The sequence below is a fragment of the Protopterus annectens genome, chromosome 13.part0 (genome assembly GCF_019279795.1).
Source record: "Protopterus annectens isolate FY-2018-M chromosome 13.part0, PAN1.0, whole genome shotgun sequence".
NCBI lineage: Eukaryota > Metazoa > Chordata > Ceratodontiformes > Protopteridae > Protopterus > Protopterus annectens.
In genome coordinates, this window is record NC_056747.1 from 1,280,895,667 (window position 1) to 1,280,967,755 (window position 72,089).

Genomic DNA, 72,089 nt, shown 5'->3' on the forward strand with positions numbered 1-72,089 from the left:
GTTGCAATTGCTAAACAACACCCTTAATAAATTATTTATTTGACATTTGATTACTGGAAAAGTCTGAATGGATAGGTGCCTATTTCAGCAGAGGCCTGGGGAGAAAAGCTCCAAAGTATTACAAAAACATTTTAAGAACAATAATTTTACAATCTTCAAAAATAATACAAAAATGTCTACAGTTTAAATAACTATATCAAATTAGATATAATATGACATTGTTTAAAATTAACCAGTTTAGAGAAATTAAAGGTTAGTTAGTATAATACAAATAGGAATTGCAATATGAAGTGAGAGAAAGAAACAGGGTTATGGCATATTTAGATAGTCAGGGGTGAGAAGTTGATTGAAGTAAGGAAGTGAGTGAAGAAGGGGGAATATGGAGGTGTAAGGCATGTATAGGTGCTTATTCATATTTAGGGATATAGTTCATGCTGAGTTTGAGCAAGAACAGAGACGCATTTTGGCTAGGAAGTCTTTCAAAATGGTTTTAAAGGACTGTAGGAAGGGTATTACATTCTGATATGCACACATTTGTTTATTTCGGATAAAGCATAGAAACAAAAAGGATATCTTTTCAGTGTGTATGAGAAAGAAATTATATTTCAGGCCCCATGGCACATGGCAGAAGTCTTTTTGGACAGGCGGGTGGTACATTGTGGAGGACACTGTTATGGCCTGGAGGAAGGGTATTACATTCTGATATGCACATATTTGTTTATTTCAGATAATGCATAGAAACAAAAAGGATAACTTTTCTGTGTGTGTGAGAAAGAAATTACATTTCAGGCTCTGTGGCACATGGCAGAAGTCTTCTTGGACAGACAGGTGGTACATTGTGGAGGACACAGTTATGGCATGATATCACCAACATGGTGAATGTTGTGGTGATCACATCTCATGTTGCCATTGATCCTGTGACATGTTCCTGCACGCAACCAACCTTGTCCACCATTATGAAAGACAAAGAGATGCCACTGGTGGAGAACTGCCTATACCTTCCCAGGATGAAATGACCATCATTATTTTTTTATATATAAGGGTGGCCAAAAAAATTGCTCTAGGGCTTATAAAATGCCTTAGGGCAGATAGCCTAGTATAAACCTATGAACCTATGAACTATGAACCTATGAATGACCACCATCATATTTATTGCATTTTCCTGCTGTTTGTTGCAGAAAAGAAAAAAACAAAAAAATTATCCTTGTTTCCTGTCTTTCCTGACCTAAAGTAGTCCAAATACAGGCTTTGCTGTATTCTGGACTTTTGGAAAGTTCCTGTGTTGCCCATTTCCTTTCTTGGATAAAGGGAGGCTTCTTTGTTCACCAGTGGCAGTGGGGAGCTTAGAACAGTCTATCTATCCCTGGAGGAGTGTTCCCAGCACAAGAATCTGATAGTCTATTGGCCGTTTTGGGCCAGTTTCTAGCTCTTTCAAGTCCCCCTATATAAAACCCGCTTTGGCACAGTTTTTGCACTTGTTACTACTCAGCCAAGCTCCTTGTGGTCCTGCAGAGTGGTGCTAGCAGCAGAGAGGCTAAAAGAGCGACTGCTAACCTGATAAAAGTGTTTTTTTCCTGCTACTACCTGGGCGACTGTCCGATCTAGCTAAACTGCAAGTATTTCTGCTTCTTGAACTGTTTTAAACTGTTTAAAGTTGTTTTTGCACCTGCACTTTTAAAGTTTGGCCTGTTTGTTGCATTTACCTGTTGAGGCTACACACTCAAGTGCGCTAGCCTGTGTTACATATTTATTGCATTTTCCTGCTGTTTGTTGCAAAAAAAGAAAAAAACAAAAAAATTATCCTTGTTTCCCATCTTTCCTGACCTAGAGTAGTCCAAATACAAGCTTTGCTGTATTCTGGACTTTTGGAAAGTTCCTGAGTTGCCCATTTCCTTTCTTGGATAAAGAGAGGCATTTTTGTTCACCAGTGGCAGTGGGGAGCTTAGAGAAGCCTATCGATCCCTGGAGGAGTGTTCCCCGCACAAGAATCTGGTAGTCTATTGGCCGTTTTGGGCCAATTTCTAGCTCTTTCAAGTCCCCCTGTATAAAACCCGCTTTGGCGTGGCTTTGTGATTTTGCATAGCGCAGCATCGGGCAACTCCGCTTAATTGGGTTTAAACCATTCTCGGCTCCACAAAGTCTGCTCTTCACTTTTTCCCTTAGAACTGATCTAGTTCTCATAATAAACACCATATTCCTACTCTAAAGCCTGGCACTTGCTCACTAAAGCAATTATATAAGTCAGCACTAAAACATTAAAAGCACTACACCCTCACAAACTCCCCTTGAGTACCTTGTTCCCCATTTTCTCTTTTTTTCAATTATAAAGGAATTCCCAATACCATTCTAGCATGTCCAAAGGTCAGTTGTCAATCTCCTCTCCAGTCCAGCTGGTGAATCTGGGAATCTTGAGGCAATGTTACAACTGCCTCATGTACACAGACAACCCTCTCCTCCTCCCAACAAATTCCAACACATGTGAGAGATGCAACCATATAGCCAAACTGGAGGCTAAGCTGTCTCATCTCAGTACTGGCGTAACCAGTCAGGAGGAGAAGGAAACCACACTCACTACAATTCCAGTCTCACATAGACCTACCACGACAGCAAACCAAACACATAAACACACAAAAACATACTCAGAGGCTCTAAATAAAAATCTGCCTAAGCAGCAGACACCTCCAAAGCAGACACCCAAGCAACCGCTACCCCAAAACAAAACACAAGCAACACATAGCTCACAAAGCCAGTGTGCCGAACAGCCACAGCCCTTAAGGCTAAACAACACACCTGATACACTTGTAATAGGTGACTCTATCATCAGGCACACTGACGTCCCGCTCACCAGGCTGAACAAGGAGAAGGTCACGGTGAGCTGCCTGTCGGGCGCTAGGATCCGCCACATAACGCAAGCACTCGGGTCACTCCAAGGCAAGTACAAATATGACTCAGTCATTGTCCATGCTGGTGTGAATGAGCTGAGACATACCTCCATGGACTACATAAAAAGAGACATAGAGGAGCTCTCTGAGCATGTAGCCCAGGCTGGTATGACCCTGACCTTGAGTAGCATCTTACCCTCACCAAGAATGATGCCACAATATGAAGACAAGATGTTCAATTTCAACAACTGGCTTAAGTATTGGTGTCATTCAAAGGGGATCCAATGCCTGTCAGCCCGGGATGACATGCTCGACAAGCCACGATGCTTCACTAGGGACGGCTTGCACCTGTCACCCCTGAGCTTTTGGATATTGGCAAAGACTCTTGCCAACCCCATAGTGCCTTTTTTAGGCAAGGCTCAAAAGACAATCCCACCTCCATAGGTATCACAAGGGATAAGAAACTAAGAGTAATGCTACTCAATGCCAGAAGTTTAAACCTCAAGATGCATGCACTCGAAACTCTCCTTAGCATGGAGAACATCGATATCTGTGCAGTAACATAAACCTGGTTCAAGGCTCCCGAGAGCACCCCAGCACTACCAGGTTATACCTCATACCATGCTTTTCTGCCCCAAAACTTGGACCGAACCACAAAAGGAGGGGGATTATCAATATTCGTCAAAGATACCCACACCTCCAGGTTGGTGGCACAGCACGAAGCATCAGAGACTATCCATGTGCAACTAACAGTGGGTAAAACTGCCTTCCAGTTTATAGCCTGTTACAGACCACCCTCCCAAACCCAGGAACCCCACTCGGCCTTCCTGAGAACACTGGAAAATATGAAGGTCTCTCCAAACACCATTATATTGGGCGACTTCAACTACCCAAACATAGACTGGGAGCATTACTCTAGCTCCAACACCCTAGCCCAAAGGTTCCTAGAATTTATAAACTCAAATGCTATGGAACAACTTGTTACCACTCCCACAAGAGGGGAAAACATACTGGACCTGATCATCACCAACATGGCGGCTCTATGCTCCAGACCACAAGTGTATCCCTCACTGGTAAGATCAGACCATAAACTAATCTCACTGGATATTCACATCCTGACCCCACCCCCTGCCCAGAAAACCACAGTGCAAAACTTCTCTAAAGCAAATTTCACACTCCTCAAAACCGATGTAGAATCCTTCAAAGCCCCCGGGCCTATGGAAAATACGGCCCAGACCGCAGAATCCTTTATAAACACATTCTATGAACACCTTCAGGAATGCATGGATCATGCAATCCCAAGTAAAACCAAGACTCAATCCTCCAAAGGCAGGCGTCCTGTCTGGTGGACCCCAGCCATAAACAAACTATACAATAGAAGGAGGAAGTTACTACATGATAGAGCAAAATCCCAAAAAGGGAAGGCATCTCTGATCAGTATTAGCAAAAAACTACGCGCACTCATAAAATCGTCTAAGGCCAGCTTTGAGAGAAAAATTGCACAGGACACTAAGGATAATCACAAGGCTTTCTTTAGTTATGTTAGGAACCTGGGTGGGAATTCCCAGATATGCTCAGAATTAGTCCAAAATGACAAAAAATACACTGAACCCACAGACATTGCCAACATCCTAGCTGACATGTTCAGCGCAAACTTCTCCCCCCCCCACCAAAAGGGCAGATATCGATCCCAGCAGAGTGCTGCCCCCCTGACATCTCAGATGCTCAGGTAAGAGCCGCCCTCTCCAAATCAAAAAAACACAGTATCAATGGGACCAGACGGTGTCCCGGGCTGCGTCCTACATGAACTCCAAGAAGAGCTAAACCCAAACATAAATCTACTGTTCAATCTCAGCCTTACTACAGGATATGTACCCAAAGAGTGGCATACAGCAACAGTGGTCCCTCTCCACAAAGGTGGTGCCTCAACAGATCCTGGAAACTATCGCCCCATAAGCCTGACTAGCTTGGTCTGCAAAGCTATGGAAAGGATCATCATGGACCTCATAAATAGAGATATTGAGGACCTACAGACACTGGATCCTACCCAGTTCGGCTTTGTTAAGGGCAGATCCTGCCTCTTAAACCTGGTCGATTTCTTTGAAACAGTCACCAAGGCCATTGACGAGGGGAAGGTGGTCCACACAGCCTACCTGGACCTCGCAAAAGCCTTCGATACAATACCCCACTCGGGCATTATAGATAAGCTCACCAGCTTAAATATAAACCCCTATGTCACTAGATGGGTTGCAAACTGGCTCAAGGATAGAACCCGCATGGTTAGAATTGCTGGAGCCATGTCAGACTCCAAACCAGTTACAAGTGGTGTCCCACAAGGCTCAGTCCTGGGACCTCTCTTGTTCGGTATATATTTCTCGGAGGTACAGGCCAACACGGAAGGACTGTGGCTGACCAAGTTCGCAGATGACTGCAAACTAGGTGCCATAATCGACTCTCCAGCCGACACAAGCATCCTACAAAAGGGCCTCATAGAAACAGACAACTGGTGCCAGAGCCATGGCCTCAAGCTAAATGCCAAAAGTGTATAGTCATCCCTTTGGCAAAAACCAAGTGCCCACAAATTACCACATATGTGGTAATCCATTAAGTACAGAAGAAGTAATTAGGGACTTGGGGACCCAAATTGATAGCAATCTCTCATTTGAAAACCACGTGGCCAAAGTGGTTAGAAAAACATTTTATATAGCCCACCTAATCATGAAGGGATTCACATCTAGATCAGGGGAGGTCATCGTGCCTCTTTACTCATCCCTCATCAGGCCCATAATTGAGTACAATGCCCCTTTTGGGATGTACCTTACCAGACACCTGCAGCAACTGGAAAGACTTAAAAAGTACCTCACCAAGAGGATCAAATGGCTCAAACAGATGCCATATGCTGCCCAGTTAAAGAAACTCCAGCTCTACTCAGTGGCATACCGCCTGCTCAGAGACAATCTGTGCCTGACGTATAAAGCCATGTCCTACCCGGAATTAATGGACATGCTACACCTCAGAAAATCCAAATCCCATCGAGCTACGCGCTAGAGAGACTTGAACCTCAGCACTGAAATAAATAGGACATGCTGGAGGGACAGATTCATAACCCAGAGGCTCCCTTCACTCTGGAATAAAATCCCAGTCCAGGTTAGGCAGAGTCCCTCATTGACTCTCTTCAAGAGGAATCTTGTTGAGTGGATGGGAGATCGCAGGTTTACCCCAGGTATCACTTCTGTGTCACTGTTAGACAGAGGCGCAGTATACTAACCTCGAAAAAGGGCATAGCAAAATTCATTTAAAATGGGTGGCGAAAGCCAAACACACTTTGGCTAGGCTTATAAATGCCCTAGGGTAGATAGCCTAGTATGAACCTATGAACCTATGCCATTTATCATCATTATCATCAAACTTCATTTTCCCATTTTCTATATGAGATCAGGGTATTGTGTCAGCTGTCATCATCTCTCTCTATTCAGTGCCACTCTCCTACCTTCTTTGATGCTCATGCCTGCCTGTTGCAGGTCTTCTCTCACACAACCCATCCACTTAGGTTCATAGGTTCATACTAGGCTATCTACCCAAGGGCATTTACAAGCCTAGCCCATAGTTTTGTGGCTTACGCCACCCCTTTAGTATGGGGAACTATACCCATTATTTTGCTGTGCCTCTGTCGAGCAGTGACACTGAGGTAATCCCTGGGGTATATCTGCGATCTCCCATCCATTGGTCAAGATTTCTCTTGAACAAGGCCAGGAGGTGCTCTGCCTCACATATACCGGGATTTTGTTCCACAGCATAGAGTCTTTGGGTGATGAATCTATCCTCCCAGCACCGTCCTATTAATAGCCGTGTCGAGGTTTAATTCTCCGCCCTGTGGCTCTGACGGATCTAGATTTTTGAGGTGAAGCATATTCATCAAATCTGGGTTTGACATGGCCTTGTATGTTAGGCAAAGGTCACCTCTGAGCAAGCGGTGGCGACTGAGTAGAGCTGGAGTTCTTTCAGTCGGGCAGCATAGGACAGATGTTTGAGACCCTTTATCCTTTTGGTGAGGAACTTTTGTGGCCTCTCCAGCTGCTGCAAGTGTCGGGTCAGATACATAATGGGGCATTGTACTCAATCATTGGTCTGATGAGTGATGAGTATAGGAGACTATGACCTCTTGATCTAGATGAGAATCCCTTCATGATAAGGTGGGCAATGTAGAAGGTCTTCCTAACTACTTTAGCTACATGGGTGTCGAATGACAGACTACTATCAACCTGGGTCCCCAGGTCCCTGATAACTTCTTCTGTGCTCAGTGGATTGCCACCTACTTGGTAGCTAGGGGTAACCTTGTTTTTATGACTATGCATTTTTGGCATTTAACTTTAGGCCATGGCTCTGGCACCAGTTATCCGTTTCTGTGAGACCCTTCTGAAGGATATCTGTGTCAGATGTGTTTAGTTTGCAGTCATCTGCAAACTTTGTCAAACATAACCCTCCTGTGTTTGCTTGTACTTCGGAAAAGTAGATGCCAAACAAGAGTGGGCCCAGGACTGAGCCCTGTGGTACACCACTTGTGACAGGCTTTGAGTCTGACATGGCGCCAGCAACTCTGACCCTGTGGGTTCTGTCACTTAGCCAGTGTGCAACCCATCTTGTGATGTATGGGTTAACATTTAAGCTGATGAGTTTTCCAATGATACCCGAGTGGGGTATTGTATCGAAGGCCTTTGCCAGATCGAGGTAGGCTGTATGGACTGCCTTTCCCTCATCAATGGCTTTGGTGACTGTTAAAAGTCAACCAAGTTTAGAAGGCATGATCTGCCTTTGACAAAGCCAAACTGAGATGGATCCAAAGTCTGCAAATTCCCTATGTCTTTATTTATGAGGTCCATTATGATCCTCTCCATGGCTTTGCAGATAAGGAGGGTGTGGGAGGCACCCGCCTTTGTGAAGTGGGACCACAGTTGCAGTGCGCCCCCCCTTTGTAACGATCCAGAGGTAAGACTATGATTAAACAGCTGTCGATATCTCTCCTTTGGGAGAAGTTTGCACTGAACCTGTCAGCCAGTATGTTGGCAATGTCTGTAGGATCAGTAATCTTCACATCATTTAGGTTTCTAACATAGCTAAAGAAGGCCTTATGATTGTCTTAAAATTTGCTTTGGATGATTTGTTGTAGAGTTTGTTTATTTCTTCCGGCTTGGGGGCCTTAAAGGAGACCACACTAGTCTTACTGTGGTCTTTTTATTTCAGGTGGGGGTGGGGGACCTCCACTCCAGCGAGTTAGTTTGATCTCTGACTCACCAGTGAGGATACTACCGTGTTGTTGATTTGTTGTCCCATGTTCGTGATGATGAGAGATCAGTATTTTTCTCCTCTTGTGGGGATGGTGACTAGTTGTTCCATGGCATTTGAGTTTATGAATTCCAGGAACTTTTGGGCTGGGTTGTTTTGGGCTTGTAGTGTTCCCAGTCTATATTAGGGGTAATTGAAGTCACCTAGTATGATGGTGTTTGGACACACATTTATCCTCTCTGTTTTCAGGAAGGCCATGTGAGGTTCCTGAGTTTGTGAGGTGGATGGTCTCCGATGCATGATGCGTGTTGCCAGTTCTTGGTGGAGGTGTGTCCTGATGAATATATGGATACCCCCCTTCTTCTTTGTGTTGTTTTTTTTGGGCGGGCATGATATGAGGTAAAACCTGATAGTGCTGGGGTGCTCTCAGGAGCCTTGAACCAGGTTTACTTCTGCGTTGAAGCAGCATTACTTTAGTTTTTTCCTTTTTTGTGTTCTAGGGTGGTAGGTTTAGAATTTGAGCCTTGCCTAAAAAAGGCAGTCCAGCATGTCATCCCAGGCAGACAACATTGGATCCCCTTTGAATGACACCAGAGTTTAAGCCAATTGTTAAAGCTGATCATCTTATCTCTGTATTGTGGCATCATTCTTCACCCTGCCTGGGCTACACATATAGAGAGAGCTCCAATGTCTCTTTTTTCATGTCCAAGGCGCTCAATGCCTCAGGTCGCTACACAGACGGACAATGACTGAGATTTGTACCTGCTGTTGAGAGAGAGAGACCTGAGTGCTTATGTGGCTATTTCTAGCTTAGTACAGACACAGCACTACTATGACCTTCTCCTTACTCAGTCTGGTGAGCGGACGCCAGTGTGTCTGACTATGGAGTCACCAATGAAGATTTTTGATGAGCCCCGAGTATGTCTTTGTGTGTTTATGTGTATGATTTGAGGTTGTGATGGTACTATGTGAGACTGCTCAGCCTTCCAGTTTGGCCATATAGTTGCATCTCGCATGTATTTGAGATTCGGTGACGAGAAATGGGGGTTTGCCTTTTGGGGTGCTATCTATAAGAGTGCCGTATCAAGGTAATAAGTACTGTAGGAGCAAGTGCTAGGTTTAACAGATAGAGAATAGTGAGATGATCTTTTAGTTATAGGATACGCTGATTAGATCAGTAGTATAGTTCGAGGAAGGTAGTTTTAAGGAAAATTTGAAGAGTGGACTTTAGGTAATAGTTTTAGTAAAACCTGTAACCGCGCTGCCCTAGTGTGCAACAGTGGCAGCCCTGCTGTGCAACAGTGGCAGCTCAGGCCTAAATCGCTAAATATCGTGCTTGTGTTTCCGACTAACTGCTATCAAAAGCTAGTACACTTGAGTGTACACCGAGGAGCTGTGCTCTGAGGACAAACAGGCAGCTCAGTACTCCCTACTCCCACTAGTGAGTAAAGAAACTACCCTTGACCAAACAAGGAAAATGGAGAAACACAGGAACCAAGACAAAGCCCAGGGATCAGCAAATCTGATCACTGGAACAAACTATTAGGAAAGTATGGAAAACAAGAGTATTTTTCAAGTTTTTTTCAGAAAGGCAGAAAATACAATAAATGCTGTGTTTTTCAACTAATTGCTATCAAAAGCTAGTACACTTGAGTGTATTAGCCTGTTGTTTAACTTTTAAGCAAAACTTAAACAAGCAAGTGCAATAAACAATTCAAGCTATTAAAAACAGTAAAAGCAGGTAATAACAGAATAAAACAGGCAGAAATAGCAATCAAAAGGCTTAAAAAGTCGAAAATGCAGAAAAAAATACTTAGAATCTGGAAAGTTTGTCTTTTCTGGTCTCTGCTGCTCTAGGAACTCTGCTGGACACCACGAGGAGCTGTGCTGAGTTCTCTAAAATGGCCAATAAACTACATAAACCATTCCTCTGAGGACAAACAGGCAGCTCAGTACTCCCTACTCCCACTAGTGAGTTGACCAAACAAGGAAAATGGAGAAACACAGGAACCAAGACAAAGCCCAGGGATCAGCAAATCTGATCACTGGAACAAACTATTAGGAAAGTATGGAAAACAAGAGTATTTTTTTTTTTCAAGTTTTTCAGAAAGGCAGAAAATACAATAAATGCTGTGTTTATCAAAAGCTAGTACACTTGAGTGTATTAGCCTGTTGTTTAACTTTTAAGCAAAACTTAAACAAGCAAGTGCAATAAACAATTCAAGCTATTAAAAACAGTAAAAGCAGGTAATAACAGAATAAAACAGGCAGAAATAGCAATCAAAAGGCTTAAAAAGTCGAAAATGCAGAAAAATACTTAGAATGTGGAAAGTGTGTCTTTTCTGGTCTCTGCTGCTCTAGGAACTCTGCTGGACACCAAGAGGAGCTGTGCTGAGTTCTCTATAGCCAGAAAAAGCGTGCTTTATAGCAGGGGCTGGAAAAGACAGGAAATGACCCAAAATGGCCAATAAACTACAAGTTAAACCATTCCTCTGAGGACAAACAGGCAGCTCAGTACTCTGACCAAACAAGGAAAATGGAGAAACACAGGAACATCAGCAAATCTGATCACTGGAGCAAACTATTAGGAAAGTATGGAAAACAAGAGTATTTTTGTTTTTTCAATTTTCAGAAAGGCAGAAAATACAATACGACTAATTGCTATCAAAAGCTAGTACACTTGAGTGTATTAGCCTGTTGTTTAACTTTTAAGCAAAACTTAAACAAGCAAGTGCAATAAACAATTCAAGCTATTAAAAACAGTAAAAGCAGGTAATAACAGAATAAAACAGGCAGAAATAGCAATCGAAAGGCTTAAAAAGTCGCTAGATGCCCTTGTTTCATCTTGCCTTCTTCTTGTCTGTCCCAAATCTTCTTCACCAGGTTGTCTTCTTCTTTTCTGCACGTGTCCAAACTATCATAATCTGTTCTGTTCTCTTTGACCTTTTCTGCAATTGAAGCTACTTTGGCTTCTACTCTTATGTCTTCATTTCTATATCTGTCCCATAGTGTGTATCCTACTACCCATCTCAGGCACTTGATCTCCATCACCTTTAGCTTTCTCATCTACTCTGCTTTTACTGCTCATGTTTCTGTACCTTACAGTAGTACTGGTTGCACCACTTTCGTACACCTTACTTTTCAGCTTCTTTGGCATTCTTCTGTCATACACTATACCTGACAATCTGTGCCATTTGGCTGCAGCCGCTCTGATTTTAGTTTTGACATCCTCATTCAGACTTCCCTTCTCCTTAACCATCCCTCTCAGACACTTGAAGCTGTTAACCTGTTCCACTATTTTCCCTTCTATCTCAGTTCTCAGCTTCTTCTGATTTCCCCATTTGCTGTCATTACAACTGCCTTATTTGTACACATTTTCATCCCATGTGCCTTCAGTTTTACATTCCATTCCCCTGTCTTTTGCTGTAGTTCTTGCTCAGAAGCTGCATGCAATGCCACATCATATGCATACAGCAACTTTGTTGATCTGTCCCCTCTGACCTATTTGCTAATGTAGTCCATTATCAGTATGAACAGCACTGGGCTCAGAGCTGATCCCTGATGCACACCTACTCCCACTGGGAACCCCTCTGTGAGACCCAGACACTGTTCATACTTAAGTCATTGGGTCCTTGTACATAGCTTGTACTACTTCTACAAATGTTCCTGGGACTTCGAGCCACTGCAGGACTGCCCATATCAGCTTTTATGGGACCTTGTCATATGCTTTCTTCAAGTCAAGGAATGCCCAGTTGGACTCTTTCATCATTTCTAGCTTCTTCTCAAGTATCTGTACTACTGCAAACAGCGGGTCAGTTGTGCTGTTTCCTGAGCTAAATCCAAACTTCTCATTTCCTATCTTACTTTCTACTATTCTGCATATTCATTTATCAATCACCTTCTCCAGAAATTTCATGCAGTATGACAGGAGTTTGATAGCTCTGTACTGCCCACAGGTGTAAATGTCCCCTTTGTTCTTGAAAACACTGGCACTAGTATGCTTATTCTCCAGTCATCTGGGATACACCTTTCTCTCTATACTGTTATGAGTACCCTCAGGAGCCATTTTTCCCCATCTCACCCAACATCTTTTTCACATCTGCTGTGATCTCATCTGAACCTGCTGTTTTCCCTGACTCCATTTTCCTTGGTGCTGTTCTTAGCTCTTTTAGAGTGGGCTCCTCTTCCTCTTTCATTGTAGGCTCTGTCTGGGGCAGTACAGATTCTGTGGGGTTTTCTTCATTCAGAAGCTGCTCGAACTACTCCTTCTGTCTGCCTTCGATATTCTGTGGAGTGGTGAGCAGGTTGTTGCCGGCATCATTTATGAAGGGTATCTGACTATCTTCTTTATCTTTCTGTTATTGCCTTGCAACTTGATATAGTTTCTTTGTGACATCTAATGAATCACTTGCCAGAAACTGATAGAGTGCCTCTGATGCCTTGTTCTTTGCTATTGTAACTCCTTTTTTAGCCTTTTTCTTAGACAGTCAGTATTCCTTCTTAGCCTGGTCCATGTTTTCTATCTCCCACTTTTTTCTGCACTCCTTTTTTCTCTTGATGACTGTGGGCTTCTGCTTTCCACCAACAGCTTTTCTTATGTACATTATTTCCATACCTGGCGTGGCTGCATAACTGTTCTGTAGTCCTTACACATTCTGTTTTGAGGCGCTGCCATTCTTCTTCAATTTCACCTGTTTCCTCTTCTTCTTGAGGTGCTAGAGCCCTGAGTATTTCCTTGAACTGTTGGGATTTCTCTCCAGTGAGCTTCCAAGTCTTCAGCCTAGTTATTGTTGACTTTACAGACTTCTCTGACCTCTGCTTGCAGCTGACTGTAGCACTCAGTTTATGCTGTGGGCTGACTATTTCACTGCGATGACTTTGCAATCACTGATTCTACACCACTGCCTTTTTCTTACTCGGAGGAAGTCTCTGAGTTGCATGTTGGCCATTCTTGTATATGACTTTATGACTGTCTCTTTTTCTGAACCACGTGTTGGCTACTATCAAGTCATTTGCCAGACAAAAGTCTAGAATGACCTCTCCTTCTTTATGCCTATTGCCCAACTATGTGGACCTAGACAGTCCTCATATCATGTCCTGTCTGTCTTAATATGTGCAGTCGGGTCACCCATTATCAACACCAATTCACATTGTTCTGCTTCATCTGGTAGATATTGCAGCTGCTTCCTGAATACACTCTTTTACTCATTATCACAACCCTGCTGTGAGGCATAGGCTAAGATTATGAATAGTGCCCTATCCTCACACTGGAGTCTGATTGCCATGAGTCTGTCACTAATTCTGATGACATCCCTGACTGTCTTCTGAAGTCTTTTCCTCTCCACAATTCCAGCACTATTTGTAGTCTGTCCTCCTTCTGAGTAGTAGACTCTGGATTTCAAGCCAAGTGGCTTTAATGCACTGCCCTTCCATCTTGTCTCCTGGTTACGGAGGATTTAAAGCCCTATTCTTACCGTCATGTCATTCACTTCCAAGCTCTGTCCAGTCGGTGAACCTCTACTGAGTGTAGCAAACCTGCTGAGCTTTATGGCAGACAAACACTAGCTAATAGGTGCACATAGACCTCTCCTACCTTTAGCATTGGAAACAGCTCATTAACAGGTCCTTAATCATCTGCACCAGCTGCCAGACAACTTAACTACTTACTTGTAATTTGACTCACTCAGCAAAAATCCACAGCTTTGCTAGGCAAGGTCTACTTTAATAGCCTACACATTGTTTAATCATTTCTCATACCCCAAATATTCTACCTCAGTAAATCACACAACTCACCAAATTCACACATTTGGCTTAATGCTAGTGAAACAAGCATATATATATATAGTCTCTGCAGGAGTTTCTTCCCTCATGAAGAAAAATGGTAAATTAATGCCATATATTTTCTTTGCTCCCATTAATGTTTCAACTTATCATCAATTAGAGCTAATCTACATTTCATCTCTTCTAGAAGTTATAAATGTTAAATGCTTTCAAGGCTTCTTCTCCAGCATCATACAGAAATGTACTGTACCTTTTCAGTCATTTTGGCTAGTCCATTGGCAGTTAGAAAGACACTGAATTCCATGGTCCACAGCTCCCAGTTTTCTTCTAAAATGTTTTGCAATGAGAGAAGTACTGGTGGTTACAACTGGAACATTTTTCTGCTATAAATAATAGTTTGGCACTTCTAAATAAGTGGATTCATATTGCAGTTTTAAGGATCGGAATTGTGGTTTCTGCATTAGGGGGACTACATGTTTGAATATGGAAAATACATACTAAATCTGAGGTTGTGTTACCTCAGGGTATTACCCTTTGTTGGAATTAGTATAAGTAACATCGGCATGGGATGCAGGAGGCATCTGCCCTGCAAGAATCCTTAAAATGGTATTGAAGTTTCAGCATTTTATTTATTTATTTATTTATTTCCAGTTTGATAACCGGGGAAGTCCACTGGGCTCAAGGGCCCATTTTCAGTGGAGGCCCAAGGAGAAAAGCTCCAATCATAAACATATTACACACTTTAAGCTACATATTACAATGAAATTGCACCCTTAAACAATTTACAAATAGGAAAAATACAATTTTTTATACAGATTGTATTAATAGTACAGAAAACAAAATATATAGTTTCATTTTAAGTTTCAGATGAATGATACATTTTATGTAAATAGTGAATGTTACAGTTGCAAGAAGAGGCATGTAGTCAGAGGGAAGTGAAGATATAAGAGAATTTACATAGAGTTTACAGTGGGGCGAAGATGAAGAAAGTAGAAGGTGGGGGATAAAGAGAGTTAGAAGTTACTTAGGTTCATAGGTAGTTACTAGGCTATCGGCCCTGGGGCCTATACAAGCCCAACCAAAAAGGCACCCTGGCTTTTGCCACCCAAGAAAATTATTTTCCTATGCCACTGTCGAGCAGAGCCACAGAGGTGATCCCGGGGTGAATTTCCTATTTCCCATCCAATCATCAAGATTTTTCTTGAAGAGTGCTAATGGGGAGCTTTGCTTGATATAGATAGGTAGTTTATTCCAGAGTATGGGAAGTCTCTGGGACAGGAATCTATCCCTCCGGCATGTTCTGTTTATTGTGGTGACAAGGTTTAGGTTTCTAGAGCGTGTAGCTCGGAGGGATTGGGATTTCTTTAAGTGGGGCATGTCCAACAGCTCTGGGTTTGACATAGCTTTGTATGTTAGGCAGAGGTCACCTCTGAGTAGGTGATATGCGACGGAGTAAAGCTGGAGTTTTTTGAGACGGTCTGCGTAGGGCATCGGTTTGAGGCCGGTAATCCTCTTTGTGAGGTATTTCTGCAGCCTTTCCAGTTGTTGTAGATGTCTTGTGAGGTACATACCAAAAGGGGCGTTGTACTCTATAATGGGTCTAATGAGTGATGAGTAGAGGGGAACAATGACCTCTTTTTTTCTGGATGAGAAACCTTTTGTGATGAGGTGTGCCATGTAGAAGGATTTCCTGACTACTGTGGTGATGTGATTATCAAAGGAGAGACTACTGTCCACCTGTGTCCCAAGGTCTCTTATCACACTTCGGTGTTAAGTATACTACCGCCTATGTTGTAGTTCATGGGTACAGAGTTTTTACTAAAGGGGATGACAATGCACTTCCTCCTATTTTTTTTTCCCATGGATTAAAATCTATTACTCGCTCTTACTTAGTATCAAGGTGAACACTCGTAAGCTAATTCTTGCTGACACTAATGTATTGTTACACTTATCTGTATCTTTTGCTATACTATTACTAAAAAATCTTTATTCACACAGCTGATTATGTTAACCTAAAAGTGAAATCTGCACACAGATATCCTTCACTGTTAATTGTATATAGTAATGAGAATGCAATTCTGTATATTGCAAAACAAATGCAACCCTGTATATTGTATGTAAATGTCAACTGTGTGACTTTCATATGTATCTAAGTGAAGTTTGCATATAGATATCCAACACTATTAATAGTATAATATAACAGGAATGAAAGACTGCATACTGTATATTACAGTGTGAATACAACCATATACGCTGTATGTAAATGTTGATTATATTGTACTCATTTTGTCTTAACAGAGATTTTTGCCAGCTGAGCATACTGGATGTATCATATGTCTGTTCATTTCTACTAAACACCAGAAAAGCCAAAAAAACACAAACTGGATAAAAAAGTTAGGAAATCGCTCCACTGGTCACCCACAAGTAAAAAATAAAGTCCGTTTTATTAAGCGCTTTTCATCTCTCCTTATAGGGAGGCTTCTTTAGATAACAGATATGCACAAATGCAAAGTTTAAATAAAAAAGTCATCAATCATGTGACACTTAACACACATCTCCATTTAAAGATACCCTTCCCTATGAGATCCATATATTATTAACTGTAACATTTATTTAAATATTTTACAAGTAATGCCTTAAATATACTCTTACTAAAATATTTAGCCTAAAATTCAAAATCAACATTATTTATATTTTTATTTTTAATGTCTTTATTCTGATGAAAATTAAAATATTAAAATAATTTATTAAAATATTAAAATAATTTATCCTGACCCATTCTGTCCACATGACAGCACCTTACAACCAGAGGGTATGGACTCACTTACACCTTTCATGAGCCTACCTCTCTAGATTTTTCAATTTAAGAATACACAGGATAGAATACACTTCATTCAATCCTGGAAAATGGCAGGCATCTATATGAAGCTGCCACCTCAATTCAAGTTTCTCCAACATTAATGATCAAAAGTTGAAGAGATATGTGACCCAGGAGAGTCAAATTTGCAAAGACTCCTGGACCTTCCTCTCAAACATTAATGCAATAGAGTTTAACCCCATTTACAATTTTATCACAGTTGACGTAAAAGACCTATACTTTACTATTGCTCATTTAGAGGGAGTAGAATGGGTAAGCTATATGATGCGCAGTAAAGAAGCACCTGAGGATGAAGTTTCTCTTGTATGTGAATTCATAGACATAGTGCTAACACAGAATTTCATAACCTTCAACAACAAATATTACTTGCAGAAAGTTGGGGTAGCCATGGGTTCACCATGTGATACCAACCTAGCGAAATTAGTAATGGCATATTGAGAGTGGAATTTTGTGAGAAACAATGAGGAGATTACCAACCGGATTATCCACTACACTAGGTTCTTGGATGCTATTTTTATGATTTATAAGGGGGACAAAAAACAGGCTACAGATATGGTTACTTATTTTAACAATACAACCCAGTTTTTTTACATTCACATTTATTTTCAGCACTGAATAGCCTGTTTGGACGTTAACCTTAGGAAAGACATCATTACCAACAGTTATTGTGCATGAATTTTCCGGAAGGAAACATATTCCAACACATTTATTTATTTATTTATTTATTTCAGTTTGATTACCGGGGAAGTCCACTGGGCCAAGAAGTACCCATTTTCAGTGGAGGCCCGGGGAGAAAAGCTCCAAAAACAGTACAATCAAGGTTACATACAGTAATGGATGATAATACAATGTCACAAACAGTTAAGAATATGTGAGATGCAGTAGTAGGCAATACAGTAAGGATGACATAAAATACAGTCATAAAAGTACAATGTCCAAGATGCAGAGTCTGCAAAAAAAAAAAAAGTTAATTTTTTTTTTTTTTGCTACATATGAACAGTATTTACATACTTACAGTCAACTGAAAGTCAGCTATAACCATATAGGGGGAACATAGAATGAAATTAAGAGAGTATATAGTAGATTGGTGCTAGAGAATAGAGGTCAAGGTGGAGAAAGTTTCTAGAATTTATACTGGGTGAAAGCAAGGACATTTCCATTTGGAGGATAAGTGTAAGAAAAGATGGGTCTTGAAAGAGTCAGAGTTAGGGATGGTCCTAAGAGAAGTGGGAGGGAGTTCCATTTTCTACCAAGAGAGAAGGAGAGTAGGAGCTGGCCAGCGGGATGCTTAGGTTTGTGAATGGAGATTAGGTTTTGGTGTTCAGATCTCAGAGATCGGTTAGAGATCTAAGGGGGGAGGATGTTAGATAAAGCAGGGCATTTTTCTGGATAAAATATTAATTTGTGAGCGGTAGTTAGTTGGAGATAGTCAAGGTAGTTAGGGAGTTCTAACCAGTTTAGAGATTGTAGGGCATGGCAGTGGTGAGTACAGGTTTTGGATTTGGTGGCAAATTTAGAGATCTTATTATAGCAAGCTTCGAGTTTTGAGGTGTTGGAAGCAGAAAGATTAGTTAGAAGTGGGGCACCATAAAGGAGAGAGGGGAGGAGGTAAGTGATGGCTAAGGTATGCCTAGAGGAGTTAGAAAGAAATTGATTATTCCTGTAGAGCATACCTAATTTTTGGTGGGTTTTCTTTATGTTTTGTTGAATGTGGAGATCAAATTTGAGCTGTTCATCAATGGTGATGCCAAGGAATTTTGCGGAAGGGACCACTTCTATAGGAGTGTTGTTTAGGCTTTGGACATTGAACGAGTTTTTGTTAAAGGAAGATGCCTTGGTAGGAAGGAAAATTAGTATTTTAGATTTATTGTATTTAGTATTCACTTTACTAGTTGCCATCCATTACATCAAAAATGTTCAGTAGTCAAGGGGCAATTAGTAAGAGCTGCCCAGATGGTGACCATTGATGATGAATTTGTGTTGAAATGCAATAACCTGAGGAGCATGTTTAGGGTAAGATGTTATCCAGAACAGCTAATCAATGAATTGATTAGAGAAGTCCAGGATAAGAGGGCCGGTGGTTTTTACAAACCAATTTTGAGCATTAAGGGTATGATAGGAGGTAACAATGTGGGAGACATGAGTATGGTACCAAGGACGAGAGAATACATTACTACAGCCCTGATTACTAGATATAGTGTCAATGCTCCAGTTTTATACTCCCTTATTAACAAAAATTGGTCATCATTTATGAATGACAATGTTCTCAGGCATAAATTCTGTGAAGCACCAAGAACAGTGTTCTAATGAGGGCAAAACCTGAAAAATATATTACAATACAAAGCAAAAGGTGTAAGTACACGAACAGGTATGGGTAAATGTAATATGTGTAACTTTTGCATACACATGCAGGTTGGCCAATGCTTCACGTTGAGGGAACAGAAATATGTGACCAAACATAAGTTCAACTGTCAGAGTAGAGCAGTAGTTTACATGGCTCAGTGCCAACACTGTCCAGCTTTCTATATTGGAAAAACGGACTGCAAATTAAGGGAAAGAGTATATGAGCATTTATATTATATTTCCAAAATGAAAAAAGAAAGTGCACTAGCTAGACATGTTGAAGCATTTCCAGATCATACATTCAAATTTAGGGCTATTGACTGTGTGAATTCAAATGGAAGAGGTGGTCCCGATTCATTAATGTTGGAGAAACTTGAATTGAGGTGGCAGCTTCGTACAGACGCCTGCCATTTTCCAGGATTGAATGAAGTGTATTCTATCCTGTGTATTCTTAAATTGAAAAATCTAGAGAGGTAGGCTCATGAAAGGTGTAAGTGAGTCCATACCCTCTGGTTGTAAGGTGTTGTCATGTGGACAGAATGGGTCAGGATAACTTATTTTAATATTTTAATAAATTATTTTAATATTTTAATTTTCATCAGAATGAAGACATTAAAAATAAAAATATACATGAAATAAATAATGTTGATTTTGAATTTTAGGATAAATATTTTAGTAAGAGTATATTTAAGGCATTACTTGTAAAATATTGAAATAAATGTTACAGTTAATAATATGTGGATGTCATAGGGAAGGGTGTCTTTAAATGGAGGTGTGTGTTAAGTGTCACATGATTGATGACTTTTTTATTTAAACTTTGCATTTGTACATGTCTGTTATCTGAAGAAGTCTCCCTATAAGGAGAGATGAAAAGTGCTTAATAAAATGGACTTTATTTTTTACTTGTGGGTGACCAGTGGAGTGATTTTCTAGCTTTTTTATCCTGTTCATTTCTACTACTTTGTGTCAGTTGAAGCTTTTCTCCCTGGGTCTCTGCTGAAAAGGTGGGGGGGGGGGGTTATTTCCCACTCAGACTTTCTCAGTAATCAAAAACAATAAATAAATAGCTAATTTTGTTTATTCAGTGGGTAGGTAGACGTGGTTCTAGAACCAGTTTCAGCTGGGGTGGGTGAGAACAAAGATTTTACTTTTGAGTATGTTCCAAATTTATGCATAGAAAAGCACGGTATTGTAGAATCACAGTGTAACTGTGTAATACACAGAGCTACAGTGACAGCATATAAGCAGAAAGTATTCAAATATATACTACAGCAATAAGAACATTTGAGGGTGACATATGGATTGCACATTTGTCATTATAAAATTACTCTCCCAATTCTATCCAGTATGATACACTTACATTTTCAAATACTTTGATATATCTAAGTCCAAGATGTATCTATGGAGATCAACACACCTGCAGCTATTTTGACATAAGTTTATATTTACATAGGTTCATACTAGGCTGTCTGCCCTAGGGCATTTATAAGCCTAGCCAGAATGTGTTTGGCTTTCGCCACCCATTTTAAATTTATTTTCCTATGCCCTTTTTCGAGGTTAGTATACTGTGCCTCTGTCTATCAGTGACACAGAAGTGATACCCGGGGTAAACCTACGATCTCCCATCCACTCATCAAGATTCCTCTTGAAGAGAGTCAATGAGGGACTCTGCCTAACCTGGACTGGGATTTTATTCCAGAGTGAAGGAAGCCTCTGGGTTATGAATCTGTCCCTCCAGCATGTCCTATTTATTTCAGTGCTGAGGTTCAAGTCTCTCGAGCACGTAGCTCGATGGGATTTGATTTTCTGAGGTGAAGCATGTCCATTAATTCCGGGTTGGACATGGCTTTATACGTCAGGCACAGATCGCCTCTGAACAGGCGGTATGCCACTGAGTAGAGCTGGAGTTTCTTTAACCGGGCAGCATATGACATCTGTTTGAGCCCTTTGATCCTCTTGGTGAGGTACTTTTGGGGTCTTTCCAGTTGCTGCAGGTGTCTGGTAAGGTACATCCAAAAAGGGGCATTGTACTCAATTATGGGCCTGATGAGGGATGAGTAAAGAGGCACGATGACCTCCCCTGATCTAGATGTGAATCCCTTCATGATTAGGTGGGCTATATAAAATGTTTTTCTAACCACTTTGGCCATGTGGTTGTCAAATGAGAGATTGCTATCAACTTGGGTCCCCAGGTCCCTAATTACTTCTTCTGTACTTAATGGATTACCACCTATGTGGTAATTTGTGGGCACTTTGTTTTGCCAAAGGGGATGACTATACACTTTTGGCATTTAGCTTGAGGCCATGGCTCTGGCACCAGTTGTCTGTTTCTATGAGGCCCTTTTGGAGGATGCTTGTGTCGGCTGGAGAGTCGATTATGGCACCCAGTTTGCAGTCATCTGCGAACTTGGTCAGCCACAGTCCTTCCGTGTTGGCCTGTACCTCCGAGAAATATATACCGAACAAGAGAGGTCCCAGGACTGAGCCTTGTGGGACACCACTTGTAACTGGTTTGGAGTCTGACATGGCTCCAGCAATTCTAACCATGTGGGTTCTGTCCTTGAGCCAGTTTGCAATCCATCTAGTGACATAGGGGTTTATATTTAAGCTGGTGAGCTTATCTATAATGCCCGAGTGGGGTATTGTATCGAAGGCTTTTGCGAGGTCCAGGTAGGCTGTGTGGACCACCTTCCCATCGTCAATGGCCTTGGTGACTGTTTCAAAGAAATCAACCAGGTTTAAGAGGCAGGATCTGCCCTTAACAAAGCCGAACTGGGTAGGATCCAGTGTCTGTAGGTCCCCAATATCTTTATTTATGAGGTCCATGATGATCCTTTCCATAGCTTTGCAGACCAAACTAGTCAGGCTTATGGGGCGATAGTTTCCAGGATCCCTTGAGGCACCACCTTTATGGAGAGGGACCACTGTTGCTGTACGCCACTCTTTGGGCCCATATCCTGTAGTAAGGCTGAGATTGAACAGTAGTTTTATGTTTGGGTTTAGCTCTTCTTGGAGTTCATGTAGGACGCAGCCCGGGACACCGTCTGGTCCCATTGATGCTGTGTTTTTTGTTTTGGAGAGGGCGGCTCTTACCTGAGCATCTGAGATGTCAGGGGGGCAGCACTCTGCTGGGATAGATATTTGCCCTTTTGGTGGGGAGGGGTTGCGCTGAACCTGTCAGCTAGGATGTTGGCAATGTCTGTGGGTTCAGTGTATTTTTTGTCATTTTGGACTAATTCTGAGCATATCTGGGAATTACCACCCAGGTTCCTAACATAACTAAAGAAAGCCTTGTGATTATCCTTAGTGTCCTGTGCAATTTTTCTCTCGAAGCTGGCCTTAGACAATTTTATGAGTGCCCATAGTTTTTTTGCTAATACTGATCAGTGATGCCTTCCCTTTTGGGATTTTGCTCTATCATTTAGTAGCTTCCTCCTTCTATTGTATAGTTTGTTTATGGCTGGGGTCCACCAGACAGGATGTCTGCCTTTGGAGGATTGGGTCTTGGTTTTATTTGGGATCGCATGATCCATGCATTCCTGAAGGTGTTCATAGAATGCGTTTATAAAGGATTCTGCAGTCTGGGCCGTATTTTCCACAGGCCCGGGGGCTTTGAAGGATTCCACCTCGGTTTTGAGGAGTGTGAAATTTGCTTTAGAGAAGTTTTTCACTGTGGTTTTCTGGGCAGAGGGTGGGGTCGGGATGTGAATATCCAGTGAGATTAGTTTATGGTCTGATCTTACCAGTGAGGGATACACTTCTGATCTGGAGCATAGAGTCCCCATGTTGGTGATGATCAGGTCCAGTATGTTTTCCCCTCTTGTGGGAGTGGTAACAAGTTGTTCCATAGCATATGATTTTATAAATTCTAGGAACCTTTGGGCTAGGGTGTTGGAGCTAGAGTAATGCTCCCAGTCTATGTTTGGGTAGTAGAAGTCACCCAATATAATGGTGTTTGGAGAGACCTTCATACTTTCCAGTGTTCTCAGGAAGGCCGAGTGGGGTTCCTGGGTTTGGGAGGGTGGTCTGTAGCAGGCTATAAACTGGAAGGCAGTTTTACCCACTGTTAGTTGCACATGGATAGTCTCTGATGCTTCGTGCTTTGCCACCAACCTGGAGGTGTGGGTATCTTTGATGAATATCGATACTCTCTCTCCTTTTGTGGTTCGGTCCAAGTTTTAGGGCCGAAAAGCATGGTATGAGGTATAACCTGGTAGTGCTGGGGTGCTCTCGGGAGCCCTAAACCAGGTTTCTGTTACTGCACAGATATCGATGTTCTCCATGCTAAGGAGAGTTTCGAGTGCGTGCATCTTGAGGTTTAGACTTCTGGCGTTGAGTAGCATTACTCTTAGTTTCTTATCCCTTGTGATACCTATGGAGGTGGGTTTGTCTTTTGAGCCTTGCCTAAAAAAGGCACTATGGGGGTAGCAAGAGCCTTTGCCAATATCCGAAAGCTCAGGGGTGACAGGTGCAAGCCATCCCTAGCAAAGCATCGTGGCTTGTCGAGCATATCATCCCAAGCTGACAGGCACTGAATCCCCTTTGAATGACACCAGTACTTAAGCCAATTGTTGAAATTGATCATCTTGTCTTCATATTGTGGCATTATTCTTGGTGAGGGTAAGATGCTACTCAAGGTCAGGGTCATACCGGCCTGGGCTACATGCTCAGAGAGCTCCTTTATGTCTCTTTTCATGTAGTCCAGGGAGGTACGTCTCAGGTCATTCACACCAGCATGGACAATCACTGAGTCATATTTGTACTTGCCTTGGAGTGACCTGAGTGCTTGTGTTATGTGGCGGATCCTAGCGCCCGACAGGCTGCTCACCGTGACCCTCTCCTTGTTCAGCCTGGTGAGCGGGACGTCAGTGTGCCTGACGATAGAGTCAACTAATACAAGTGTATCAGGTGTGTTGTTTAGTCTTAAGGGCTGTGACTGTTTGGCACATTGGCTTTGTGAGATATGTGTTGCACGTGTTTTGTTTTTGGGTAGTGGTTGCTTGGGTGTCTGCTTTGGAGGTCTCTGCTGCTTAGGCAGATCTTTATTTAGAGCCTCAGTATGTTTTGTGTGATTATGTGTTTGGTTTGCTGTCGTGGTAGGTCTATGTGAGACTGGAATTGTAGTGAGTGTGGTTTCCTTCTCCTCCTGACTGGTTATGCCAGTACTGAGTTGAGAGAGCTTAGCCTCCAGTTTGGCTATATGGTTGCATCTCTCACATGTGTTGGAATTTGTTGGGAGGAGGAGAGGGTTGTCTGTGTACATGAGGCAGTTGTAACATTGCCTCAGGATTCCCAGATTCACCAGCTGGACCGGAGAGGAGATTGACAACTGACATTTGGACATGCTAGAATAATATTGGGAATTCCTTAATAATTGAAAACAAGGGCCAGTGGGGAGTGAGGGTGTAGTGCTTTTAATTTTTAGTGCTGACATATAATTGCTTTAGTGAGCAAGTGCCAGGTAACTTAAGTGCAATGTGTTACAGGTAACTTAAATGCAAAAACGACAAACAGTAACTTTCTTTCAAGTGAAACAAGGAAATAAGTACAGTAAGCAATGCAGATATCACTAGTGATCCACAGAAGCTGAGAAGCCGCGTATTAGGTGGAATTAGCGTTCCAGGGAAATAACAAGCAAACAAACAACAGGCATATAAACAAAGCTAGATTCAGCAGGCCTATATCTAGTCTATGCTACAGCAAACAAGGTGTACCAATTTCAGTAAGATACAGTTCAAATATTCAGGCACTATAAACCTTTAACCAGAAATTCCCAGCTCAGAAGGGCAGAGTCCAGCCTCTTCTCCCACAAGAGTGCAGACCACAAACCTTCTTAATGTAAAATAACTGGCCTGAAGCCCAAGTGCTTAAACCAGAACTAATACACTTTAAGAATAACAGACACTGGGCTCTCAATCAGCAGTTCCCAACTTAGAAGGATGAAAGCTACCTGTCCTGCCACCACAGTGCATGCCACAAACCTTCCTAATGTAAAACAACTGGTCTGAAGCCCAAGTGCTTAATCCAAAAGACTTAGAATGATAGCTACACTTTAATCAAGTTACTACCAAGCAGTAATAAATACAATTGAATACTTTAGAGAATGCCTGGATTAGTGCTCAAGTTACACAAACAAAGCTAGATCCAGCAGGCCCGAATCCAGTCTATGCCACAGCAAACAAGGCACACCAAATTCAGTAAGAAGCAGTTCAGATATGCATGCACTATAAGCCTTTAACCAGAAATTCCCAGCTCAAAAGGGCAGAGTCCAGCCTCTCCTCCCAGAAGAGTGCAGACCACGAACCCTCTTAATGTAAAATAACTGGCCTGAAAGTCCAAGTGCTTAAACCAGAATTAATACACTTTTAGAATAACAGACACTGAGCCCTCAATCAGCAGTTCCCAACCTAGAAGGACGTAAGCTACCTGTTCTGCCACTACAGTGCAGACCACAAACCCTCTCAGTGCAAAACAACTGGTCCGAAGCCCAAGTGTTTAAACCAAAAGGCTTAGAACGAGTTACACCAAGCAGTAATAAATACAATTGAGTACTTTTAAGATGATGTAAAAGTAAAATAAAGTAGGTAGAAACACAAGTACAGTAAAAGAAGATGAATTTTTATTTTTTTTTTCTGAACAAGTGCTGAGATCAAAGAAACAGATTTGAGTGCTGAAACTAGAAAACTGGCTAGTTATAAGAAAAAAAACTAGGCTAGAAGGCTTCCCTCCAACACAGAAGGGCTTGGGGGCTCAGAAGCCTACAAATAGTCTATACCACTTAACAGGAAAGGCAGGAAACAAGCTTAATTTTTTTTCTGTTTCCCAGATGCTCTCTTTGTACACAGTAGGAGTGCCTGAAATCAGAATATGAGCTCACTGCACTCAGTTGGAGAAGTTTTCTTATGAAGAGTAAAATAAATATAGGGGATTGCTCTAGCTGTGTTTTGGGTTACATGCTGTGTATATTGGTTAAATTAGCCTTTGTCTATGAAGCATCTGCACATGTAAATATCATTTAGGACTAGGGGTACAAGAAGTTGTTTCCGAATAACTTGTAATCTATAGTTTTCTGTGTTTGGAAATTATCTAGTTCCAATTTGATGAAATATTTTACTGAAGTCTTTCTGTCCTGAATTGAGTCCAACTTGAGGTAGGGATAGAGCTGTAGTGCTGTCTGTCTGATTTTGAAGAGAGTAAGGAGAGGATGTAATTTGGAGCTCACTTTTGAGGGATAGACAAAAGTATTCATACAAGAGTATGCCTCATGTTTTAATAGCACAAAGTGTAAGCCTTGCTAATTTCCTTTTAATCCTAATCTGTCCTCAGCATCAGTAGGTAAAGGTGATTTCCATTACCTACACTTCCTTGAACCTGAAGACTTAGTGAGAGGCACTGTACCTTTCCCTATAGACAGCCATTTCTTAGATTGACTAGCTGTGAAGGATTAAAATATAACACATCTGTTTATTTAATTGACTTGACCACTAAGAATAAGTAAAACAAAATCTACTAAGCTAATTTTACTCCTAAAGATAAAAAAGAATATGATAATACCATCATCAATACACAGTGGCTATACACGATTTACAATCCATTGAGCCACAGTGCCTACCACATACTACAGCTGATTTCACTTTTATTATTTCCATAAAGTGCCAAACTTAAGAGATTAGTGAATGAGACCACCAATGTGGCAAACCCACTCTGCTCTCCTACCCTAACCCCAATTCCCACCCACCTTCTCCTCCTCTACATATAAGATTAACTAACATCTTTTCCTCACACTCTTCTATTACTAAGCAATCACTTTCCGTCAGTTAGAGCCTCAATCCCTGACAAACCATCTGTAACCAAAGCAACTGTAAAAACCTTTAAATCACCACTTACATTAACATACTCAGCCTAATTCACTTAACCTCAAAACAAAACACGCACAACACATAGCCCACAAAGTCAGTGTGCCAAGCAGCCACAGCCCTTAAGGCTGAATAACACACCTGATACTCTTGTAATAGGTGACTACTGTCAGACACACTGACGTCCCGCTCACCAGGCTGAATAAAGAGAAGGTCATGGTGAGCTGCCTGTCGGGTGCTAGGATCTGCCACATAACGCAAGCACTCAGGTCACTCCAAAGCAAATACAAATATGACTCAGTCATTGTACATGCTGGTGTGAATGACCTGAGACGTACCTCCCTGGACTACATGAAAAGAGACATAGAGGAGCTCTCTGATCATGTAGCCCAGGCTGGTATGACTCTGACCTTGAGCAGCATCTTACCCTCACCTAGAATGATGCCACAGTACAAAGACAAAATGATCGATTTTAACAACTGGCTAAAGTTTTGGTGTCATTCAAAGGGGATCCAGTGTCTGTCAGCCTGGGATGACATGCTCGACAAGCCACGTTGCTTCGCTAGGGACGGCTTGCACCTGTCACCACTGGGCTTTCGGATATTGGCAAAGGCTCTTGCCACCCCCATAGTGCCTTTTTTAGGCAAGGCTCAAAAGTCAAACCCACCCCCATAGACAGCACAAGGAACATGAAACTAAGGGTAATGCTGCTTAACGCCAGAAGTCTTAACCTCAAGATGCACGCACTCGAAGCTCTCCTCAGTATGGAGAACATCGATATCTGTGCAGTGACAGAAACCTGGTTCAAGGCTCCAAAGAGCACCCCAGCACTACCAGGCTATACCTCATATCATGCTTTTCGGCCCAAAACCCGGACTGAACCACAAAAGGAGGGGGAGTTTCCATATTTATCAAGGATATCCACACCTCCAGGTTAGTGGCATTGCACGAAGTATCGGAGACCATCCATGTGCAACTAACAGTGGGCAAGACTGCTTTTCAGTTTATAGCATCCTACAGACCTCCCTCTCAAAGTCAGGAATCCCACTCGGCTTTCCTGAAGACATTGGAGAACATGAAGATCTCTCCGAACACCATTATATTGGGTGACTTCAACTACCCAAACATTGACTGAAAGCACTACTCAAGCCCCAGCACCTTAGCCCAAAGGTTCCTGGAAATTATAAACTCAAATGCTATGGAACAACTAGTCACCACTCCCACAAGAGGGGACAACATACTAGACCTGATCATTACCAACATGGTGACTCTATGCTCCACACCAGAAGTATATCCCTCATTGGTAAGATCAGACCATAAATTAATTTCACTGGATGTCCACATCCCGACCCCACCCCCAGCCCAGAAAACCACAGTGAAAACTTCTCAAAAGCGAACTTCTCACTTCTCAAAACCGAAGTGGAATCCTTCAAGGCCCCAGGGCCAGTGGAAACTACGGCCCAAACTGCAGAATCCTATATAAACGCATTCTACAGACATCTCCAGGAATGCATGGATCATGCTATCCCAAACAAAACCAAGACCCAATCATCCAAAGGCAGGCGTCCAGTCTGGTGGATCCCTGCCATAAATAAACTGTACAACAGAAGGAGGAAGCTACTACATGATAGAGCAAAATCCCTAATAGGAAGGCATCTCTGATCAGTACTAGCAAAAAATTACAATCCCTCATAAAATCCTCCAAGGCCAGCTTCGAGAGAAAAATTGCACAGGACACCAAAGACAATCATAAGGCTTTTTTCAGTTATGTTAGCAACCTGGGATGCAACTCCCAGACTTGTTCTGAGTTGATTCTAAACGACAAAAAATACACTGAACCCACAGACATCGCCAATATCCTGGCAGACAGGTTCAGTGCAAACTTCTCCACCCCCTCTCCCCCAAAAGAGCAAGTATCTATCCCGGCAGAGGGCTGCCTCCCAAACATCTCTGATGCTGAGGTGAAGGCTGCCCTCTCCAAAGCAAAAAACACTGCTTCCATGGGACCAGATGGCGTCCCAGGTTGCTTCCTACATGAACTCAAAGAGGAACTAATCCCTCAAATAAAACAGCTATACAATCTCAGCCTCACTACAGGATATGTGCCCACAGAATGGTGTACAGCAACAGTGGTCCCACTCCACAAAGGTGGAGCCTCTACGGACCCTGGAAACTATCGCCCCATAAGCCTGACTAGCTTAGTCTGCAAGGCTATGGAGAGGATCATCATGGAGCTCATAAACAAAGACATTGGGGACCTACAGACACTAGATCCTACCCAGTTCGGCTTTGTCAAGGGCAGATCCTGCCTTTTGAACCTGGTTGACTTCTTCGAAACAGTCACCAAAGCCATAGATGAAGGGAAGGTAGTCCACACAACCTATCTGGACCTTGCAAAGGCATTTGACACAATACCCCACTCGGGCATCATAGATAAGCTATCCAGCTTAAATATAAACCCCTATGTCACAAGATGGGTCGCAAACTGGCTCAAAGACAGAACCCACAGAGTGAGAGTTGCTGAAGCCATGTCAGACTCGAAACCGGTCACAAGTGGCATCCCACAGGGTTCTGTCCTGGGACCACTCTTGTTCGGTATATACTTTTCCGAGGTACGGGCAAACGTGGAAGGACTATGGCTCACCAAGTTTGCAGACGACTGCAAATTGGGCGCCATAATCGACTCTCCAGTTGACACAAACATCCTTCAAAAAGGTCTCACAGAGACAGATAACTGGTGCCAGTGCCATGGTTTAAAGCTAAATGCCAAAAAATGTATAGTCATACCCTTTGGCAAAAACAATGTGCCCACAAATTACCACATAGGCGGAAACCCATTAAGTACAGAGAAAGTTATTAGGGACCTGGGGACCCAAGTTGATAGCAATCTCTCCTTTGAAAACCACATTGCCAAAGTGGTTAGAAAGACCTTCTACATAGCCCACCTCATCACGAAGGGTTTCACATCTAGATCAAGAGAGGTAATCGTGCCCCTTTATTCATCCCTCATCAGGCCCATCATAGAATACAATGCCCCTTTTGGGATGTACCTTACCCGACACCTGCAGCAATTAGAGAGACCCCAAAAGTATCTCACCAAGAGGATCAAAGGTCTCAAACAGATGCCATATGCTGCTCGGTTAAAAAAACTCCAGCTCTACTCAGTTGCATACAGCCTACTTCGAGGCGATCTATGCCTGACATACAAAGCTATGTCAAATCCAGAATTAATGGACATGCTCCACCTCAGTAAATCTAAATCCCTTAGAGCCACACGCTCGAGGGACTTGAACCTCAGCACAGAAATAAATAGAACTTGCTGGACGGACAGGTTCATAACCCAGAGGCTCCCTTCGCTCTGGAATAGAATTCCAGTTCATGTGAGGCAGAGCACCTCACTGAATCTCTTCAAGAAGAATGTCGATAGGTGGATGGGGGATCGTAGGTTTGTCCCAGGGATTACTCCCGTGTCACTATTAGACAGAGGCACAGTAAACTAAACCTTAAAAAGTTTAAAAACAAAGAATAATGCTCACTACACTCTGTTCACCTGATAATAAACAAGAAACGAAGCTGTAACCTACAAACCGCTTTACTTTGCGAATTCTTAAAATAATTAAAATAATTAAAACAATTAAAACAATTAAAATAATTAAAATAATTATTTTAACTATTTTAATAAACGTGGTTTCTACTGGACGCTTGGATTTATTTTTACATGCTGGCTGCGTGTTTTTTCTACAAGCTATTGCCCAGTGGATGAGTAGGTTCGAATGAACACTCTATGGTGATTTTGACTCTTTTTTATTGGATTAAGAATTCGCAAAGTAAAGCGGTTTGTAGGTTACAGCTTCATTTCTTTTTGTGGAACATTTGGTTACCTTTTGTGACTGACTTGAATTGAACACAGCAAGTATACTTCCCACTATTTAAGCCTGGTTTTTTGTTGTATTTTATAAACCTTAAAAAGGGCACAGTATACTCAAATCAAGGGGTGGCGTAAGCCATACAGAATCGGGCTAGGCTTATAATTGCCCCAGGGCAGATAGCCTAGTATGAACCTATGAACCTAAGATACCATATCGAATATCCATCAAAATAATTGTATCTCGACACTATCACAACTCTGCCTTATAATATCACTCACAGCACTCTGACTGTTAACTATCATACCCCTCTAAACTACAAACTTGTTTCTAACCACTGTACCTCTCATCCCACTTTGTTCATAGCTACACCCTTCTCAACTATCTCTTCTCACCTGTGCAGCACATCTACTTTTAATCTCCTCTTATTCTTCCTACTGTCACTCTTACCCCCATATTTCCTCACTCACCTCCACCCCACAATAAAACAATACACGTCAATTGAATGCCTATCTCACCACTCCCACATAATACTACTGAGTGGTAACATTCACCCGAATCGAAATCCTAGTTTCTCCGTAAAGCATAACTCACAAGTCAAAAAGTCATTCAAAAAGACGAGCATAGAACTCTTTAATCTTAACAAACTATCTGCAATACAACTACTAGCTTACACAACTAGTTTGAAATTTGTAATCCTGATGTGCTTACTATAACTGAAACATGGCTAAAGCCCACCATTACATGTATATTGCATCAGGACTGTCCATCAAACAAAACAGAGGACTAGCCATATTATACCACAACAACCTGTAAATAATCCCCTGCTGTAAACTCATTCCCTGGTTTTCAAAAACTGAACTCCTGATACCAATACTACAACTAAACAATGCTAAATCCATATGTATAATGGCACTATATATCCCACCCAGCAACATCCTTAACATATCCATATTGGAAGGCATTCTCTCCTGATCTTCCCACAATATTCCCCTGGAAACCATTATTATAGGAAATGTTAACATAATAGACTACCTCCCCCCAGACTAATGATCACTCCTGCATGGATTTATATAACTTTATCCAACTAATTCACTCCCCGACAAGATATAAAACTATCATCTTCTTCTCTGTCTACCCTAGACTGGATATTACCAACAACTCATTTAACAAAGTACATTCTGGAACATTATCTAAAGCCCAATCGTAGTCAATAGTTCTATCCATGAATTACACCTCCCCACATCTGGAATCATTCATTCATTCTACCTTTACACAAAGACTGCACCTCTTATGATATAACTAACTTTAGACTAGTAGCACTTCTATCACAGCTCTCTAAATTGCTAGAGAAATGCATTCACTCTCAAATTCTAAAACATCTGCCATTCCACAGTCTCTCTTTTTCTCATCCCAACACTCTAGTCTCATCCTGGACTTTTTAAAAGCTTTTGATACGGTGTCCCACCACAAAATCTTAGCTAGCCTCTCATACATAGGCTCTGAACTGCTACTACTGCCCAATTGTTTTAGTCCTACTTTTCCCATAGAACCCAAAGTGTCACATGCCAGCATGCTACCTCCTCCACAACTCCCATCACAGAAGGTGTCCGGCAAGACTTCCTACTTGGTTCCTTGCTTGTCAATATATTTATTAATGACCCACCATTTACATTAAATCATTCAACACTAATGCAGTATGCAGACAATGCCTCAATCATATGTGATGCTCATAACCTCGCAGAACTTTAAAAAAGTGCTCAAGATGCATTCTTAGCCATTAAAAGTTGTCTAAATAACGCCAATCTTATTTTTAACCCTAAAAAATAGATTAATGATACTCTCTCCTAAATTGTCCACCTCTCTGCAAGACCATATATCTATCAAATCATCCAGATGGCACCATCATTGAATTAGTTCGCTCCACTAAATTACATGGAGTCATTACAGACGATTGGCTGAAAGTTGATATGCACATCCAACAAATGACTAAGAAAACACATCAGAAATTAAGCCTTCTGTATTCAGCCAAAACTTGCATAACTGCCCAAGCATGGAGATCCACTGCCACTGTCTTCTTCCTCCCTACCTTGTCCTGTATCTCCTTTATCCTCACCAGTCTGCACATTCAAATTGCTAAACTTGAACAATTCTGCAATAAAATTACCAAATTTGCCACAAACCTATGTAACAGAACCCACCACTGCACTATGTAACAGAACCCACCACTGCACAGCTTTAGTGAAATTGAACTAGCTCTCTCTCTCTCTCTCCATCCTCAAGAAATATAACTAGTTTAAAACAGCACAGAAAATTCTCCAACTCATCAATTCTTGCCCTCCCCCAACTACTTAAGTGGTATTTCCCATCTTGCATTTATGTTCCTCACATAAGCATCTCATAGTTGTTACTCCATCTAACAACTCTCATAGTGAATATTGTATGGATACTTTATGGCCAAAATGTGGAACTCCATACCTGCCTCCTTTCATCATATTATAAACCTTAAACTCTTCAAATCTGAAATCAAAGCCTAGCTAATTAATGTACTAACATGATAGCAAAATAGCCAAGCAACACACCAATTATCCCTCACATACCCATTACCCCCATTCAACCTTACTTAACAAACCCAAGTAATCTTCTGCTATACTTCCTTGCTTTTATGCAGCATTCAGGAATACTCTGTCTTCTAAACTGTAGTACCTTAGTTCATTCCCTACCTCATACTCCAACCCAACCTAAGGAATTAAAGAGATCTCCTCCACCTTCTCCTCCGTACAATTCATAGTTTCACTAACTAAACAATCCTCTGTACAATTCATACTATCACTCACTAAACAATCAGCCTATCATCTATCACATCCATGTTCTTTATTGCTCCGTGAATACTGCATACTTTCTTAAAATTATTTCTATGTCCTCCAACAAAACGTATGTGGCCAATGAATGTGTTGCTGTAAGGCAGTCCTCTGTAAATTTGTTTCTTCTACAACTTTGAAAAATTAATTTTATTTATTTTTCCTTTGTTGACTGGGTTAGTCCCACTATGTTGTTGGCCTGTTCTCATTGGTGACCCAAGGTGATAGTTATGTTACTGGGATAATTTGGCCAGGGCATTGGAGAACTTCCCCAGTTCTTTTAGATAGGTGCCATGGGATCTCTTACATCAACATGTGCTATCAACTCAAGGAGATAGGATCTTGGTTTAATGTGTCATCCAAAGGACAACAGACTCAGAAGTACAGCACTGCTGTTATGCAGCACTGCAGGGTCAGCAATTGATTTACCCAGTGTGGGAATAGAGCCCCCAGCCTTCTGTACCAAAGGCAAATGTGCTATCTGTTGAGCCACTGACTGCATATTTCTTCTCTCTTAACTTTAAGTAATTGAAATCTTTAAATTTCAGTGCTTTTTTTTTTGTCTGGTCAGCCTTTGTCAATTAACAAAATCTAAATAAAGAGCTGATGTTGTCACCTTCATTCACACTCATGATAGGGTCTCAGATCTAACCCTCAGATCTGGCTCAGCCACTTGCACAGACTTGAATCCTACTCTCAAGCTCCTTCCTCATACCCACAATACCCTGCATTCACCCTAGTTTTTAAGTAATTTGTAAGTGCCTTTAGCCTTTTTCTTTTCCTCCCTCTCTTCTAGTGTGTTTGTGTGTGCATGTGCAACTCTTGCCTGTCACCTTTCCTCCAAAAAAGTTATTAGTTGTTAGTTATTACTTTATTTAAGCTTTCAGTTTTAAGTTTTAGAGTTTAAAAATAGAGTTAAAGTTAAAGATAGAGTTAGAAATAAAGATAGAGTTTTAGAGTAAAGCCTTAAAGCCTTGATGTGTGGTTCTGAACTGTTATTTTTGGTGGGTTTGTCTTGGCTATGTTGGACAAACTGGTTCCAGGCTTTAAATGCTGCACTTTTTGTGGGCATAAAATCCCCAACTATTATGCACACAAGGAGTGCATGTATTGCCTGGGAGCTGATCATCTAACTGCTGAGTGATCTGTCTGTGAGGATTTTAACCCTTGGGCTTTAGCTTACAGACGGAACAAACTTATCTTAAGGGGCCTTCTTACTTCTGAGGCTCAGACTCATCCCCAGGCTTCTATCTCTTCATCTTCCTCTTAAGGAGTCCAAAAGGAGGTCCCTCCCTGCTTCCCTGAGGCATGCCCCAGATTCCAAGAAGCCTAGGAAATTGCTGGATTTTTCGGATCCACAAAAATCATCTCTCCTCTCAGATGCTGAAGTTTCCTGGGATCCGGAGGAGATCATCACCATTTCCCCGACTCCGTCATTGGGTCCAACTTTGGATCCTACCACTGTAGATCTAAGGGCTTTGATGAAGTTCCTGTCTCTCTCGTCTAGGTCTAAACACTCCAGGCTACCCTAGTCAGCTTCATCCAGGTCCTCCAGAAGCTTGTCTGAGGCGGGCATGGACAGGTTGAGGAGGAGGTTTCCTAGGGCTCAGACTTAGATGGGGGCAGTCTTGGCTCTGTCCCCTGTTGGATCTGTGAGCTATCCCAGTCAACCCATCAGAACTCTTTCCCTGATCCGGCATCTGGCTTCGAAGCCTGTGGATGTGGGACTGCCACGCATGTTGGTCTTGGCACAGAGGAAATTTCCTTCCTTGATGCCAAGAATGTCCTTGATGACCCCCACTCCAACCCTTTTGGAGCAGAGTGAGTCTCAGAGCCACAGCATCAGTGCCAGGTCTGAGGGATTGGGATCGGCTCCTTCTTTCTCTGAGTCTTCCCTGCCCTTGGATGCTTTGGCACTAGATAGCTTGGGTCCAATCCCTTCTGGAGGCCATGGATCTGGTGTAACTCTGTCCAGTTTTTCCTCAGTAGTCTCAGCTCTGAGAGAACTAGATAGGCCTTCACCTGGTCCTTCAGCCTTTCAGGTAGTGGAGAGGATTTTCTCCTGGGTTGGAGATTCGACCGTACAGGTTCTTCAATTCACCCCATACCTTCATCGAATCTAGACCTTACTTTCTCACATCCTGCCACAAGTCTTTCCATCCATAGCAAGCTTCAAGATATACCTGTTCAGGAGGGATCCCCTTCTTCCAATACTTCTGCAGAATACCCAATTGTGGAAGTCCCTCAGAAGAGGATGTGTAAAAGGATTCACGTGGACTCCCTCTTGGAGTCTTTAACCAAGGATACTGACTTCAATCAATGGGAAGGGTCCCCCTGATCCCCACCCGAAGATGTGTCCTTCAGAGACATACTGAAGATCCTAAAGCAGAAGGGTGGGTGGTCTGCCCAGCCCCCTTCCTCTGAGAAGTCAGTTCTCTTGGAGGTGTTCAGGATGGGCCCATCTACGCCCCCCCATCAGATCCCTTTGTGGACTTAATAGCTCACCATGCATGGAAGGAACTGGACATCACTGAGCCTATTACCAAATGGCCCAATAGGTTTTTAGTGCCCCCTTCAGACAGGAAACATTGGAGTAAGGGTCCAGTCTTTGATGCTGTCATGGAATTGGCATCCATCAAGAAAGAGCTGCCAGAAGAAACTGCCAATGTCCATCCACTGAACAAGGAGTCCAGAACGTTGGACAAAATCGAGAAGCGTGTTTACACCTCGGAAACCTTTGTGCTGAGGTCGCTAAATTGGCTAACTCATTTCACTTGGCTACAGAGGAATCTGATTAAGAAGCTGTCAGCTTCCTTCTCAGAGTCCATGCCTGTGGAGGAATTTAAGAAAGTTTCTCCCAAGCTGTCCACTTTTTCATCTATCGCCAATTCCTTGTTATGGTTAATCTCCCTCCCATATCACAGAGTGAACTTCGTGAGCTGCCAGTTCAGGCTTTTCTCCAAGGAGGCATGTCTGGATGAGGCTATGTGATTTTGTAGAGCCCTTTAAGGCAGCCTTTGTCAGTGCCCCTTATGATGGCTCCTCTGTTTTTGGGCCATCGGTTAGAGACACTCTTACCCACATCGAAGAGGATGGGAAGACTGTTTTTGCTGTTGGAATTAAGTTTTCTACTCCCCCAGAAGTCCTTCTCTGGGAACCAGAGTGGGAGTAAGAAAATATGGTTCTGTAAGTCCCAAGGGCCTTTCCAGGACCCATTTGGAGAACCCTTCTCCAGAGGCAGAGGAGGAGGGTTTGATGGCAAACATCACCCTAGAGGCAGAGGGGTTCTGCAGAACCAGGGCTTTTGGAAACCCTCTTCAGAGAAGCCTAGCCAGCACTCCTGAAGAGCTGCCCAACTGTCCAACTCTGGAGGCAGTCAGGGGTCAATTAGCTTTGCACCCCAAAGCCTGGGCCCAACTGACCCAAAACAGTTGGGTGCTAGGCGTGATATCCAGAGGCAATTATAGTCTCTTTTCCCTTCTGCCTTCGTAATCCAAAACCCTTCCTTATGTGCCACCTGGTCAAAGGAAGCAGGCACCACAGGAAATTTAACAACTGTTGCAAAAGAGACCAAGAGGTCCCAGCTGAATAGAGCGGATTCAGAGCCTACTCCCACTTCTTTGTGGTACCGAAAAGTCAGGGGACCTAAAACCAATTCTGGATCTCAGCAAGCAAAATGAATATGTCAAGAAGGCAAGATTTTGAATGGTTATGGTTCAGTCCATTCTGCCTCTGTTGCACAAGGATGACTGGATGTGCTCAGTAGAGCTCAAGAACGTGTACTATCACATCAAAATAGACAGACGCTCCAGGAGATATCTGTGCTTCTATCTGGGAGCCAATCACTACCAGTTCAGAGCACTGCCCTTTGGTCTCACCACAGTCCCCGGGTGTTCACCAAATGCATGGCAGTGGTAGCCGCTCACCTAAGGCTCAAAAAATTCCAAGTGGTTCCATATTTGGATGATTGACTTCTAACTGCTCCCACGAAGCATTAACTAATCCAAGTCAGGGACTACTTACTCCAGTTAGCTCCCACATTGGGCATACTATAAACATGAAAAAGTCCAACTTCTGTCCAATACAGAATCTGGAGTTCATAGGTGCACAACTCAACACAAAGGATCAGATATCCCCCCCCCCACATCGTGAGACCATTCTGAGGAATCAGGTACAACAGCTCCTTGCACTACAAGCTCCAACAGCTCGAATGATCCTGTAGTTTCTGGGGTCTATGTCTGCAGCCATCCTGTTAGTTTCCCTAGGCAGGTTTTTCATGCAGGTGTTACAATGATCTTTAGCCAGTCAGCGGTCCATCCTGTCTCTTCCCATGTCTTTTTGCATCAAGCTGACTCCCGTCTGCAGGTGTCATCACAATTGGTGGATCCAGTCAGACAATGTTATCCTTGGCAAACCATTTCTGAACAGTCCCCCATTAGCCACCATGACCATGGATGGTTCCCAGTTTGGATGGTGGGGGCATTACAATGGGAAGATGGTCCAAGGCACATGGTCACCCCACGAGACCAAGTTGCATATCAACATCCTAGAGATGAGGGTGATCCTCCTAACATTGCAAGCCTTTCAGAATGTCCTTCCTTTGGGGTCTATTAAAGTACACTCTGACAACATGTCAATTGTCTAGTACATTACTGAGCAGGCAGGAACCCATTCTTACCCCTTATGCAGGCAGGCCATGAGAGTGTGGGAGTAAGTGATTTCTTCAGACCATCTTCTATTTGCAACACACATTCCGGGGAAAACCAGTGATTTGGTAGACAGACTCAGTAGGTCTCTTCTGATCCTGCACGAGTGGTCCCTCAATCAGTAAGTAGCGAACATGATCTTCAGCAGTTGGGGTCAACCTTGCTGTGACTTCTTTGCTTCCCCCCTCAAGCAAGAAGTGCAGCAAGTTTTTCACTCTGAACTCCCTCTCCAGGGGAGGCCCTGAGGGATTCTAAAGTTCACAAATGGCCCCTGGGTCTCCTGTATGTTTATCCTCCTCTTCCACTCATCCCCAAGTTTCTTCAAAAGGCAATCAGGTTGAAGAGCTGAGTCATCCTCATTGCCTCTTTCTTCCCTCGCTAAGTGTGGTTCCCATTTCTTTGGTCTCATCTGAAGTATCCTCCTTGGATACTGGAGCCCACTCTGGATCTTCTTTCTCAAATGTTGGGGATCCAACACCCCAGCTTGCAATCCTTGAAATTGACTGCATGGTTTCTCCACTTTGACCTTAATTAGACAGTCCAGGGTTCAGTCCCCAGTTTGGAAATTTATTTTAGCTTCACAAAAGGCTTCCACTAAGAAAGTCTACAACAGCAAGTTTGAGAGGTTTGTTGTTTGGGCTACGAACAGGAACACTGATCTTTTTTCAGCACCCATGTTAGGTGTGTTACTATTTCTCAGTACTCTTTTTCATGATGGTGCTAGTTTTTCCACTCTTAAATTAGAGTTAGCTGCTATTTCCAGTTTTCCTACAGCAAGTCAGGCTCGTTCATTGTTCACATTCTGTTTGTGTAAATCCTTCAGGAAGGGTATCTTTTTACTAATGCCCCCCATTAGGGATCTCCCTCCCCTTGGGACCTTACTTTGATACTACAGGCTTTGACACAGAGCCCTTTTGAACCTGTGGCTACTTGTGACATGAAGTTTCTGTCCTGGAAAATGGCTATCTTGGTGGCTGTTACTTCCGCCAAGAGGAGTTTTGAGCTTCAGGCTGTATCTTCTAAGGCCCCTTATATCTTGTTCCATAAAGATCGAGTGACTTTACATACAACCCAATCCTTTATACCTAAGGTAGCAACAGAAAGCAATATCAATCAGTCCATTCAAATCCCAGTATTCTTTCCCAATTTTTCTAACAAAGGGGAGTATATCCTCCACCTCTTAGATGTTCATAGGCAGCTCTGTTTTTACCTACACAGAACCAAACAGCACATAAAGTCTGAGCAGCTTTCTGTAGCTTTTTCTCCAACTAGACTTGGTCAAGTGGTATCAATAATTACCTTAGCAAAATGAATTTCAGATTGCATTTCCTTCATTTATTCTCCCAGAGGATTACAGTTGCCTAAACATCCTATGCTGCACTCAAATAGAGCTATGGCAACTTCCTCAGCTTTCTATGCCAGAACTTATTTTGATGACATTTGTGCAGCAGCCACTTGGTCTAATAATCACACATTTGTGTCTCACTTCAAGCTGGATGTTATTTCCAGGAGTAGGGTTTCATTCAGCTTGATGGTGCTCTGGCATGTCCTTCCATGAGGGCCACCCAAGGTTCTCATATCTGGGGACTCTGACCCTGTTGTGAGGGTGAATGAAGGTGACAACATCAGATTAAAAAGTTATGTCTTATCATAACTTGACATCCTCACTTTCCCACTCAACTATTCCCCTGCCTTTCTTTTGGAGGAATCTGGATGACTTCAGGATTCTTATGTCCTATGTCTCAGCCTCTTCTGTTTTTTGATGTCTGAATGTGGCATGTCTGGGTTTGGCAAACTTCATCTGAGGAAGTTGGGTGGATGCATGGTATTGTGGGTATGAGGAAAGAGCATGAGAGTCGGATCCAAGTTTTTGGAAGTGGCTGAGCCGGATCCGAGGGTCGGATCTGAGACCCTGTCGTGAGGATGAATGAAGGAAGACAACACAGAAGCCAAGTTATGGTAAGACATAACGTTATTTAATCTTTGCTAACCAGAGAAGAGCACTGATCCACACGGATTGTTTTCAGACTCAGTCCTAGTGATTATGTATTTATTTTATTTATTTGCAGTTTGTTTGCCAGGATGGTCCATTGGGCCATGAGGAACCCATTTTCACTGGAGTTCTGGGGAGAAATGCTCCAGAAAAATACAAAATACAAATACAAATACAAAAAAATACAAAGTAAAAGGTTACAATAAAAAAATTCATTATAAACAAATTACAGTACTTGTACAATATGATAGTTCCAACAGTTATTGTTAAGAGTTATAAGACTATAGGAGGCTATCAGCAGATATATTAGCTTGTGGAGAGTAACTATGGTCGAGAAAGCTATGTAGGATGGGAGCAAGAGCATTCCCATTTTGATGTTAGATAGGAGTGGAGTAAAGTTTTGAAAGCAGAGAGACTGCTAGTGGTATGGATGAGAGGTGTGAGAGAGTTACAATGGTGTGCTAAAGAGAAGGATAGAAGATGTTTGCCTGGTGGATGGACAGGTTTATGTAGTTCTATTAGATTTTGGAAGTTAGATCTTAGACATCTATTAGGTAGATGCATTTGGAAGGTAGAGGCAAGGGAGGGGCAGAGAGAGGGAATAAAAATAAGTTTGTGTGCTTGGATTAGTTGAGTATAGGCGAGATAATTGGGTAGCTCAAGCCAGTTCAGTTGATGTAGGGATATACAGTGACGGGTAGAGGATCTGTGGCCAGTTGCAAATTTTGAAATTTTGTAGTAGCAGTAGGAGAGTTTTGACTTGAAGGAGGATTGTAGATTTGTAAGGATAGAGCCACCATATAAGAGGGAAGGGATAAGGTAAGTAGTAAGGCAAGAATGAGCCTGGTGGAGGGAGAGATGTAGTGGTTGTGGTGGTAAAGCATGCCGAATTTCTTGTGTGTTTTTTTTTATGTTTACTTGTAGATGGTTATCAAACTTTAGCTGGTCATCAATGAGGATTCCTAATACTTTTGCAGTGGAGACTATTTCGAGAAGTATATTATTTTGGCTGGTGATACAGAATAAATCTTTATCTAGGGTGGTGGTTTTAGAAGGGGTGAATAACATTAGTTTGGTCTTGCACTGAGTGCCAGGTGGTTGCCTAACATCCATTGTTCAGTAGAAGAGAAGGCATCCTGAGTTAATTTTGCTAATGAGGAAGTAGAGGTGGCAGAACAGATTATTGTAGAGTTGTCAGCATATTGGATAAGTTTAGCATTAGGAATGGCAAGATAGATGTTGTTTATGAAAATATTGAATAGAAGGGGTCCTAGAACTGAACCTTGGGGCACGCCTGTGGGAGTAATTAGGAAAGGTGAAATAGCTTTTTTTTCCACTTGACCGCTTGCTGCCTGTTTGATAGGTAACTGGTGAACCAGTTGATAGAAGAGTGGGATAGGTTTAGTTTTGAGAGTTTAGTAAAGAGAAGGTTGTGAGAGATGGTGTCAAAGGCCTTAGAAAGGTCTAAGAGGAGGGTGTACACAATATGACCAGAGTCACGGGCCTTGTTAACAGTTTCTAGGAAGGAGAGGAGACCGGTGGTGGTGCTATGGCCGGGTCGGAAACTACGCTGGGTAGGAATAAGAAGATTGTTACTTAAGAGATAGGGTAGAAGTTATAGGAGGATACATTTTTCGAGAACTTTAGAAATAAGGGATAAGATAACGATAAGTCAGAAGTTAGGGATGTCATTATTGTTACCCCCTTTATGGAGTGGAATAATAAAGGCCTTTTTCCAGAGCTGGGGGACAATGGCATTCTGAAATTGATCGATTTATTAGAATGCAGATAGGGAGGGCAATGGCTTCTGCTGCTATTTTTAGTAAGCAGGAAGGTATGTTGTCAGTGACATTAGGACATGGTTTCAGGTTTAGAAGTAGTTTTTTTATGGTAGAGATGGGGATAGAGTTCATGGAGAAAGGAGGAGGTTGGGAGCTGGAGTTACCAGAGGAGAAAGGGATGTATGAGGGTTGATGTGGAGAAGAAGAATTATTTGTGAAGGATGATGTTAGTTTGGCTATGGAGGCAATAAAGAAAGAGTTGAATTGGGAAGCTAGTTCCAATTCGGAGGCATTTGGGTCAGGGCAGGGGTTCTCTTTTTTTACCTGGGTTAAGGAGAGAGGAGATTCCATCCCAGAATTTTTAGGGTTAGTGTTATGGTTGGTTTGGAGTGTGGAAAAATAGGTTTTGCAGTCTGAGATAATTTTTTTTTTTACTTTGTTGCAGAGTGTTTTTTATTCATTCAGGGTGGTGAAACCAAACAGCACAGAAAGTCTGGTAGCATTTCCAAGCTGTATCATGGAGCCACATGATGAGTAAGGTATTCTTAATTAACCATGGGACGGGGTTGCCTTTTGTGAATTTTGTTTTCCACGATGTAAAGGGGTCTAGCAAATTTAATAAAGTTGTATTAAAGTAGGTAACAGCATTATTTAGGGATACAGTTTTTAGTGGATTCCAGTTTGTTCTTTTTAGTGCTTTTGAGAATTCATTGGGGTTAAAGTTTTTTAGGTTTTGAGTAGAGGTATAGGTATGGGTTAGTTATGAGGAAGAGGGAAGACGATGGGTGAAAGTGGGAAGGTGGTCACCTAGTGGGAAGGGAAGGGTGACACTATTAGTGATGTAGTAGGGATGTGAAACTAGAATTCTATCTAGGATGCTTCCGGAGAGGAAGTCTTTGGAAGGTCTGGTTGTTAAGGTAATAAGTTGAGTGAAGCTGTAAAGATTTACATATTGGTTGGAGATTGCACTGTGGCCCAGTTAATGTTGACATTGCCCAGGATTATAGTTTTGTTAGTAATGTTGGTAGAAAACCAGGAGAGAATGTCTTCAAGGATTGGGACATTGTCTCCAGGAGAGATGTAAAGGGTGACAATACAGATAAATTTGTGTTTATTTATCTGAAGAAGGACTGGGATTAATTCAGCATTACCAAATTTGGGAATAGGTTTGGAGTAGGGGGTAACTAGGAGGGAAGAGGCGTAAAGGAGAGCAACACCTCCCCCCTTTTTGGGTGTTTTGTCTTTTCTAATAATACAGTAGTTGGGTGGTATTAATTCTGAGTCTTTTATATGGGGTTTCAGCCAGGTTTTGGAGATGGAAAGAATATCTGGTTGATTATGGATAAGCCAGGCATGGAGGTTGGGGATTTTATTACAAATGCTCTGGGCATTTAGTGCTGTGAAATGGAGGGACTTAGCAGGTGAGTGGGGTGGGTGAGATGGGGAGGTTGGGTTGTATGAAGGAGAGGGGTCAGGGTTTGGGTGTATGTCTCCAGAGAGAAGGATAGAGATAAAATGACGAATATGGGAGAGGAGGTAATTAAATTGTTTGGTATTAAGTTTGAGGGTAGTAAGCTTTATTGAGATAGAGCTAGTATAGAAGGGAGTGTTGTTTTGTGGGTTAGATATAAGTTTGTAGGGAAAGAGCATAATATTGATGATGAAATAGAGACTAGGAGATATGCAGGTTAGTGAGCGTGCATGCTGTATATGACCTGAGGTAGCTGCGTGAAATGAGGGAGAGTGATTAGCATAGAGAGGTCTAGTGAGATCGTTTATGTAGGATAAGGTCATAAGAATTATTAATAGACTTAAAAATGTGGCAGGTTTGGTAAGCATGGTATTTATTTGGGGTATTTAGTTGGAGGTAGGCTATAAAGGTATAGGGGCAAGCTATGTCTAAGAGTTTGGATTTAGCAGAGAGAAAGTAGTGGAAATGATGTAGGGGTTGGACTGGAAGAGGTGGACTGATTATGGGTGGGGGTGGATAAACTGATTCGGTATGGGAGGAAGTGAGTGTGGTATGCTAACTATAAGTGTAGAGGTGCTGGGGTGGGTGAGATTTGGGGGCAGGGTAGGGGAGTGGAGTGAGCCCGCAGGGCGAACGGAGCGGGTTTAGCTAAGAGCCGAATACGCTATGGAAACAATCAGTAAGGGAATCAGAAATACAAAAACTTTTGCAGGTAAATATGAATAACTGTATAGCATTAAGTTAGGACTCTAGACTTGGTTGGGCTCTGATAGGAATGCAGCTAAAGACAAGCCTGCATTGTAACAGTTTACTTTTGTAACACGCATTTTGTTTGAGAACTTTTAGTGTTATCCGGTACTGCAGGCCGATGAAATCGGTTAATGCTGGTTTGGGATAGAGGCAAACAGTAGGGGCATGTGCTATTAACTGAGTGGCAGAGGAGATAGCACACACAATTGCCAGCTTCACAGGATTTTAATGACACACTGTATGCACTGGGACGGGGATTCAAAGTAACAGCATGTAGCTAGCTGGATAGGAATCAGGAGCATTCCACTTTGAATAGGGGAGCAGGGGGGCAGGCAGAAGGCAAATTAACTAGCTATGGTTACGTTTCAGAACTAATGGTGGCACCCCAATGAGTGCACACGCTATAACAAAAGCAGGCTAAGGTCTGTTATAAGCTACTTAATTCAATGTACACAGAGGCAAGCACATACATTTAATGTTTAGTAGTGTCCTTTTCAGTTTTCTTTACTCCTTAGAGGGTAGAAAGAGTTAGGAGGCTGGACTACTTGCAGCCACTTAGTATGACACGCTATTGCCGAGAAGTATTCAGCAACAAAAACAAACGATCAGTGTGACTAAAGTAAAAAGAGGGAGAGGAGGGGATTAGCACAAGGATAAAGAGGAAAACAGTTTGTAAATTGAAACAATAGACAATCAGCTCTACAATAACTTTTTTTCATACAAGCATACATATAAAAGATACAAGCAAATACTCAAACTACATGTAACATGCCCAGGCTAGGAGGTGAGGCAGAGTTAACATATACTGCTTACTGTGGCTAAATTCTGCCGTAGTGAATCATACAATACACAGTGCTTATAAGCAGATTCAGAAAAGGGCTATGTGGAAGACACTCTACAGCTATGAACAACTGAAACGCTGTTAGCAAGCCTTCAACTGAATGCACATACAGCATGCAAAACAGTTAATAAATGTTATCACAATAACATTTAAGCTAGCAGAGTAATCAGGTAAAGTATAACCTACAAACACATTAACAGCAGTGCATGGAATGAGAAATACTTAGATGATGTAACTTACAAAGCCCGCACACTAGCTGAGGGATACTGTGAACATCAACAACAGCAACCTTTCTTTTGACCACCACATTGCCACTGTGGTCAGAAAGTCCTTCTGTGTGGCACATCCCATTACTAAGGATTTTTCAAACAGGAAGAAAGAGGTCATTGTCTCCCCTCTACTATTCCCTCATTAGGCCAATCATTGAGTACAATGTCCCATTTGGCATGTACCTCACTAAACACCTGCAACAACTGGAGAGGCTGCAAAAGTACCTCACAAAGAGAATCATGGGCCTTAATCATTTGTCCTATATGGACAGACTCAAAAAACTCCAACTATTCTTTGTCTCATATTGCCTACTTAGAGGCGATCCTTGCTTGACTTACAAAGCCATGTCTGACCCAGCTCTGTTAGAAATGCTTCCTCTAAAGAATTCCCAATCCCTGTGCACCACATGCTCCAGAGACCTCAACCTCATTACCACAACCAATAGTACATGCTGGAGGGACAGGTTCATAACCCAGAGACTGCCCATGCTATGGAATAGACTTCCCATACAAGTCAAGCAAAGCACCTCACTAGCCCTCTTCAAGACAAATCATGATGAGTGGATGGGAAATAGAAAATTCACCTCAGAGATCACTCCAGTGGCTTTACTCGACAGAGGCACTGGCAACTAAGGTTGGGTGGCATGATGCCAGGGTAATCCTATGGGCTAGGCTTGTAAAGACTCCAGGGCCATTAGCCTTGTACACACCTATGAAGCTATGAACAGAGAAGATGCAGACACTATTTTAAAAATGCCGCCATGTAGTGGGTCATACTAGTAAAGTTTTTCCCAGAAGTGGTAGTGGGGTGGGCAAGGTATTCCCAATTCAGGTCGCAATAACTTTTAGGGGAGAGAGGAACCAGGACAGTAAAATAAAAAAAAAAGTACAGAAGGAAATCACTAGATACTAAAAAAAAAAAAAAAAAGAGGGGTTAGAGCTAAGCCAAATGCACTATGGAAACAATCAGTAAGGGAATCAGAAATACAAAAACTTTTGCAGGTAATTATGAATAACTCTATAGCTTTAAGTTAGAACTCTAGACTTGGTTGGGCTCTGATAGGAATGCAGCTAAATACAAGCCTGCATTGTAACAGTTTACTTTTGTAACACACACTCTGTTTGAGAACTTTTAGTGTTATCAGGTACTGCAGGCCGATGAAATCAGTTAATGCTGGTTTGGGACAGAGGCAGACAGTAGGGGCATGTGCTATTAAGTGAGAGGCAGAGGAGATAACATACACAATTGCCAGCTTCACAGGATTTTAATAGGTAAAGACACACTGTATGCACTGGGACGGGGATACAAAGTAGCTGCATGTAGCTAGCTGGATAGGAATCAGGAGCATTCCACTTTGAATAGGGGAGCGGGGGGCAGGCAGAAGGCAAATTAACTAGCTATGGTTAAGTTTCAGAACTAATGGTGGCACCCCAGCGAGTGTGCGCTATTACAAAGGCAGGCTAAGGTCTCTTATAAGCTACTTAATTCAATGTACACAGAGGTAGGCACATACATTTAATGTTTAGTAGTGTCCTTTTGAGTTTTCTTTACTCCTTAGAGGGAAGAAAGCGTTAGGAGGTTGGGCTGCTGCAGCCACTTAGTACGACACGCTATTGCAGAGAAGTATTCAGGAGCAATTACATGCATGACAGAAAGAAAAAAGCCTTAACAATATCAATATATGACATGAACACAAATAATAGAGATAGCAACAAATGTAAGATACAAAGAAATGATACATAAGTTATGAATAGACATAAAAATTAAGGAGACAATGATGCAATGTTTTTTCAGCAGCTTTGCTGTCAGAAAAAATGTTATACTTGTATATACAGTATGTACATTATTTACATATTTTCAGTAATTCTTTCTATCTTGTTTGCCACTAAGGTAATCACACAGTAAATGGCGAGAGAGCAGGGAGGATAGAGAGAAGAAATGAAAAGTAAACAGGAAGAAGTAAATGTGGACACAGAGAAGAGAGGAAAAAGAAAGGAAAAGGGGAGCAAGGGGAAGTGGGGCATAGGACAGATGTTTGTACAGTGGTTATTGCAGCCAAGTTGTGAGGGTTAGTTAATGTGGATGGGTTTCGGTTTGGAAAAATGAAGCACTGGGGAGGAATATTGACATGTCATTTCTATGAAGAGGTGCTTGATTAATTTATTTCTGAATTTGGAAAAGGGACTTGTCTTTCTCTGATTTGCAGAGATCATTTTCCAAGTTTGAGGTGCCATTATGAAGAAGTTTGATTTGGTGGTATGAAGTTTGTGTTAAAGGATCTATAGATTTATGAAGTTTTTGACATCTGAGCTTATAAGTGGTATTTCTTTTGTTTGGCAAAGAAAAAAAAGAACAAACACAGGAATTTGTCTAGTTCCAACCTCACCACCACAAGTATTGAGGAAAAAATAAAAAAACAGAGAAACTAGTAGTCTTAAAACTTCATTGATGAGCTCACAGCCGGCCCTGTTTATATTGTTTGCCATGAATAGGCTGTTTTAAAATTAAACAATACATATATTTTCCACACCTACTTCCAAGTATATAAAAGCTGATATGTTTAACATTGTTAAAAGGTTTCTGATTTTTTGTTAGTGAGGATTGCTTGTTTGTGATGAATAAAGGCTTGCTGCATTGGAACACTCCATGGGTTTCATGATTTTTTGAAATTATTGTGACTGAGCTCATCAATGAAGTTTTAAGACAACTAGTTTCTCTGTTTTTTTTTTTTTTTGCAAAGGAGATGGATTTTTTTTGTGTATTAATTTATATGTAAGAGAGCTTGGAAGAAGAGCACATCTTTATTTTATTGGTGGCTGCTTACCACTAGCTAGGACTGAGCAGTTCTCTTGGGGGACTAAGGTAATCAATCTACAGATATGATTAGCTGTGATTTAGAAGGAGGATTTTTCCTTTGATGGGTTGGCAATGATTGGAAGGCCTTATTCAAGTTGTATCAGTAAGACTCCTTTCCTTATGTCTAGGATTGCCGCCTATCCATTTTTTTCAATGTATGGTTTATGAATGTCAGAATGGGATCTAGGATATGGCAACAATATTTGTTTTGTTATACTATGCTTAAGTAGTCATTATAAGGACTTTTTATATTGAGATAGTTGAGTTAGGAAAGTTTCTGTCAGGTGACAAAGGATCACTGCTGCAGTCTGTGATGTATTGACAATTAGGAGTTTTTAGCTAACCACAGGCAGAAATTAAAGATATCTTTTTGCAGGTATTATACATTTGTAGAGAAGGGGCTGTATCAATGTAAGTTAATATAATCTGCATAGAAGGTGATGTTAGCAGTGAGTATAACTGAGTTAATATCATCAATTAATAGTGTAAGCAGTAGTGGACCCAGAACACAGAATATTTAAGAACACCTGCTTTGAAGGTCCTGTCATCACTTGCGATATCACCAGCCTGTACTTTCAAGGTTCTGTTTATTAAGTAATGCTGGCAACAAAACCTATGTCCACAAGCTTCTTTAGTAGGATTTGATGGTTCACATTTTATAATGCTCAACATAAGTCTATAAAGTTAGCACTGGTTACCCACCCCTTTTCCACTGATGAGCAAATGTTATCTGTAATTGTGTAAATTCTACTTAAGAGTGCTGTGGCTATTTTGAAATCCATGATGGATATTGGTTAGAAGACTGTATTTATTTAGTTGCTTGAAAATGTGATTATATACTAATTTCTTGGATGTCTTAGTAACAGGGTAGAGAACTGATATTCAGCAGAAATCTTGTAGATTGGATGGAGAGTGTGACACCCCTGCACTGGCCCAGTAATCAAGGAGCTGCAATCCTTACCACTAACAACAGTGAGGGACGTACACATTGGGAGGATGACAAGTACACACACAGTAAAGTACAATTTCCCTTAAGAGCAGATACAGATGATAGTCTGGGACTGGTTTCTCCCTCTCTCTCCAGATCCCTAATAAGACTCCCCACTGGCACAGCTATAGGGTTAGGATCTCAGCCGAGTGGTCAAGCCAAAACCTCCAGCACCTTCTCTGTTTAACGAGTGCTTTGTGTCCCTGCCCAAGTAGCTGACACACACACACTTTGAGATTTGATTTATATACAAACACACACACACACACACACACACACACACACACACACACACACACACACACACACACACACACACACACACACACTCCTGGGAAAGGCTGGCACATGTTTACTAGCTATGCTCCCTTCTGCCCAGACTAAAAGGTAATACCAGCTGCCACCAACCACTAATTATCAGCTACTATAAGGCCCTTACAAAGGGTGACCAATTCTACTGTGTAATGTTACTGTTATCCAAATGGTAAGTGTGTCCAAGACTTTAAGGCTATTTAAGAGTGGCCTATACAGTGTCACCAAATACATATGCAAGTACCCTAAGAGCTTAAATATCTCTAAACAAACCAGCCACAATTAAAAGATTTAAATATACTTAATAATAAATAATAAAAGCACAAGACAATACTCAATAACTCAACACAGGGTTCAGAATCAGAGAATGTTTTAAAACAACATTGCAGGACAGTCTCACATAAATACAGAAAACATTTAAACTAATCTTATTATTTTCATATCTATCTTTAAGAGAAACACTATACCTCAAGCTTACTTACAGAGCCAGGCAAATTCAAGTGCTGAATGGATGTTTACAGGTCCAAAGACAAGATACAAAATTCCCAGACTTTCTCTGAGAGACAGTTCTTAAATTAATAATGCCCATTACTGCTGGGTTAGCTGGATTACATCACTATTTGAAACCTCTGTGTCAAAAATACTTATCTCTTAAAAGTTTTGCCTGGAACTGGAAGACATAAAACAGTTAAATACTTTTACCTTTGAAACCTGTAATTATTTATGTTTCCAGACAATAGAAAGGATCCTCTAGCTGTAGACATCCTGTCTGTTTGCATTAACTAACTTTATAGCACAGTCGTAAACAATTTCAACTTATTTTCTCAGAGTTTTGCAAGTAAACTCTGTATGTTCCAACTTCTACCATGAAAACATACATTTGTACAGGTATATACATTTCTTTCTTTTCCAGTAGGGTACACTCTGGTTACATTCTTGAAGCTCAGTACATAACATACAGTTTTCTTACATTTGTAAGACAAGTATACAAACCATATTACTATTCACAAATAATGTAGAATTATTTACAAAATTCCAGCTAGCTGGGCTGGCAGTCTTCACAGAGAGTTTTTATTTTTTACACATAATTATAAATTGAGGGGATAATGCTATGTGGAAGTGATATAGATAGAAGTTTGGTGTTTATGTATAAAAATTAAAGGTAGATACTACACAAGTCTGAATTAATCCAGTCTCTTACCTTTTGTATCATTTTCCTTACTGATCTAAATGAAATTTTTCATGAAGGTAGAAATCTGGTTCAATACAACAATGTCTTTGAAAATCAGTATTGAAAGTAGTGACATTTACAGATACATAAAATACAAATTAAATATTACCTTGGAATGGGTATATTGTGTGTATGATGCTAAATGTACATTTCTATGTGTGAAGATACTGAGAAACGTATATACAGGATGGTTGTGCCATAAGAGTAAACTGTCTGTAGACCCTACTTAATTTACTATCTGTAAACCCTAGTTAATCTATTTACAGTGCTATAAGTGTAAACTGCTACAGTGCTATAAGTGTAAACTGCTACAGCCCTATAAATGTAAGCTTTATATATCTGCAGATACTAGTTATTTGTTTATCACATCCCCATGCTACAAGTCTAAAGTTTATATAGCAGCACATACCAATTAATTTATTTAGTGTGCTGCCATGCTGCAATTGTAAACTTTATAAACCTGTTGACACTAATTAATTTATTTTTGGTTCTTCAGATAAATATCTACAGACAATTGTTAATATATTTACAGTTCTGTGTGATGTAATTGAGGTGAAAATGTCAAGTCACCTTGTTGGATGTAAGAGTGCTGTCAGCGTTGCCTGAACAAACTTAGTCCACCTTTCTGCCTCTCAGTATTAGAGAAATTAAATATAATTATCAATATGTGCTATGCTGCTGATTAAAAAAATAGTTTGGCCTGCTGAAGGGATAAAAGAAATGGTCAGAAACTGTCCAGTGCAAGCTACTCTAGGCTGACCCTGAAAATGGTCCACTTGTATCAGTCAGTCTGGTCAAAAATGCATAAATAAATAAATACATAAAGTGCCAAAAACCAGTATAATGGGAAACAAACAAGCAAGCAAACAAATAAATAATTACCTAACACCATCAAAAATAGCTTCATCATATCAGAATTTACAAAAAAAAACAGTATGATGAAACTACTCTGATGCAGAAAGAACTATACAGTGGACATTGGCAGCTGCTAAAAATAATTATTGAGATTAGTGCTGCAGAAGCTTAGAAGGAGACAATAAATGTTTCTTGCAGAGGATAAGATTAATTGTACCCCTCCCCCCACACACACGTTGACTTACATATAACAATTCCAAGATCATAAAGCTTCAGGGAAATGGGAAGTTTTTCCTCTTCTTAGGTGCTTTGAAATCTTGGAGACGCCTCACCAAAAGTGCACTAAAAGACAAATCACTCTTCTGTTTGTATTGTGATATACTGTAAACTTCAATGTGCTGAGTTTGCAATGATTTTTATTACTGTAGTGTTTATTATTATGGTATTTGCTATGATAAAGTCATACTGATTACTTCAAGTGAACCGCAGCAATTAAATGATTTTCATTTTTAATTTAATGTAACTTTGCTACATGGACTGGTATGGTTATTCCCTGGTTAGTGTTTGTGTTCATGTATATGCCTTTTCTTAACTGCTTCAGACTATAAGCATTGTCCTTTGCATTGATTACAGATGCCTGTTTTACTGACTCCAACAGTCATTACTGTAATAACATGATTTCCTAACCCACTGGTTTGAATGGTGTTAAAAGCAGCATCTGATGTTGTTAATCTTCGTTCATTCTTGATGAATGGGACTTGGTTCCAATCCTTGGAACCGGCTCAGCCGTTATACAGCTCATGCCAGCCAAAAACCTCTCTTGCTAAGACTCTACCCATAATGCCCCTCTGTTCATTTGCTCAGATCTCGTTTGCCACTCTGTCAGCAAGACGCGTCAGCTGCTGCTCTCAGCTAAGTCCTTAAAAATTTCTATATTTAAGTTAATTCCTTATTTTTTCACTATTTATCTCTCTCTGTCTCTCATATATATAAATATATGTATATATATATATATATATATATATATATATATATATATATATATATATATATATATATAGACACACACACACATACATATTCTAGTTTTATATAATTGTTTCAGCTGTGTGTTTGCATACTCTATCCTCTACTTTTGGTAATCTCCATTACCATTGTTGGTAACTCCCTCTCCCACCATTAGTACCTCTTTTCTTTCTTTCCCTTATACCTTTTTGGTATTCTCCACTACCATCATTGGCAGACCTTCCACCTATCATTGGTGTGTGTGTGTGTGTGTGTGTGTGTGTGTGTGTGTGTGTGTGTGTGTGTGTGTGTGTGTGTTTAGTGATTGTTACATTTAAATGCGAATTAGTAAAATGGCAGATAAACATAAATGCACTTCTGGAATTAAACAGTGCCAAGACTGAAGAAGAAAGATGCCCAATTCTGATGGGCATCTTTCGTGTGTTTATTGTCTAGGAGCTCCACATTTCAACCAAAATCGTGACATCTGCCAGACCTTTAGTAACCGGGCCTTGGTTGAGTATTAAAATAAGCTCATTTTAAAGGGCATGTTGAAAACTACTTTTAGTGAAGCTTTGCCCAAGTCTGATTCCCCTCTAAAATCAGACCCTTCCAAAAAGAAGAGCCACTCGGTACCTCTGTCTCCCATGGCACTGCTGGCCCAATAAAACATAAGGCTCTGGTGCTGACTACCGCCTTATTGAAGCTACAAATTCAAGACTCCTCGGCACCGACTACTGCTACTACGCATCAGCACCAGCATAAGCACCAGCATCTTTGGTTTCCAGCTTGCCAACATCTCTAACGGTGCCTCAGCAGGCTTTACCCACCCCCTCAGTGCTAAAACCAAATCTGACTCTTCCCAGGACAAGGAATTCACCTTCCATTGACCCCTTTGTGGGCCAGCTGCCCAGTTCCTTTCTGGACCGACCAGTCTCTTTCAGGATTATCTGTTCAATCCTCCAGGAGTCTCTCTGAGGTAGATGTTGTGAGATTGGTGGATCAGATATTCATGGCCAGAGGTCTTCCTGCCCCTTCTCAGACCCCTCTCCAAGGACTCCTGCACTATCTCCTCCTCTGACTTCCACAGGAGTTTCATGGTCCAGAACTTTGACTCCCCTGGTACCAGCTGTTCCAGTGCCATTAGGCATCTCTACCTCAGCAATGGATGTTGCTCTGACTTCTTCAGTTCCCTCCTCGGAACTGACACATTCTCAGGACCAAGACTCCACTATGTAAGTTCCAAGGATCTTGAATCAGCTCCTGTTTTTTATTCAGAGCCGACTTTGGCACTTGGGACTTTGTTGGTTTCGGGTCCTTCTCCAGCTCCTGCTTCAGAGGGTGGACTCCCGGAGTGGGGTGTGACCTCAGTTCTGAGATGGTCTTTCTCATTTCCAGGATCCCTCTCCTCTTCAGGGGGTCCTACCTTCCAGGTTATGGAGAGAGCTTTAGCCTCTGCATGCTCTCAGCTGGTCCCACCTGCATGGGAGTGTCACATTACCATATCTTCTGGTCCAGAGCTGACAATAATTTCCACGACAGGACAGCAAGCACTGAAACTTCAAGTTACCCCTCTACAGGGCCCCTTTTCTTTGGAGTCTTCCTCAGAGATTCCCACTTAGGGAACTCCCTGCAAGAAGACATGCATAAAGAAGCACCTAGAGTCCCAGGAAGAATCTGTCCAGAGGGCACAGATTTTGATGAAGGGGAAGGTTCCCCCCGGTCACCCCTGAAGATGTCTCCTTTGGAGACATCCTAGAGATCCTCAAGCAGACAGTTAACTGGAAGCCCCAAGACCCAACCTTAGAGGAACCTGTGTACTTGCATGCATTCTGTGCTCGGCCATCTACTTCCTGGGTGACCCCACCCACTGACGATCTTATTAAGCTGATCTCACAGCGGGCTTGGAAGGCCCCTGACTCATAGACCCTATTCCCGGGAAACCAGACAAAATTCTATTCCAGCTAGAGGACCACCAATATTGGGCCAAGGGTTCAGCAGCAGATGCCATGGTGGTGGCAGCTGCCAACAAGAAGGAACTCGCTGATGAGAGTCTTACAGTACATCCTCCTAACTGGGAGTCTAGGATGATGTACAGATTTGTAAAGCGTGTTTAGACTTCATCGACCTTCACACTCAGGTCCTTGAACTTTATGTCACATTTTACTAGACTCCAGAAAGATCTGATTAAGGAGTTATCGGATGCTCTCACTGGAGCTGTGTCTGTAGAGGTGCAGGATAAGGCTGCCTCTCAGTTAGCCACACTGGAGTGTATATCAAACTCCTCTATGAAGCTTATTGCATATGCAGCCGAAGGCACGACCAGAACAGTGGGTTTTGGCATTGCCATAAGGTGCCATGCCTGGATGCGCGTGTGTGAATTGCAGAGCCCTTCAAGTCTTCCTTCGTCAATGCTCCTTTTGACAGATCATCTTTGTTTGGCCCCAAGGTGAAGGACACACTAGCCAGGTGTGAAAAGGATGGAAAGACCCTGTCTGCTGTGGGCATTTATTTTTCTACTCCTCAACAATCCTACTCCAGGAATCGGAGGAGTGGAAAGATGTGGTTCAAGAAGTCAAAGGGGCCTTTCCATGACACATGTGGTGGCAACTCCCCTCAGGGCTGAGGGGGGAGCTCAGATGGAAGACACTGACTGCGAGGCAGAGGTGGCCTGTGAAACCAGGGTTCTAGAGAGTCCTTCTCTGGACAGCCCTACCAGTGCTCCTGAAAGGAGGCCCAGTTGTTTACCTCTGGAAACAGTCGGGGGAAGAGTCTCACTGCACTTGACAGCCTGGCGACAAATAACCTCTTATGTGCACAGAATCATTACCAGAAGCGATCATATCCCTTTCACCCTTTTCCCAAGATTACTGAGAAAAATCCCCGATGTTCCACCCAATCAGAGTGATCAAGCAGCAATAGAGGTTCAAAAGCTGCTAGAAAAAAAGAGTCACCCAAGAATTCCCACTAGACCAGATAGGATCCGGATTTTACTCCAGGTTCTTTTAAGTGCCAAAGAAGATGGGGGACTGGAGACCAATATTGGACTCCAGCCTTCTGAACAAGTTTGTTCAGCAGACAAAATTCCATATGGTCACGGTTCAGTTTATTATCCCCTTTCTAGGGGAAAATGATTGGATGTGCTGTATAGACCTTCAAGATGCATATTACCACATAATGATGGACAAATGCTCAAGAAGGTATCTCCGCTTTTGGCTAGTGGCCAGTCATTTTCATTTCAGAGCACTGCCCTTTGGCCTCACCACAGCCCCCAGAGTGTTCACCAAATGCATGGCAGCAGTCTATGCTCACGTGAAACTACACAGATTCTGGGTGTTTCCTGATCTAGATTATTGGCTCCTCACTGCCTCTACCAGACATCTACTGCTTCAAGCCACAGACTTCATCATACACTTGTTCAGGGCTCTGGGCATAACAGTCAACAAAGAAAAGTCATAGCTGTCTCCCACTCAGGACCTGGAATTCATAGGAGCCCACCTTAACACAGTTTTGTGTATAACTTGTCTACCCTTTCACAGGCTCCAAAAGACAAGGTCTTGAGTTCAGCTCATTTTAGTAAAAAACAAAGTGCCTGCTCTACTTGTCCTAGGATCTATGGTGGCAGCCATCACCTTGGTTCCCTTGGCAAGATTTCACATGAGGATACTTCAGTGGCTTCTGGCTTCTCAATGGTCCATTCTATCTCATCCGATGACTCACCCAATCTTAGTAACAGGCCATTGCAAAAAGGATCTATCCTGGTGGATGCAGTTGGAAGAAATCATAATGGGCCGTCCCTTTGTTCCCCCTCAACCCAAGGCCATAGTGACCATGGACACCTCCCAGATGGGGTGGGGGGGCATTATCTGGGAAGAACAGTCCAAGACACTTGGTCTCCACAAGAGGCCAACTTGCACATCAATGTCCTGGAAATGAGAGCAGTGCTCCTAGCATTGCAAGCCTTTCAATTTGCTCTTCCTCTGGGAACAGTGATGATCCAGTCAGACAACATGTCAGTGATATGGTACATAAAGAAACAGGGTGAAAGCAAATCCCACCTCCTTTGCCAGGAAGCTCTCAGAGTGTGGCAATGGGTGATATCTTCCAACTGCTTTCTTATGGCAAAACATATCCTAGGGAGCTCCAGTGTGATAGCGGACAAGTTGGATGCATTCTACTGCCTCACGAGTGGCCTCTCAATTCCAAGGTGGTAAAGGAAATCTTTTGCTGCTGGGGCCAGCCTTGCTGTGATCTCTTTGCCTCCCCAAAGAACAACTAGTGCAGCTGCTACTTTGCCCTTATTCCCCCTCAGGGGGAATCCAGGAGAGATGCTGTTCTTCTCAATTGGCCTTTTTATGCCTTTCCCCCCTTTTCCCTCATACCTCTCTTCCTAAAGATAGCTCAAAGGTTGTGAACCAAAGTGATCCTCATTGATCCTTTTTGGCCCAGGCAAGTTTGATTCCCCTTTCTATGGCCTCACTTGATTCACTATCTGTGGATTCTAGACCCAGTTCCAGACCTGCTGTCTCACCTGCAGGGATGGGTACATTCTGATCTATGCACTCTCAAGCTCACAGCTTGGTTCCTCCAATTCCATTAGTCACCAAGCAGAATATTACTTCCCCCGTACAAAAAATTCTTCTGGCTTCCCACAGACCTTCCATCAGGAGACTCTATTCCAGTAAATGGAAGAGATTTTCAATTTGGATCTCTGAAAACAATTTAGATGCCTTCTTGGCACCTGTTGAAAATGTTTGGGAATTTTTAGCCACCCTTTTTGACCAAGGAGCTTCTGTTTCCACCATTAGAGTTCAGTTAGCAGCCATTTCTAATTTTTACAATGGATATAATGACCATTCTTTAGTTTCCCATCGCTTATGCAAGATCTTTCTCAAAGGTGCCTTATGCCTAAAACCTCTATTCAAAGATCCCTTAGCTCAGTAGGATCTAACCTTAGTTTTGCAATCTTTAGTACTATTTCCTTTTGAACCAGCGGCTACTTGCCATTGCAAATTCCTTTTCTGGAAAACTCTTTTTCTAGTAGCCATCACTTCCACCAGAAGAGTCTCTGAGATCCAGGCATTATGTGTGAAACCCACATATATAATTTTTCATAAAGACAGGGTGTTGTTGAGAACTAACTCTTCCTTTCTTCCTAAGGTAGTCTCCAAATCTAACATTAATCAAAGTATTGCGTTACCAGTTTTCTTCCCCAAGTTTACCAACAAAGGTAAATATTGCTAGCATTTACTGGACATTTATAAGCAACTACGTTTTTACCTTGACAGGACTAAAGAGTCCAGGAAATCAGATCGTTTATTTCCTTTTCTGGCCCAAAGGTGGGAAAAGCGGTGTTAAAAGTGACTATCTAGATGGCTGCGAGACTGTTGCTTTCATTTATGAACATAACAATCGAAAGTTAACTTTACCTGTAAGAGCGCATTCAACCAGATCAATTGCCACATCAGTTGTTTTTCATTCAAAAGCTTCCATGGACGAAATATGCGCAGATGAAACTTGGGCTATGCCTCATACCTTTATCACTTATTACAAACTGGATATGGTCTCCATGGGAAGAGCATCCTTTGGCTGTATGGTTCTCAGGAATATCCTTCTATAAGGCCACTCGGGAAATAAAGTAGCTGGGGACTCTGTCCCATTTGTCAAGAATGAATGAAGATTGAGAACATCAGATAAAGAAGTTATGTACTCACCATAACGTTCCATCTGTGTTGTCGATTTTCGTTCATTCTTGACATCTCACCTACCTTCCCCCCTCCTGTAGATTTCCTGGGGGATCGAACCCTTGTCTTGGGTTTCCTTAGGATTTTTACCATGCACATTGCTTCTGCTTGCAATTTCTGTGTACACTCTTTCTATGGTCTGCAAACACGATCTGAGGTAATGAAGAGAGGGGCATTATGGGTAGAGTCTTAGCTCGAGAGTTTTTTGGCTGGGGCGAGCTATACAATGGCCGAGCCCGGAACTGAGTCCCATTCATCAAGAATGAACAAAGATTGACAACACAGATGGAACGTTATGGTGAGTATATAACTTCATTTTTTCAGCAGCTGTTTTTACTTTTTTGGGGGGGGGGGTCAAACCCCTGTACATCTGTACTTCCTACTTGATTAATCTTACCCCAGTGTTGCACTATGAGCTCGGAATATGTACCTCCCTGTTAACACCTACTGCAGTCGTGTTATTCTGTATTCCTGCTTTATACGTCCATATGTTTTATATCTATTAGACTATTTCTTTGTTGACATGAGGATCTGCCAGATGTCCCTGGTTCTTGAGGTGCCCAGCAACTTACAGCTGTCTTAAGTATTTTGTTCTTACAGACTTCAGGGAGATCAATGTTGTGAAAATAAAATCCAGCCTGAGTAATGTAATTAATTCACATTTCTTCACTTGCATAAATGTCAGTCTGACTGTGTCATTGGAAGAGATTTTATGTTCCTGAATATTAATACTGCTAATATCGTCATATATATTTATGTACCTAATTTAGTATGGCTTTGAATGAAGCATATAACGACATGATAATTCATTAGAGACATCTGTTCTGAATATGTCAGAATGATAGATGTACACATCTTTTAACACCTGAGAAGCAGTTGATTTATGAAACTGGAGACCTTGTTTCAGGAATGGAATTGGCACAACAGGGCTGACTTGTGGTGGAGCTTTTGGGAGACAGCATAATGGTTAAGGTGTTTACCACACAGACTCGAGTTGCAGATTCTTACCTTTGAGGGAAGTTGGCTAGACTTAAAATGGCCCACAAAGACAGCTAGCCTAGTGCTTACCTATGAATAATGCTAACACAAAGTGCTAACCTACAGAGGGAGGAGATGGCTGAGCATGAGCGGAGTTTACTTGGACAACATCTGTGGACCCAAATGTGGAGTTTTGATGTAAATCTCACGTTTCTTAGCATTTGTATGTTTATTTTTAAACGCATACATACACGCATATGCATGTGAGGGAGAAAGCATGAGAAATCTCTCTGCGCTGTACAGGGTACATCAGAATGATGCAGTCACAGCACTATCTCCTTATGGGTCCCTACAAAGTCTCTCTCAAGATAATGACAACTGGGATGCCTGCCTGTCTTGATCTCCTAAATGAAAAACTGCAGCAGTTATATCATTTAGGGAGAAAGGGCAGTATGGTAGATAGACAATGATAACTGTAGGCAGTAATCATCGGGGATTCTGAACAATGCTAGTAAGGCCAAAAAACAACAGATGAATAACATAGGCAGTAATCATCGGGGATTCTGAACAATACTAGTAAGGCCAAAAAACAACAGATGAATAACATAGCCGCTATACATGTGAACCATTTATCACTGAAACACCTTTAAAGTACTTGCCATAGTTTACTTCTCAGAACTTTATAGTACAGATTTAAACTTACAATTAAAAAACAATTTTACAAACTTATCTGTATAAAAAGCAAGTTGGAAGCGGTAAAGCAGAAGAGTTTCATTTTGTATGCACGCCTCAACTTGTTTAACCTTATTAGGAGCAAGTGTGGTTTTAAGAGTCATTGTAGTGACTCCACTAGAGGGCAGTATTACTAGTGACGTGTGTTAACGCATTGTCCCTAAGGCTTTGCTGTCGGTTACCATTCCTTGATCCTGTATTCGCTCATTCATGCCATAAAAATGTCTGCAGATGCTTCTATCAACCATTTTAAGGATTATGCCATTATAGAAAGATTACTATCATTTACGCAAAGAAACCAGTTTCCACAGATGGGCAGTTAACAAAAGAGACAATGTCATAGTGACTTAAAAAAAAAAACATGGGAATTTTACTACAAAACAGTATCTCTGTGTAAAAGACAGAATGTAATTTGTGTATAAATTATGAACCTCTGTCTCACTTTCTGGAAAGGCTCCCATCTATATTATACATTATACATGCATATATTGTATTTTTTTATCTTTTTCACTGGCACACCTCTGACAGATTTTATTCAAAACATTCAATTTTTTCCCACCTGGAGAACACAGGAAAATATATCATTATACACACAATGGTAGAAAGGGTAGAAGCTGAGGGCAGAAGTAAGAGTAACAGGGTTAGCATGTTTGTACTCTGATTGTATCACAATAATCAAAGAACACAATGTAATGCTGCTGGATGAAGGGCTGGTGCTAGCATTTGGGGGCCCCCAGCAAATGTCAAGTTGGGCACTTCCAGTCTTAATTATTGCTCTGTCACTGACATACATCTTAAGCAACCTTTTAATTAATGCTGCAAACTTTTAGGAGTAGTATGCACTGATTGAACTGTAGCTACAGTGTTCTTACAGTACAACAGGTCTATGTACCACACTATATTGGCTCATCTCAGAGGGACATTCATAGTTACTGGCATTTAGTTAAAACAATGATACATTACAACAACTCTATGTACAGAGCGGTGAAATGGCACCCTAGGCAATGGCTACTGTTTTGTTCTCCACCCCCACACACATCCTCCAATGCTCCCCTCTGCCCCCCTTCCCCCTATCTTGGGGTTCCCCTACCATGCACATTCATTTTTCTTCCTTTTCTCATGTTTTGCCTTACTCTTCAGCTTTTTCAAGAAGCCATAACTTTCTACAGTCTCTGAAGTGCATTTCAAAGTTTTTTTTTTCTTTTTACATAATTTTTTGGTACTTACGTATTATCGCAACCACATTTTCATGCTGCGATACTTGACATAAAATTGAAGAACGGACATTTGGTCTTACCTTGTAAGGTCTGTCTGATATGTGTTTTACAAGAAAGTTCAAACATTTTTAAGGTGAGATGTAAGGCTGGGTTGCAAACAGAAGGCTTGGTAAAGCAGTCACCATTTTAAACATTTTCAAGGTGTGATGTAAGGCTGGGTTGTAAACAGAGGGCTTGGTAAAGCAGTCACCATTTTAAACATTTTCAAGGTGTGATGTAAGGCTGGGTTGTAAACAGAGGGCTTGGTAAAGCAGTCACCATTTTAAACATTTTCAAGGTGTGATGTAAGGCTGGGTTGTAAACAGAGGGCTTGGTAAAGCAGTCACCATTTTAAACATTTTCAAGGTGAGATGTAAGGCTGGGTTGTAAACAGAGGGCTTGGTAAAGCAGTCACCATTTTAAACATTTTCAAGGTGTGATGTAAGGCTGGGTTGTAAACAGAGGGCTTGGTAAAGCAGTCACCATTTTAAACATTTTCATAGTGTGATGTAAGGCTGGGTTGTAAACAGAGGGCTTGGTAAAGCAGTCACCATTTTAAACATTTTCAAGGTGTGATGTAAGGCTGGGTTGTAAACAGAGGGCTTGGTAAAGCAGTCACCATTTTAAACATTTTCAAGGTGTGATGTAAGGCTGGGTTGTAAACAGAGGGCTTGGTAAAGCAGTCACCATTTTAAACATTTTCAAGGTGTGATGTAAGGCTGGGTTGTAAACAGAGGGCTTGGTAAAGCAGTCACCATTTTAAACATTTTCAAGGTGTGATGTAAGGCTGGGTTGTAAACAGAGGGCTTGGTAAAGCAGTCACCATTTTAAACATTTTCAAGGTGTGATGTAAGGCTGGGTTGTAAACAGAGGGCTTGGTAAAGCAGTCACCATTTTAAACATTTTCAAGGTGTGATGTAAGGCTGGGTTGTAAACAGAGGGCTTGGTAAAGCAGTCACCATTTTAAACATTTTCAAGGTGTGATGTAAGGCTGGGTTGTAAACAGAGGGCTTGGTAAAGCAGTCACCATTTTAAACATTTTCAAGGTGTGATGTAAGGCTGGGTTGTAAACAGAGGGCTTGGTAAAGCAGTCACCATTTTAAACATTTTCAAGGTGTGATGTAAGGCTGGGTTGTAAACAGAGGGCTTGGTAAAGCAGTCACCATTTTAAACATTTTCAAGGTGTGATATAAGGCTGGGTTTTAAACAGAGGGCTTGGTAAAGCAGTCACCATTTTAAACATTTTCAAGGTGTGATGTAAGGCTGGGTTGTAAACAGAGGGCTTGGTAAAACAGTCACCATTTTAAACATTTTCAAGGTGTGATGTAAGGCTGGGTTGTAAACAGAGGGCTTGGTAAAGCAGTCACAATTTTAAACATTTTCAAGGTGTGATGTAAGGCTGGGTTGTGAACAGAGAGTTTGGTAAAGCAATCACCATTTTAAACATTTTCAAGGTGTGATGTAAGGCTGGGTTGTAAACAGAGGGCTTGGTAAAGCAGTCACCATTTTAAACATTTTCAAGGTGTGATGTAAGGCTGGGTTGTAAACAGAGGGCTTGGTAAAGCAGTCACCATTTTAAACATTTTCAAGGTGTGATGTAAGGCTGGGTTGTAAACAGAGGGCTTGGTAAAGCTGTCACCATTTTAAACATTTTCAAGGTGTGATGTAAGGCTGGTTATAAACAGAGGGCTTGGTAAAGCAGTCACCATTTTAAACATTTTCAAGGTGTGATGTAAGGCTGGGTTGTAAACAGACGGCTTGGTAAAGCAGTCACCATTTTAAACATTTTCAAGGTGTGATATAAGGCTGGGTTGTAAACAGAGGGCTTGGTAAAGCAGTCACCATTTTAAACATTTTCAAGGTGTGATGTAAGGCTGGGTTGTAAACAGAGGGCTTGGTAAAGCAGTCACCATTTTAAACATTTTCAATGTGTGATGTAAGGCTGGGTTGTAAACAGAGGGCTTGGTAAAGCAGTCACCATTTTAAACATTTTCAAGGTGTGATGTAAGGCTGGGTTGTAAACAGAGGGCTTGGTAAAGCAGTCACCATTTTAAACATTTTCAAGGTGTGATATAAGGCTGGGTTGTAAACAGAGGGCTTGGTAAAGCTGTCACCATTTTAAACATTTTCAAGGTGTGATGTAAGGCTGGGTTGTAAACAGAGGGCTTGGTAAAGCTGTCACCATTTTCTTCTGCTGCTTCTTCATCGACTCTGCGGTGGCTTGACTGGAGAAACTAGCTGCAGTCTCTGTGCCCTTTTACGTGCATCAGAAGAACGTCTGATGGGATGCAAAGACAATCAAGAGAGACTTTTTTTTAAGTAGAAAACAGCAGTACTGCAAAATCTTTTGCATCTGCTAACTTCCTTTCATCCCCCAATGCTAGTCTCATTTTATGGATCAATTATATTAGAGAGTTTAATCAGATGTTTAAATGATTTTCAGTACTGCCGCCGTTTTCTACTCGAAAATCCCCTTGATTGTCTTTGCTTCCTATCAGACGTCTAATCCTCCAATGGATTAGCTAGCCAAAAATTGCAAGCAACATTTGAAAACCCATACTCGTTTTACAAACCAAAAAATAAATAAAAAATCCACCAAGATAGTGTTTAACAGTCTACTACCCTTCCCGATCACTTTGTAAGGAGTCAGACAGGGTATACTGCTTTGGCTTTTTGTTTCCCGATGCTTTCTGTTGTCAGGGCAAAGGCTGAGAAAAAGGAACGCGGAACGTGTTTTTAAGTGTGGAATGGGGGAACTTGCTTAACTGACATCTTGAGACACTGGCAGTAAATGGGGAAACCTATTATTTCAAACCTTAATTTTTTTCATCTGAAGTGAGAAACCTTCCTAAAAACAAGAACACATTAAAGAAAACGTGTCTGAGGTTTTCTCATACTTAATCAGTCCCAGTTGACACAAGGGAAAGCAACCACCATTCACTTGAAAATGTGATTGCGATAATACGTGTCAATTTTTTCATCCAATGATGCCTTCAGTAGCAATTATGAATAAGAAAAGAAATTCAGTGTTGCTGTTCAGTTTTAGTTTTCCTAGCATTATTTCAACACACCTTTCCTGACTAGGACAGCACAGTAATAACCATTTAGGAAATAATTTAATTAAGCTAGTGCTCCAGAAGCCATGGGGTTATAGATGCTCTGGGATGCATTTTAGAATATTTTCTCAACCTTTTAATCCAGTGATGACTTGAACAAAAAACCTTCCCACCCACAATGTGTTGGCATGTCTGGCCTCCCAGCCAAAGCTTTCTCCCCTGAAGGGAGGAAACACCCTCATCAATGTTTGATAGTGTGCATGGTTGGGAGGGTGGCCTTACAAATTCAAGGTGCAGGGTCTGAGTCTCACAAGGGATAATTGGCTAGGCTGAAAATGGCTCACAAGGGCAATTAGCCTAGTATGAACCTATGAAAAAAAGTTTTCCATTCAGTTCTCAGCGCACACATAAGTTATTAACCCTATAGGTATACTGCCATGTATTTTATACACATATAGTAATACATTCATTGCAAAAAAATGTTGCTAACGTACCAGTTAGGTTTAATTTCAGGACATTGTATCATGAAAATTAGCATGTATTAGAGTTTATTTCAACATCAGAGATATTGAAAGGTACCTTCATTACTATTTTTTCCTAAGTTCACATGTCCTCACCTAGTGGTGCACACCCAACACACCCATGACATGCCATGCTTGAACATTGCTGCAGTAATTGCACACTGTTCTTCTCTGCAGCATTAGTGTAGCACACCATTCAGGTATCAGTGCCAGTGGATGAAACACATAGCACACTTGTCTATTCTTACACCTCAGAAATGGATTGTTGATCCTGCAGTGCAACATAAGGGGGGTGCTGTACTCCTGAGTGCATTGTGCTTCGGATGAGATAATAAACCAAGGCCCCACCTGCCTGAGTTGGTTATAGCTCAGGTGGATATAAAAGATTCCACAGCAACTATCAAAAAGAGTAGGGGAAGTTCCTCAATGCCCTGGACAAATTTCCACTAGTAGTATAAATACCACCTCGAGTCTCCCTTGAAAAGAGCCTACTAGCCTAGTGGAACTAACTTAGCCAACAAAGGTTATACTGTTAAGTTTTCCTCATACTGCCAGTAGTGCAGTGCTTTTCATAGTGCATGAGCAATGGAAAACAAGCATCGTATGTTCCAGCAGATTGTTATACTACACCCCCCTTTTAATTTGATGCTAATTGCATTAGAGGAATTAAGGCAGCCTTCATCATGTTTCTGAACTTTCAGGCACTGCTGACTTTAATGAACTTACATACTTGTTCTTAATAAGCTGTGGTGGTGCAGCGGTAGCGTTGTTGCCTCACAGCAAGAGGTTCTCCCGTTCGATTCTCAGCTGGAGTGCCTTCTGTGTGAAGTCTGCATGTTCTCCACGCAGTCGAGTGGGATTCAAAAGACATCCGTGAATGGGCGTGCCTTCATTGAAGGGTCGGTGTCGGGCTGGCTCCTTGACACCATAAAAACTGACTGCCAATCATTAGCGGACAAGAGTTCCGCTGTGGTGACCCCTAACCAGGAAAAACTGAAAGAAAAACAACAACATACGTGTTCTTAATATCTTATTAAGATGGAAAATAAAACATTCTGCAGTACAGTATAAAAAGTTTGAAATTAATTCTGATAAATCTGTCCACAAATTCAGACATTAGTGCTGCAGAGCTCATGTATGTTTCAGCTTAAGTCTTCTCAGATTATAACATTTCAGTGATTTCAGTGAAAAAGTAAAATAAGAGAATCTCCATCAGATTTAGTCACCATGGACATACTGCAATTAAAACTATACAACTCAGCTCTCATAGTGCATTAAAAAGAAAAAGAATACACACACATACTATACACATAAACACATGTATGCATGCATGCACATACACACCTTCACACAAATTAACAGACATAGGGCAAGCTGCGGTGGTACAGCAGTAGCGTTGCTGCCTCACAGCAAGAGGTTCTTCTGTTCGATTCTCAGCTGAAGTGCCTTCTGTGTGGAGTCTGCATGTCCTCCCTGTGGTTGAGTGGCCTCTGAAAGACATGCGTGAATGGGCGTGCCTTCGCTGAAGGTTGGGCATCGGGCTGGCAACTCGGCACCATAAAAAAAAAATCTACTGCCAATCATTAGCGGACTGGAGTTCTGCTGTGGTAACCCCTAACCGGGAAAAGCCAAAAAGACACACACACATATATATATATATATATATATATATATATATATATATATATATATACATAAAGAGTTTCTAGCTATTAAAATGACATGAAAAGACAACAATGGGATGGCAAATTTGAATAAGCTGCACTTATTTATTTTAGAATTTAAAAGAAATACCCCCTTTACCTGCTGCCATCAGTTTTTTCTCGCAATGACAGTTCTGTATCAGTCTGTGTTAAGACATGCACAAATAAAACAAAGAAAAAATCTCAGACACTATCCATTCAAGAGAATGAATGATTTTCTAATTATACATGAATTAAATATTAATTTAAGTGTTTAGGCAACATTGAGAAAGATATGTACATTTTAAATGTTAATTGGATTACAGGCAGAATTATGAGATTTCAGCATAAAAATGTTTGGTCTATCCTTGCCTACTGTGTAAAAAACAAATATCAGCATTACCTCCTTCTGCTTAATAAAGTATTCTGTGATCTGAAGCACATAGCCTTTAACAGAAAGGATCTTTCAAGCAAGCATGTTCTATTTACAAGAAAATATTGCAAAGTTTGTTGTTCTAGATTTGTATCTGGAGTTGTGATTCAGAAACATGCTCAGCAAGATCGCAGATTGACTTCCTCGGGTACTGCTTATAGCAAGATGAGGCCAAGAGCTCATTACCAATTATCAAAATGAAAACTCATTTCTGTGGTTGCAGATAATTATTAATCCTTCTGACTCCCAGAGCAGGACCTGCAGTGAGAGAGAAATCCACAGTAGCAACTATGGAGTCAGATCAAAAAAGTGCTGAGCCTAGAGGGTGTATGCACCTCAGCATTAAATTGAAAATGCTGCTTTACATGGGCCACTGCACTGCACTGCTGAAATATGTTTTCAGCTCTTATGTAGGGGTGCAAATAGCAAAACAGGACAGTAGGAAAAAGGGTGCAGCAAGCAGAGTAAATCACACAGGAGGAAACAGAAAAGGTGAAAATGAGAGGGAGGGTAAATTTGTTTGTGGGACAGATGCCCATTTTTTTTTTCTCAAGACAGAAAGCTGGTAAAAGATGTAAGGGAAGGTGCAGGCAGAGTAAGAGGCTGAGAGTAGGTAGTAGGGAAGAATATACAAATGCTTAATGGAGAATAAAGACTGATAGGGAAGCTGCTGACACAGAGTTAGAGACATAATATAAATAAAGAGAGGACAATGGGGATGAGAAGGATTGAACAACAAATACGGGAGGGCACTGATAGGGATAGGGAGTTTATGGTCTCCTATGCCATACTGCTGGTACAATCACTTTTATGGCCTTTCCTAGGGATTGTACCACAGTGTGTTGGCATGTCCACTCTCCCTATTGGTCCTCCCTGAGGTATTGATGGTAGGGCCTGACAGTGTTGAAACTCTTCTAACTGTAAAAATAACCTTTCCAGGTGGCCAGTGCAGGCATCCAACCACTGGTTCATCAGCTCCTGCAGGTCACAAACTCATCACTGCTGGCAGAGCTTCTGATGGGAATGATGATACTCCCAGCTGATGAAGTACCACCAAGGGGCAGCACTAGAGGTCACCTTAATGCCCCCCCCCCATGCAGCCAGCAGGGAGTCAACCTGTGATGTTGCCTGAGGAGTTTCAAGGGTGGATAAACTCAATGGGGGATGGTAGGCCCAGGTCTAACCACTGGCACTGCCATAGCAGTTGCTGTACATAACTGCAAAATAAAGGGAGAGAAATAACATAACATAATACGTTAAAAAGAAAGGATAGTGACAAAGGAAGCAGAGGAGGGAGATGAACTGGTATAAAATTAATATAATAACTTTAAAAGACATACATTTCAATAATGGCATCATTTAAGTACAACTGCAAAAACCTAAACGTTGATTAGTAGCACTGTTATCTGATTTGCAAAGGGTGTATGCTATTATGTGCTGTCCTAACAAGGTGGTAAATATTTTGGCAGTGTACTACTTGTGCCTGTTATACTCAGGTTTAGTAGTGCTACTCTGCCTAGAAGGTGTTGGGACATCACTGTGAGTGACTAAGCACTTTCCTTACTATACCTAACATGTACTATAACGCTTGCATGTTTAGAGGTCACAGAGTCATGCTCTGAATATATTACATCCAAACCTCACTATCAATACTTATACATCTAGACACACTCTTACCTGCTGCTGCATTGTAACTAATGCAATAAAATGTTCTAAAGCAATTATACTTCAATAAAAAAGTAAAGAAATGCAACCCCTGTACATGGAAAACCATTCCATCCTATTTCAGTATAAGGGACAAAATTACTGTAAGGCCTCCTGAACTGTAAGGTGAAATATAACCATTTAGTTACATGCTTACAGCCTACTATGTATTAAGCAGAAAACCAATTCTCTCTGCAGAATGGACAAAAACAATGCATCTTGGGTGCCCTTACCCTGACCTCTTCCTCCCGTCAGATCAGAAGGCTAGGATGGCACCTCCACAGGTTACTATTGTAGTGCCTGCAGTGCTCACCAGAGCAAGATATGCCAGTGGCGCCTGAGACAGTTATGGCTAGACTGTGCCAAGCATCCACCGTATACTGGGCACCCTCATATGTGTCCCCTTACTGCACCACTGGGGTGCCCTGTCATGCACAGTACCATTAGAGGCCATGGACAATCTCTTATTTTCATTCCAGAGAATAATGGCTGACCTTTTCTGATCATACCCATTTTGTATTTCTGTTTATGTCATGTAACATAGGGCATCATAATAGCTCTAACATTCATGAGATGTCTAAAACGTAGCACTGAAAATATTGGCATGTCAGGGTAGCATAAACATGAGAAATGACATAAAATATATGCACTACATGCATATGACGTAGCTTTGAGAGCAAATATGCTTTTTATTGCCTCCATCAGCTGCAGCTATGAAATGGATGCATGTCTGCTCATCAATAGCAGTTTTGGTGAATGCAAATAAATTGAGCGTTGTTTGCTGAAACTACTTGTGTTGGATCTTGGACACATACTTTTTTATATGGCAAGTCCCACTGCCCACCCCTTGTGGGGGGAATATCTCAAACCTATATATGCCAACTCTCAGGTTGTACAATGTTGGGGAAGGATGAAAACTCCACTACTGATGAAAATAATTTTAGAGAACAGCTCTTACTTTATTTGTCTACAGGTGATCACTTGACATGAATCCATGTGAAGTATATTACATGATGTCTCTGTTTGAGTCACTGACCTGCTCATATGTGCTCACTGTGCACTCCAGATGCTCACATAGGTTTCTGAAAGTGAGTGGGCCTCTTAGCATGACTATGTCCACAGCAGTGTTTCATTAAAACAGCAATTCCGAATCATTAAGTTGGGCCCTCATTCGTATAAGTATTGTGTAAAGCCTAAAATTTACATGGTATAAACCTAGCAGCTACTAAAGAACTCATTGAACTATAGAAGGTTCCTGGCAGTAACTCAGTTCTGTTAGAGATGCTCAACATTTTGAAAAGGAAGGTACATATCTGCTTTGTAAGGTAAGCCTTTGCTTTTTTTTTTTTACTTTTCCCTCAGCTTCTCTGCCATCATTAGGCTACTTATTTGTACAACTGTGCATGCAGTGTGTTGTCTGAATGCAGTGGGACTATTTGTAAGCTACTGCTACAGTAAAAATGGAGTCTAAGGAGTTGTATGAGCTTGGCAGTTGGCACAGAGGGTTACGGATGTAAGCTGTAGTTTATATGGTGCAGGGTTTCATTCCCTTAGTCATCATGTGTCTACTGTGTGACCTTGAAAAGGGACTTAACTGGACATTACTCCAAGGTCAGCCATAAATAGGGACTGTGTTTCCAGTGGGCCTAGCTGGTTAACAAATGAGTATTATTTATTTATTTATTTATTTCCAGTTTGATAACCAGGGAGGTCCACTGGGCCCAAGGGGCCCGTTTTTAGTGGAGGCCCAGGGACAAAAGCTCCGTATTACATACAATTAAAACAAGCATAGAATTTTACATTTATACAGTTATACATAGAATTATACATTTTGAAAACAAATGTTTATATATAATAAGGAGTAACAAAATTGAAGGGTGCAAAGGAGAAGAAGAAGAAAAGGAAAAAACGTGAGCACAGTTCATAGCATACATACATAGTTAGACAGCCATTAGTGTGGTGAGCCATTTGCAAAGAGTAGTGATAGAAAGCTATATACAGCATTTACATGATAATCATTCAAGGTTTTAGACTTATTATATGTGAGATGCAGAGCGGGGCAGCTGTAGAAAAAGCAGCAAGAGTAGAGGTACATGAGGAAGAACATGTAAGAGTGACAGTAGAAGCAATTAGGTAGGAAGAGTGCAATTACATTTCCAGATTTGGGAGAGGTGGGAATGGAGCTGGGATTTGAAGTGTTCAAAGTTTGTAGTGATTCTTAGCAGGGGTGGAAGAGAGTTCCATTTTTTGGCTAATGAGTGGGATAGGAGAAACTGGCCAGGGGGATGTTTTGGTTTATATACAGAAAGTAGATTTTGTTGGGCAGATCTTAGGGGTCTGAGCGGAGTATAGAATGGTAAGATATTAGAGCAGGGCATGCAGTAGGTTTAAAGATTAGTTTGTGGGCTGCAGTAAGTTGAAGGTAGTCAAGGTGGTTAGGAAGCTCTAGCCAATTTAGTATGTGGAGAGAGGTGCAATGGTGGGTGGAGTGTTTAGATTTAGTAGCGAATTTAGCAATTTTGTTGTAACAGATTACTAGTTTTGAGGAGATGGTAGTAGAAAGATTGGTTAGAAGCGGGGCACCGTACAATAGTGACAGGTAGAGGTGAGAATTTGCCTTGTAGATGGAGAGAGAAAGTGAGCGTTTCTGTATAGCATACCAAGCTTCTTAAGAGTTTTTTTAATATTTAGTTGGACATGCATATCGAATTTCAGGTGTTCATCAATGGTAACCCCAAGAAGTTTAGCAAAGGGGGCGACTTCTATAGTGGAGTTGGCATGACTGATGATATTGAAGGATTGCTTGTCAAGTGGGTGGGTTTTTGAGGGAGAGAAAAAAAGGATTTTGGATTTATTGGCATTAAGGGAGAGATGGTTTTGAAGCATCCAGTTCTCAGTAGTTGTAAAGGCCAATTGGGTTTTTGCCTGAAGCTCAGGAAGGCTGGGAGCAGAGCAGACTAAAGTGGAGTTGTCCGCATATTGCACTATTTTGGTGTTTGGCATCACAGTGTGAAAATCATTGATAAATACATTAAAGAGCATTGGTCCAAGTATGGACCCTTGGGGAACCCCGGTTGGGGTAGGTAGGAAGGTTGATGTACCAGTTTGCCATTTAACAGCCTGGTATCTGTCAGAGAGATAACTATGGAACCAGGTAAGGGGGTTTTGAGAGAG